At 42.9% G+C, this 70,719-nt stretch overlaps 2 protein-coding genes across 19 annotated transcripts; both read left to right on the top strand.

Annotated features, from left to right (window-relative positions):
* Nucleotides 1–11,918: 11,918 nt before the first annotated feature.
* On the top strand, nt 11,919–59,060 carry NDUFAF6 (NADH:ubiquinone oxidoreductase complex assembly factor 6). 14 transcript variants are annotated; one of them, XM_030483548.2, is made up of 10 exons: nt 12,081–12,316; nt 15,701–15,800; nt 17,072–17,194; nt 21,398–21,454; nt 22,856–22,958; nt 24,488–24,621; nt 26,168–26,269; nt 29,251–29,307; nt 29,809–29,939; nt 59,046–59,060. In XM_030483548.2, the coding sequence occupies exons 1-9, from the start codon at nt 12,153–12,155 to the stop codon at nt 29,935–29,937; spliced, it is 969 nt and encodes a 322-aa protein (XP_030339408.1). In that variant the 5' UTR covers nt 12,081–12,152; the 3' UTR covers nt 29,938–29,939; nt 59,046–59,060. The 14 variants fall into 14 exon arrangements, with proteins under 14 accessions (XP_030339496.1, XP_030339449.1, XP_030339521.1 ...); XM_030483636.2 differs by lacking the exons at nt 12,081–12,316; nt 59,046–59,060 and adding an exon at nt 11,919–11,987; XM_030483589.2 differs by lacking the exons at nt 12,081–12,316; nt 59,046–59,060 and adding an exon at nt 11,983–12,078 and having other exon boundaries at nt 15,701–15,804; nt 29,809–29,943.
* Nucleotides 39,873–62,436, top strand: PLEKHF2 (pleckstrin homology and FYVE domain containing 2). Of its 5 annotated transcripts, none has more exons than XM_030483691.1 (2): nt 39,873–39,937; nt 59,046–62,436. In XM_030483691.1, the coding sequence occupies exon 2, from the start codon at nt 59,060–59,062 to the stop codon at nt 59,807–59,809; it is 750 nt and encodes a 249-aa protein (XP_030339551.1). In that variant the 5' UTR covers nt 39,873–39,937; nt 59,046–59,059; the 3' UTR covers nt 59,810–62,436. The 5 variants fall into 5 exon arrangements, with proteins under 5 accessions (XP_030339551.1, XP_030339534.1, XP_030339543.1 ...); XM_030483674.1 differs by lacking the exon at nt 39,873–39,937 and adding an exon at nt 40,272–40,375; XM_030483683.1 differs by lacking the exon at nt 39,873–39,937 and adding an exon at nt 40,531–40,923 and having other exon boundaries at nt 59,045–62,436.
* The last annotated feature ends 8,283 nt before the right edge of the window (nt 62,437–70,719 follow it).

Raw genomic sequence — 70,719 nt, 5'->3', positions numbered from 1 at the left:
CAGGAGACCTGTAGTTCCAGATTTAGTTGTTAACCTGTTGCGTGGCTGTGGGCAGACTACGTAACTCTGCCTAAGTTCCTCATAGGTAGGATGTGGTCAGGTAGTCAGGCACTCCACTGGGATGATGCAAGAGAGTTGTTTGTGCTTAACCCTTTTTACTATAGGCTGTCTAAGAGCTTTTCAAATAGCTGTAAGTTGTTGGAAAGGTGCTTGGATAAGGTGAACAGAGCTCCTCCTGGGGTATCCTTCCAGCTGACGGTTCAGATGGTGTGAGGTCCAAAACACAGAGAAAGTAAGTTAGTATGCTTCAAGTCCTAAACATATACAACCAAACAGCACTTTCCTGACTGTGAGTGACAGTGTGACAGAATGTGACAGCTTGACAGTGATGCCCTTAGTCTCCAAGCAAATGGTATCCCCTGGGGCTCAATCCTAACAGCTGATGTACCAAGAGCCATTTGCCTCAGCAGTGCTAGTGCTCCAAAACCCGCTACCTGATGCAGTTTAAAGACACGTCTTTCATCCTGCTGTGGTGGAAGTGCTCAAGTATTAGAAATGTTTTTCATAAAAAAATTCCTGGCAAAAGCAGGGCCTCAGAGTGTCTTCCAGGGGTTTTGGAAAAACATCATGACTGGTTGTGACAGAGTGAGGAATGTGTTGTGAGGAAACAAGCAGCTCAAGAGAAGAGCTAAATAAAAGATGCTGAAGTTGAAAGAACTCTTTTTCTTCGTGCCTGAATTTTAGACACATTATCAGTCAAATGTCAGTGCCTGAATAATTAAGGTGTTGTATGAGATGTAATTGCCAGAGCTGCAAGGACAGTAAACATAACCACACTATTATCAGGACAAGCTGAGCTTCCAATGGTGCAACAGGTCAAACAGCTATAATCATACCTGGAACAGGATAAGTGAAGGGGCCACATGCAGGCTGCACATGAACCTGGGCTCCAAAACTATAATTAGGACAAAGCTGAAGGTTTATAGATCCCAGGCACAAAACAGCATGATGAAACTTTAAAAAAAAATTGAAAGTAGGATGAAACATAAACTCAATACTCAAGTGAGCAATGTCACATTTGTTAACTACACAGCTGGGATTGTTAGTGAAGGAAAAATAAGACGCTATTTAAGAATAGGAAATCCAAGATTTTATGTCTGGTCAAGAATAATCCACTGCAAAAACACAGACTGAGGAGCAAATGAGTAGGGAGCAGCCCTGCAGAAATAATCTGGAGGTTGCATACTCCTTCAAAAAAAGCAAACTACATACTGAGAGGTACAAATATAAATAGAGGCTATAAAATACATGAAGTAATTCTTCCACTTTTCTCAGTACTGGCAAAGCTCAGCTGGAGCTCAGTGGGCCTGGCTTGGGGCACCATGCTCCGGAGAGATAAAACACACATCAGGCTACGGAGGAGAGCAATGTGTATGATCCAAGCTCTCGAAAAACACAAGATTGGAGAAATACAGGGTGCTGGCTCTAGTGAAGAGAAACCTGACAGAAATATGAGAGCAGTCTTCAAAAATAAAGATACTGCAGATTAATAAGACATTCCATTGCAGCAGAAATAGACTTTGGTTAGACATTAGGAAAAACTTTCTAAAAATAAGGCTAGTGCTGCATTAAGCTAGATTGCCTGGGGATTGTAAATCTGCTTAAAAAGAGATCAGATAAAATTTAGTCAGGAATGACAGAGATAAAATTCATCCATCTGTAGAGAGTGGGATGGTATAGATGACTTCTCGAGATCCCTTTTCATCTGTATATTCCATGATGATCCAGAAGATGAGTGTTTGTTTTGTTTCAGACTTGCTTGTTTATTCATGCTACTTGCTTCTTCATCTTGGAAATGGAAATCCCATTATTCAGTCCCAGTCAGCACTGACTTCAGTTTTTTCTTGTGCACTGTAGCAGCACAATGTGACTGTTCAAGTTGCAAAGACATCAAGACAAAGTTTAAAATGGTATTAGTTAAAATAATAACTTTGAAGTGACAATCATACCAGTCAAAATACTTATCGTTGGCTTCAAATCAAAAGACTTCATGAGAACAAGTCCTAAGTTGTGAGTCTCGGGCAATTCGTGTGGTCCCTTTGACACTTCAAAGAGACCATGCGGTTTGGATGAAATGTGCAGGTTCACTGGGACAGGCAACATGGAGTCAGGAACAAATCCACTTGTATCCATTCTGCAAAGCAGCTATTCACGCCAATGTGCTGCAGGGGAGACAGGAGACATGTCACCATTTCACCACGCTGCTGGCACCCATCAACACTGGCATACATCTCCACACCGCCAAGAACACGGAGTGACTTGGAGTGTCTCTAACACAAGGTAGGTGGCACGTGGATTTAAAGTTTGCCCACACTGCTCTCACTGGATGGCTGGGCCCTTCGGTAAGACAAGCCTGAGACAAGCTCAGCAATTTAGGCCGCCTCCTGCTTCCGCGGATTACTTTGGTGTTTTACTTCTCCCAGTGTTCCTACGGTGGTAGAATCAAAGCTCTGAACAGCTAATTCTTCTGCCGATGTCCTGGGAGATTTGGGGACCATTTGACTGTGTTTTGGTCTCCATGCAATTCTGGTTATTACTGAGAGAGTTTTAGCTTGCCTTCAAATTATTTTAACTCCATTTCAGTGACCCTTGTTGCGACATGCTAAGGCACTTGGCTCCTGAGCAAGTGCCTTATAAAATGGATAAAGTGCTTCTACCTATTATGATTAATATTATTTTGGTGAATATGGAGGGCACTTTGGCTGCCCTCCCCCCAGGTTGCTACAGCAACACACATCTGTAAGGAGTCATTCTTCTAATTGTGTCAATTAGGCTTATATAAGAGTATTTCAGCTATCCAAACGCTGTGGAAAGCAGGGTTTGAGGTCTGGCTGGAGATGAACCTCATGCTCCAAACACTAACAAAATTATGTTAAACTTCCTTCTGGTGTAGCTGCGTTAGGCATGGCGAGCAGGAAGCAGTGCAGTGGCTCGCTGAGCTGAGCTGGGCAGGTTTGCTTGCTTCTCTGATAGAAAGGAGCACAACAGGCAGCCTCTGAAATGCGTCTCTGGAACAGAGGACACAAAAAGTGAGCTTGCCTTTTGCTTGCAATACATTATTTTATGATCAAGCAAAGGAAATTAGAATGCAAACCCAGCACATAATGATGCCAGATTAATGATAATACTTTGCAGCTAAATGGTGCCAGATCAACGGCTAATACTTTACAGCTATATATTGCTTTTCAAATACAGCCAATCTGTGAAATACATATAGACATACAAGTCACAACAGTGAAAGTGCAGCAAATGTCTGATTGACACCTTTGACTGGAGCAATCTGAAAGCTGCAGGGCCATATGGAAGCTTTCCAGACAACAGCAGTGCCTTTCTTATGCGAGAACACTATGCTGCTTCCCACACAATAAAATTAAATGAAGAAGTTTGTACTAACTAGCTGCTTATTTTATTAGTTCTATCCTCAAAGGGTGGTTTTGCAACCCGGATCATTATGTGTGAATAACAAACACTTTCTGAAAACTTGGTCTACTTGAGACCTCTGTCATTAAAATATTAGCAGAAGACACCAACTTGCTGTTACATGACATTACACCACCACACTTGCCATGTTCTGCCAGTGCTGTGACTCATCACGGGAGTTTGCTAGAGAGTGGCTACTGAAATACCATCCAATACGCAATCATTGCTGGCTGAAACCTCCTGAAACAAAGAAAATGGTATCTTTAAAGTGAGACAACTATGTCTAATTGCAGCCTGTGATGGTCATAAAATAACTGTCCAAACATAACAGTACGGTTGGTCAAATATGTAACTCCACCCAAAAGAAATTTAAAAGTTTCAAAAATCAACACACTAACTCTTCCCAAATTCTCATCTTGTGTTGCAAGTGATTTACAGGTTGGGCTGGAATATTACCTATTGTGTAGAATATGGAGCGACAGTCTTTTCACACAATGTTTTCAGATTATAGCAAAGTGTAAAAATGGCACTTTGAATACAAGTTTACCCTCACTTTGTTTTTAACGCAGTTACTGGGGGGCCACGAAGTAGCTCTCAGTTGTGTGTGTATGAGATCGACCTTGAAATGTTTTTATGTTAAAAGATGATAGTGGCTTATACAGGATAAAAGACGAGAAAAAGACCCCCTACACTCATAGATGCCAGATCCAAATGCCAATGCCAGCCACATTTAATAACTCGCGAACCCTAGGCTAATGTAAGAATCACCACACTTGGAGCAACTTATTTTGTCTTTGCATCAGGCTGCCGGGCACTGGAGCCTTCGGTTAGGAATTAGACCATGGAGCTGAATGCTCAATGTGTGAAATTTCAACACTGAAATGCACTGGCTTCCCTTTGTCAAAGAGGGGGTGGGGAGGAGGCAACATGGGGGAAGGAGGCGACCAGAGAAGTTCCCCAGCTCAGCATTTCCAGTGCAAGCACTGACCTCCACTGACCTGCCTCCCAGGCTTCCAGAACTGAAGCTTTGCCATAGCGATGCAGAAAGGATTACTTCCCCATGGTTTTTAGTCATCAATCTTCCAACCTAAAGCTCTTTTCTCCGTAAGGTTCTCAATAATTCTTCTGTTTCAGCAACCAGAGAATCGCCATAAATCACCTTTCTACATCAGCACTTTTTCCCTTTCTGTGTTCTCTAAGGGTGTTTTGTCATTGATTTCATCTGCCCTGCAACCCTTTTCGCTATCTTAGCTGCATTTAATTAGCATGACCATTTATAATGCTCAGAGCTGAACTCTGGACCGTTGGTGGATTTGAAAACAGTTGGTTTTTAAAAGGTGTTTTAGAAATGTTTTTGGATCCCACATCACCAGAACACTGTGGGGAAGTGAAAAGCAGGGCAGTAGGCATCTCATTTTCCCCAGCAACTGCTGTACTTCGCTAGTTATTATGGTTGGCTGATAAGGGGCACTTTTTGGGGACAGTGTTTCTACCTAGCACTGCAGATTTCAGTATCAAAATTCCTACATATGTTTGTGCCCTGAAGTCCTCTGTAGAGATCCTCCCAGTTCCTGCCTAAGTGTGTCCCCTCTCCTAGGCCCCCTGGACCTGAGAAATCGCTCTGGCCAAGCAGAGCTGGGAGGGATTGTCTTTGGGGAGTAAGAACGCCATCTGTGAACCAACATGGATGCTAACTGCTGAACAATGTGAAGCTTCTCTACCTGTGATGGCTCTGCTTTGCAGATTCCTCTTGCACTCAGGGCCGCAGGACGGAAAAAACCCAACAACTTTAAAATAATTTTGACATTACTCCCTGGATACATGGATATTTTACTATTTGTCTGCTTCCCTGAAGCACTTTGTAAGTTTGGTGTCCTCAACCAAAACGCCAGCTTCCCTGTTTCAGGTTTCTTTAGTACTTTCCATTTCTACTACATTGTACGTACTCTTCCCAAGAATACTCAACTGCTTTCTGTTGACCCACTGAGGACTGGCACTATTTACATTTTCTCCAGTCACAGAATGACAGCACCAGTGGATTCCAGTCTTTGGAGATCATCGAGTCCACCCTCCTGCCCAAAGCAGAGCCAACTAGAGCTATTCCCTACCCCATGCTTGTGCTTGCTTTTGTCATGTAAGGGGGAAACATGCAAACATGAATGCTCGTGTGTATAGCTGAAAGAGCAGGATCCTGATGCGAGATGGAGCAAACCAGTGTGACAGGGTGGAAGCACTCTGTGTGACCTCTGAGGAACTGAGGCCTGAGTTTCGGAAGGGGACATGGTTGCCTAGAGTAAAATCTAGGCAGAAAGCAGTTTGACTGGACACTCAGGTCCTGCTTGCTGATCTGAGAAGCTGTAAGTGCCCAAGATTTCGTCAGAAAAATATTTAGACCCCCCCCAGATGCTATTTCTGCACATGGCTGTAAGTGCCATTATCTTGGTAGAGCCGGCTGCACAGCATCTCTTGCTCCCGCAGGGACCAACCCCAGGAAACAACCCCTGTATCCTCTCAACAACCGTTTTAAAATTAGTGTAAATTAAACAACTGCTGCAGTGTCTCAGGGGCCTACACGGCTGTCTCTATACTGTATTCTGCAGTCCTTTCCCTACAGTTGTTCCTATGTTCTGCACTGTATAAAACTGTCAAGTCATTTAAGGATATTTTTCTTTTTGAACCCCTGCACAATGGGTTTCAAAAAGAAACTTTTTTCAAAATGAAGCTTGCAGGGGTTTGGGCTGCAAAGCAGCTGACTGCCCATTCTGCTCTCACTGGGACTGCCTGGCACCTGCCATGAGGGCTGGCATGAAGGAAGGAGAGGGAAGAGGCCAGTTTCATACCATGAGCAGGGAAGGAGGTTGCCACTGGGAGGCAGAGAGCAAAAGTCAAGGTGGAATGAATCTGTGTCTGTGTCCTTGCAGCTCTGTAACTTTTGGACATGTTGCTGCCAGCCATTGGTTACAGGTGAGTTTCCCAAAGCATTGTCTCATCCCTGGTGACTGGCACACTGCCTGGCCTACAACACCCTAGGAGTGCCTGTTCTGAACAGAAAGTCTTCTCTGAGTCCTTTTGCAAGCGGTTACAAGGGCCTTGGGGGCAGCAAGGGTGCCTGGGATGCTGCAGCACTGCCAGCAGATCTGTAATGTTTTGCTCAGCTGCCTGGCAGCACACTCAACCCTGCAAGAGTTTGGAGCCTGGTTAAAGTTCCTGGACAGGTCACGGGTCAGGGTGAATTAACCATAATTAAGAGGGATCCCCTCAGGCCACCACTTTTTTCAAACAGCAGAAGACAGCAGAAGTTCCTCGCTTGTGTCTGGTGGAATTTATCCAAGTGCCAGAAGAGGCCACCATCTTGGACTCTGCCAGGATAACCAGTATGAATTATCTCCATTGACTAACAAAGCTTGGGCAGAGCAGGGTGCAGTATCCTCCTAGTTCGTGCCGATAACAGGCCCCATGTGGCAGGCAGCAAAAGGAATGTGGGTCCTTCTTCTGTCTCTCGTGTTGGTGAAATGGCATTGGGCAAACTCCCTTACAGCTTGAGGTCTAGGACAGGGCACTCACAGTGCCAAGTTCTACCCTTTAGCTCGCTCCAACACACAAAAGCAGCAAGCACCAGCATGCCTGCCAGAGAGCACAAGGCAAAGGATGAATGGCAGAAAAGGGAGCGGTCCATACTCAGCCACAGTGAGTGCTGCCGGTGTCATCCCCTCCATCTCAGGGAGCAAAGCTGGCAACAGGCCTGTGGATGTATCCCCAGTGGGACAGAGCTGGTCCCTGCTAATACGGAGTAGTGATGTGTCCTGTGCACCCAAAAGGCCTTGAGATGTGAACACCAAAGATGCAAGTCTATACAATGACTTGGTCCAGGGACCATAAAGGGTCAGCCACTCTCAGATGTGACCACTGCAGACAGTACATGTTGCCACAGGAACTCAATGACAGGACTTTAGAAGCCAAGCTGCCAGCCTTGTGCTTTACTCAATAATGCTCCTTCCTGCAAGTTCCTACAAAAAGAAAACAGGAAAATGGAGAGATCTCAGTAGAACATGACAAGGTTCTGGAACAAGTTGCTCTCTCTTACTGCGGTCTCTTTGCAGAAATGCCTGAGGGCTCTTTCACCTTGCTCTATCTGCTGCTGCTTCTTTCCAGACTTGTCAGGGAGAAGTCCTAGTGGTGCAGTTTCCCATTATTCACCTTCCCTTCTTCTGAATGCTAGGCTGGTTTGCAGGGGTCCAAGCAAAAAGATATAAACAAGAGCAGCATTCACAACAAATACACCTGTCTCCAACACAACATATAGCTCTATTTTGGCTCTGGTAAAAAACATTCACTTGGAGGATTCCATTGAAATCCTTGCTATATTTCCAGTTGACTTCACATGCATGCCAAAACCCAGTTTGCACACCCCCAGCTTCCTCTGTCTCTCATCTCCCTCCCAAAAACTTCACAAGAATTTCAAACAAGAAAAGGCTGGCAACTTGTTGAAAGAACACAAAGACCTTGTCCTTACTAGCCAGAGAAAAAGTGCTGGTACCTGCCCATCAAGAACTTGTGGCTTTTCAGTTTGCATGTTTCTTGCTAATACTGTTTATCCAGGTAGCACAGATGAGGCGTATCATCTGGCAAGCCTATTCCTAAGCTTTTTACAACAAAGATGATAACAGGTGCAAGATAAGGGGTACATACAAAACCAAGAGTTCATTACAAATGCATTTGCATCCAAAGCAGCAGCAGCAGGACTTGGCTCTACGTTATCTTAAAAGCATACACTTTCTGAATTCCATTCAAATACTCACTGTATTTGCATCTGATACTGTATGTGTGTCACCTCAGGCAACAACATGGAACCAAACTGTTTGCGTGGGCCTGCGCTTCTGTGCAAGGGCAGCCAGGTAAATCATCTGTTCTCGTGACAGTATGGAGGTTTTAGGATGGCTCTTGAAACACTACAGAATTCTGAGGAGAATTCACCATCCCCACAGAAAGCAGGACTTTCAAAGGAACTCCTGAGATTAACAGTGAAGGCTTCTTAATTCTGAAGTTCTTATTTTGACCTCAGAGTGGAAGCTGGGCAGTTAGGATTTCTAAGGCCTTGAAAACTTAGTCCCAAGTTCTGCTTCTGCCTGTTCAAGTGTTCAAAGAACATGGCATAGTTGTGGAGAGGTTCCTAGTCAGAGAGGGTCAGTAACCTACAACCAGTAAGCTATGTCCTTATTCTGAATTACTCTCCATAGAAGTCCTATTTTAATCCGCTGGCTAAAAAGAGGTAAGAGACTATCCTAACAAAAGGTAGGTATCAAGAGGTATCATGCCACTGAAGTAGCATGACCTGAATACCCACTGTTTCACTCACAAGTTGCCAGTCTGAATCAGAAGAAATAAAAAGTTGTTAATATCTGGCCTTTACGTGGTGGTGCACGTAAAGTGTGTTGACAGACCATCCGTTTCATGGGAGTAAAACTGAATCTCAGGTAAAACCACAGGAGGCTTGAGAATATCAGATGAGCATCAATTCCTATTGAGCGCAGTGGTGTATGCCCACAGTTGGCAAAGGCGCCAGTGGAGAAGGAAAAATTGCTGTTCCCTTTCACTTGGAAGGACGGTCGCTCCAGCTCAGCCCTGCAGCATGCAGCCGAGGAAGTATGCAGTGGTCCTCATCCTCCATAAACCACCGAGAACTTTGTTTCCTGCTGCTGTCACAGCACCTTTTACAACCTTTGTGCTCGAAACTGGTGAGTGGAAGAGCACAATGGTAACAAGAAATAAACAAAAGTTTACCAGCTATTTATCTACAGACAAACCTACATAAAACAAACAAATGCAGCAGCAACAAAGATGAAACACCTTCCCTGCAACATCATTTGGGAACTTTCCAGCTACTTTGTAATTAAAGACCTAGATGTTTAAACCATGCAAAATGGGAAAATGGGAGTTTTAAAGTGGCCCAGTGCTTGTTACCACATGCATTAATGTATTATTCTGTGGCCAGGACTCAAACGACTGCAGTTAAACATGTTTTCTTGGTGTACTCTTTTAAACAAAGATTATCAGTTGAATATTTTTAGTAGTCCAGGTAAAAATAACTACATACGCCTGTTCACTGTGGCATGGAACTGGACAGGAAACACTATTGTTACTACACACAGATTTTTCCTCAACTCTGATACTGGAATTAATCCAGGATTATTCAGAAGAGGAAAAGGAGAGAAAGGGATAATATATTCTTGCCTATGTGAGTGTAGAGGACAGACCTGTCGGATCACTGTTCATATTCCTGCTCTCATCGCTGTAGACAAGGGATCCCAGTGCCAGTCCCCCATATTCCAGTGAACATCAGCCTCTGGTCAGTGGATATTACGAGGCAGGTCTCTCTCTCCCCCCATTCTCTTCTGCATTGAGACTTTTTGGTACAAGCACATGAATATATGTAGTCCTCCAAAACTTCAGCCTCTGTTTGGCCATCACAGGGCAGCTGAGGGTCTCTTTTTCCTCATTTATATGTTGGCAAATAATATCTGGATGTTATTTTAACAAGGGTCAGCTACAACTGATCAGTATTTCCTGGCACAAAACTTGTTGGTTTTGGGATTTTTTCCCCAGAAATTCCATCTTAGAGCAATAACTGAATTATCTCTATGTAAGCCAGCCATTGCTGTCACTAGCATTGCTGCCCAAGGATTTCAGAGTTTTATCTGAGGAGTCAGAGGGACAAAGTACTTTGGTAAGAAGTATGCATCAGAAAGGAAATCATCTTTCAGCTTCTGAGAGAAATATTGAAACAGGTGATAAAATGTGCTCTTTAACACAATGAGATCACTAAAAAAATGTTTCTAGATGCCTCTTACTAAGCCTTAATTTTCATATACAGTGTTAAAAACTCACTAAAACATTAAGTCAAATCGTTACTCCTACTGCGCTGGCAGCACAAAAGGCTAACTTACCAGAACACAGACTTGAAGAAGCTTTTCAATAACTATACATGACATGTGAAATATTTGTCTAAAGAAAAAAAACGTAATTTAATGAGAACAGTAAAGGTACAGAACAATGAGAAACAAATGTCAGCACACCAAGAAAGAGGTCAGAATTATTGTTTTTTATATGACACCTGGTTTATTCTTTTCTTACTGAGGGTTTAAATCAGTTTAATACCATTTTGGTTCATTCGGTGATTAACAAAAGTTAATATTTTATAAGATTTATTTATAATACCCTTGAGGTTTAGAGTATGTTTATGTAACCCTTCTGCCAGGAATTGGCAGCCGCTGAAAGAGCTGGATTCGTTTATCTAGGGGTTCTCTCTGAAAACTTAAACAACAGCAGTTTCAGCCTCCACCCAAAGCTAAATGACCTCCTTTGGGTGCCCTGACAAACAATAAATCCTGCTCAAGGCATAGCAAGGGTTTGAAACAAGTTCCAGAGTTTCAGGACAAAGAGAACTTTAGAGATGAGGGAAAGGAATAAGAAAAGCTCAGGATAAACCCACAAGAGCCACTAATCAATAAAAACCCTAACGCTCCAGTGAAATCCCTAAGCTCCCTCTCCTCCTCATCTTTGTGACATGAAACAAAGGCTTGCTCTCATTTCCAAGCAGATGCCTTGTCACTTGAACGTCACTACCCACTCAAAACTCCCCGCATACTTAGTGTGTGCCTTCACTTTACAGCTGAGCTAATGAACCTGTGTGTTACTGTCCACAAACCGGGAGGGACATCCTGCCCTCTCTTCAGCCCACAGCCCCTTGCTTGTGCTAATGCTGTGTGCTGATGCCAATGCCCTTCTAACCATGCAGTGAAACAATTCAAGGCACTGAACTGGCACAAAACCAGCTCACGAAACCCAAAAGTGAGCAGTGGATGGGTTTCTGCTGGTTCAACTCTGAATCAACTCGCTGTACTTTAAAATGAAGGTCAAAGCTGGCACCAGGGAAGAAGATGGCAAAGCTGGGGACAGGAAGAAAAGCCAGACTGCTGTTGCTTGTACCAACAACTGGGTTGGGCTGTAGTAGTTTTAAGATGAAACTGCTTTTAAGCATGGTGGCACTTTTGTATGAATTTGCTGACTTATCCCCATACAGGCCAACCTTTGACGGAGCATGACCACTCTGTCCGTGACTGGAGGACTAACAGGACCATTGTGTCTCTAACTAAACTCCAGCCAGCCCGTGCAGTATGAGCTGTCCCTCTCCCGGCCAAGAGGAGGAAATAGGGCCCTGACGCAAAACATGTTTTACTGAGGACTGAGCCCCGGGGTCAGCACTGCAGAACTGCTCTCCTCCGCTGCCTCAAGCAGCACACCAGCCTGAGTCCTCCCCCAGTCCCACAGCCGCTCCAGCACACCTCCTGTGCCACACTGCCCACAGCCAGGCGATTTTCACAGTTCGCCTTCCGCAGTTTCTCTGCGCACCGGTTTAAAAGTGCCTGGTTTCCCGGGGAGCGGAGGGATCCACCTCGAACCGCCCGCCTTGGGAGCCTGAGGGCGGGAAACTGAGGCACGGAGGGCAGGTCGGGCGCCATTTGCAGGACAACAAAGGGCCCCACAGCGCGCCGAGCCGCGCCCCGGCATTCTCGGGTGCCATCTACCGGTGCCTCCTCCGTGAGACGCTCGCAGGGGCCGGGTGGCTGCCGGGAGGGGCGGTGTGGTGCGGCGCGGCGCGGCGGGCAGGCAGCATGGCGGCTGTCGCCATGGCGCGGGGCGGGCTGCGGCCGGCGCGGGCAGCGGGTGCCCGCGGCGGGGCCCCGCGGCCGGGGCTTGTCGGCGGGCGGGCAGCGGCGGCGGGCTGGAGCCGGCCGGAGCCCGGCGGAGCGGTGCAGTACTGCGCCGAGCTGGTGCGGTGAGTGCGGGGGGAGGCCTCAGGCGCGGGTGTTCCGCTCCGCGCAGGGGGCTTGCCAGCGCTTCCTCCTGCGGAGAAGGTGCCGCGTTCGCTGGAAAAGGTGACGGGAATTCCCCCCCGCCTGCCCTCGGGCACGCCTGGCCGCGAAAATAACCCCTGCGGTGCGCGGTGGCCGCGGTGGGTCCGGGACCTCGCCGCCTCCGGCGGGGAGCAGCGGAGAGTAGCAGATACTAAAGCTGCATGGATGGTTTAACCTGCAGGTTCCTGAAGGCGATCTCCTTCCCTCAGCTTCTTTCACAGCTGCTCTTCTGGAATAACGTTTCTATTTCATTGTCTCGGCTTTTTGGAGACAAAGATCACCGAAGTGGGTGTTTAAAAATAATGGGTGTTTTCAGACCCTGGCTGCTGGGGAATAGCCAGGCTCCCAGAGTGCTCCTTGGAAAAGTGAGCAAAAGCAGGGGAAATCCTCTGGACAGACAGCTCATGCAGCTCCTCTGACCCAACTGCAGGACGGGGAGAGGTCTGTGTTGTCAAAAGCATACATTTTTGGTCAAATCCAAAATGCTCCAAGAGGAGCTGGAGCGCAGCTCACACACTTCCAGGCCGGGCAGTGTTACCTGCTTGGCTCCTGGGCTGTGAACAACATACAGGACAGGGCCCCTTTGCTGCTTTCTAGTCCACAGGAGTTCAGAGGTACAAAGTAAACAATTAAACAAGTCTATTTGTAAAGATGTAAGTATTTTCTCTTTAGATATGGTTGTTCTAGATGGCTGACCAAAGCAGGGAGAAAGCTTCCAAGCATGTATAGAAAGAGCAGGACAGGATTATCTTCTCTGAACTGATGCTTGTAAAAGATACAAAGATATGTATGATCAGTGTTTGAAGTAGGAAAGCTAATGGAAGATCTGTGACAACCTGACATTTCCTGTGCAGCACCAAGCAGCAGGCCTTTAGTGATGCATCGGAATGCATAGCCAGGTTGCATTTTCCGTGATAAAATTTGAGATTACAGCTTTGTTTTCCTTGTTCCTCTACTCAGCATTTGTTTACCTGTTACTGGGGAGATAAGAGGCTGTGTGTACAGTTAATATACAGGTAAAGTTAGTATATACAGGTAAAATGTTTTCACAAACAACTGTGAGCAGAATAATAAGGTTCCAACGCACAAGAGCTGAGATAGTTCAATTTAAACTTTTTTTGTTGTTGTTTTTTTATGTTAGATCAAAAATGACTACTTGTAAAAATACACAAGCATTCAAAAATAAGAATATGAAAGGTGGTTATGCTTTTGGCATCATTTAATTGAAGCTGCTGTTCACAATAGCTGATATACTGTATGGGAATCAAGTTGTAAAAAGCAAGAGGAAGGACTTACTATTCAAGCAGAAATAAAATGCTTGAGGCTATGCAAGCATCAGTAACTCACCAGTCCTGAATTTGAGTCTCCCACACATTAGGAGGAACAACTGAGTTACAATTTAATGATGTAGATTTGTGCAACTTCTTTCAATATGCAAGATGGCCTTCCTCTTTGGTTTTCTTTTTTCTGCTAAACAACTCTTAAATGTAGCTTTGAGCTAATTGATTAAAAATATGTTTCCCTGGTAGGTAATTTTTCTATCTCTTGCTGTTTATGATGTCTGCTCTGGAAGACAAGCTTGTGGTGTGATGGTATCAGGGAGTTTATAACGTGGAAGAAACCGATTACACTGAAAGTCCAGTAATGGTCATAGCCAACTTTTCTTCAATCTGTAGGTTCATGTGTAATCTTGCACTTACTTGAGGGGGAAACTGAAAAATACTCAATACCAGACTTAAGGTTATTCCATCCTTTCCTCATTTCTTACACAAAGAGATTTGGGGTGGAACATGATCTATAGTAATATAAATTTTACTTTACAGGCTGAGGCTTAATGGATTTGCTTTTCTGCTGTTAATGTCCAGGAGTGCACTGTCAGCATTAAATTCACATTTCTTTCTGCCTTTTTTTTCTTAACTATTTTTCTGCTACATTAATTTTTAAGCTTAGAGTAATTGAAAATCAAAACAGCAAACCAACATGCCAACACCGTTACTGTAAGGAAGACAGATTTCTCTATTGTGCTGCTGTATTCTTTGTGTAATGTGTTTCTATGTTTCCTTTCTGGAAGTAGAGGTGTTTTTGTGTTTGAATAACCCAAGCAAAATATATAACTGGGACTTGGAAAATGTGGCTGTAAATGTTGCAGCTCTGCCCAGGGTGGGCAATACTGGGTATTACTGCAGTCAGCCTTGAAAAAAATACTAGGTTTTGAGCTGGTAATACTTTTCAGAAGGTGTCTTGAGGGAGGTTTGATGCATCTGTTCTTTAATATGCAGGTGGTCTTTACAGCCTGCTAGAATTAGCAAATGTAATTTCTTTGTTGATGCTTCTGTATTTGCATCGAGCTCTAAAACGAGTTTCATGACTGTTGTGAAAACTCTAAAGCACTTGCTGGTTGTCAGCTGCTGCATATTGTAGGGGTAAGAACTTCTGTTAAATCTCAGATCCTTTTTGTTTGATGCTAAAAGTAGCAACCCTAATAACCTGTGGTTTTAGTTTGGCCTTGCTATTTTAAGCTCACATTCAAAAGAAATACGAGTACATGCAAGAACAGCAGACTTCATGAAAACAAGTAAATGTCTTTTCCTTGGCACCTGCTTCTGCATTCTCAAAGTGAAACTTTTGAGTTGCTGGTCTTGTTCTAATGACAAATCAGGTTACAGGGTTATCAAAGTACACCAAAATGTTGTTCAAAACAAGCAATTCACCTCTGGAAAAGAGGTGACCAAGTGTCTTCGTTAGCTATGGTTATGTATGATTTATGAATTTATGATCTGTGCACTGTGATTGTTTTTAATTTAATGGCACACGCAAGTGGCCAACCAGAGGCATATCACTCTAGACTGGCAACCAGTTACCTGTGGTGAATCTGACAAGGCGCAGAGTTCTTATGTTTTGAATATAGTTGCCAATATACAAAACCTTACTGGTTAAGCAAGTGCTCTTCTGCCAGGCTCCAAAGCACAAGCTTTTAAAGAAATGTGGTTTCATGTTTGGAACAGAAGTCTAGAAGTTGGACAATCTGGATTCTATTTGCAAATATGCCATAGCCTTATTTCATGCCTTTAGCCAAATATATTGAGACCTGGATTTGAGAGGTGCGCAGGGAGTTCAGGCAGCATCCCCTCTCTCTTGGAGTTTGTCTTATTTTAAAATAAGCTTAAAAGCTGCTGCTTTTGCAAAGTCAGAGTTGTGAACTGTAACTTTTTGCTACTATTCTAGGAGTTCAGTGCTAAGCCACAGTACATCCGATTTACATAGAGCTATAAATAATATATGTATTTTTTTTCATCCTTTCACAGAAAGCGTGACTATGAAGGGTTTCTGTGTTCTCTGCTCTTGCCTGCGGAGTCTCGAACCTCTGCTTTTGCCTTGAGAGCCTTCAATGTGGAACTGGCTCAGGCAGGTATTAAAATACATTTGTGAACTCTGAAAGTGTAAAATAACAGTTTCAATAGTGCAATACAGACCTCTAATTTTGAATGGCCCATGGAAAGCAGCCAGCCTCCCCCAATTTGTTTTGTTTATGTATATAGTTTTGCTGACTTTCCTCTTCATCATGCATTTTAAAATCGAATGATAACGAGCAGGCTGTGGTCCTTGATGCTGTTACATGATTGCATCTATGTCCTGGCCCCAAATGCAGTGACTGAATCAATTAAATGCAGCTAAATCCTATCTGTAGAAGGTCTGTTAAAAAGTTGGATGATATAATCAGTTGGCAAAAGCTACGTGATGCAAAGGCTGTGGGGAGGGAAGTTTGTCATTACAGAGTTGTGGGAGGGAGGTGGCTGCAGTCTCTCCACTTTGCTAGGTGGCCAGAAACTGCCAGTGCAACCAGGCAGGTTGGTAATGCTTGCCAGAAAGGAGTGGTCCAAGAAATGTGCTGAACAAGCAGAGCCCCTGAACAACTTCTGTGGGCTGTGCTGGCAACTGATCGTGCTGCCCGCCCTCACTGCTGTTATCGCTGCTTCTTTTCCTTCTGGGAAGACAGCTAAGGTGAGGGTCACACAGGACTTAACCACCATGGGCTTCAAAGTCAGGTGAAGACTTTTTTTACTCTCTGTAGTTTTATATGCTTTATGAGGAAAGCAGAGCCACAAGCATGATCAGGGGTCTGGAGCATCTCTCTTGTGAGAAGAGATTGTGGGAGCTGGGCCTGTTTAGTGTAGAGAAAAGAAGAGAAGACTGAGAAGGGATCTCAGTAATGCATATAAATATCTCAAAGGCTGGTGCCAAGAAGATGGTGCCAGACTCCTTTTGGTGGTGCCCAGCGACAGGATGAGGAGCAATGGCCATAAACTAAAACACAAGATGTTTCACCTCAACATGAGGAAGAACTTCTTTATGTTGAGAGTGGCAGAGCACTGGAACAGGCTGCCCAGGGAGGTTGTGGAGTCTCCCTCTCTGAAGAGATTCAAAACTCACCTGGACGTGTTCCTGTGTAACCTGCTCTAGGTGGCCCTGCCTTGGCGGGGGGGTGGACTGGCTGATCTCCAGAGGTCCAGGGGTCCCTTCCAACCCTAATGATTCTGAGATTCTGTGGATAACTGTGAATTCAGAACCGAGCACTTTCCCTACTGAGTTTGGCTATGTCCTGTGTCTGTCTTTTTGTGTAGATAGACCAAGTGCCTTAAAGATGCTGAATTTCACTCTAGATGTATCCTTTCCAGATTAAAGACTCCATAACTCAGAAGACTACAGGTCTGATGCGAATGCAGTTCTGGAGGGATGCTGTGGAAGGCATATACTGTGATAACCCACCACATCAGCCGATTGCTACAGAACTGTGGAGGGTAAAATACACCTTTATTGCCCTACAATTCACTTAACTAAAATATTACTGTGAGATATGATGACATTATTTTGTGTGTGCTGTGTTGCTTAGTTAACAACATTATTTTATATAAAACAGATAATGTAAATTGTGCTTGTGTCTGTGTCTGATACTGTAAGTTGCCTACAACCAAAGAGCAGAGTTGAAGTAGGAGGATATTTAGGACCTAGTTGGAGGGCCAGACTTCTGTGAACCATCTGCTTTTTTCTCTTCTGTTTAGGTGAAGGACAGAGTAAACTGTGGTAAACTGTAAACTGATACAAAGTGAAGTGCATAAGTATACTTGCCTGAGCCAGTGCTGGTCCTACCTGAAGAGATTAAGCTGTACAAAAAGATAGGAGGCTAAGCACAGAGGTTGAAGTAGCAAGTAGGGTATGAGGAAAAGCTCAAGAGCTTCATATGCAGTTATTGGGTAGTAGGGAGGATCTTAATACAGTCTTCTCCCATCAAGAGGTGCTTGACGACTTCTGTTTGTGTATTATGTTTTGCACAGATCCTTTTGCGTGAATTGTGTAACAGAGAATGTACTTGTGAACTTAATGCATTGAGTAACAGGGAATGTACTTGTGAACTTAACAGTTTATTTTTACCAAGATGCCTGAGTTTTGCAGGCACTAGAACGTAACTCATAAAGTACACCCGTAGATCTGTTCCTCTGCTGCTCATGGCCAAAGAAACAGAGGCTTTCTCCCAAAATTTTTGTTTCTAGTTAGGACCATCATTGGTCTGTTTGATGGAAGATTGAAGGTCTGAAGGCAGTATAAGTGGGTTTTCCCTTGATGGTGATACAGAACCACATAATAATGTAGTTGGTTGGGCTCTCTTGTCATTTAGTCCAACTTGTCTCTTGAAGGTAACATTGAACTTAGATCAGGTTGTCAGGGTCACATTGAGTTAAGTTTTTAATTTCCTCAGGAATGGAAATTCCATACATTGCTAACTTGTCATCTTAGGGCCCAGCAAGCCTTAGAACCTTTGAAACGAGCAGGTACCGTAAGGCCTCTGTAAGATCAGAACTTGCATTTAAATTAAAGATCTCTGAGCTCCTGAACAGGAAAAGCTGCTCTTTGTCTAGATCTCAAGAGCTGAATACAGTTGACATAGATCCTGTAGGCAGGTTTATGGGCTGCTGAAAAGCAGGCAGTGAAATGTCTGGTCTTCACCCAAGTATTCATCTGCATTGTTTCTGTTAAAATCCTGGGAAAAGCAGGACACTTACTGTAACGCTGGATTAGAACAGTGCAGTTCCTGTGGGATTAGACCATTTCACATCCACGCTGCTGCACCTCTGAGACCGCAGAAATGAGGCCTTTTCAAATCCTCTTTCACCGATTTTGGCAGTGCTGAAAATGTGGCCTCTCCCTGACTTTTCCTCCTTCAAATGTGAAATAAAGCATAAGTGAGCATTTGTTCCTGTCTATCAACACTCATGTTTAGATTAAATTGGGATTTAAACAAGATACACTTTGTTTGACTAAGAGAAAACATCAGTAAAGCAAAGAAGTAAAATAAAACACCTGTTACAGTCACTTTTAGGAGGACCAGAACTATTCATAGGTGTCTCCAGCTCATGCAGTTAGACTGAAGACTGGCAAATGTTGTGAATCTTTTTATGGGATTATGGGAATTGAAGATGCACCTAGGGTGATATTTTAATGCAGGCATTAAAATGCAGATTTGGTCATTTGGCATGTCAATCTTTCTGTGCCTTTGCTTTTTATTTCCTTCTTTCTGTCTCTCTTCCAGCATATGGCAAGCTTCCCAGGAAGAAGACTGTTTTCTCCTGAAATGCTTTTGTCTCCTTTCCAAGGAGGAACTTGCTTTACTGTAGCTTAATTTATTTTTATTTCTGCAGATATCCTCTCATGTAATTGTCTGAGTGGGTTAGGTACAAGTTAGTTTTGGATATGATTGTATATATTCTTTGGACCAGTTTTAATTTCAGGCTGCTTGTGTGTGTATCAATGTGGGGTCTGTGTTTTAATGCCCAACCAGTCTCTGAGCAGAGGCCCTGTCCTGGCCAACCTCGCTCCCAGTTTAATTGCTGAGCATGATGGCATATGGTATGGAATATACCTTTGGTCAGTCAGGCTCAGCTCTCCCAACTGTGTTGCCTCCCAGCTCCTTGTGCACCCCCAGGCTGCTCGCTGGTGGGGCAGTGTGAGCAGCACAAAAGGCCTTGACACTGTGTAAGCACTGCTCAGCAGAACGAAAGCGTCAGTGTGTCATCAATACTGTTTTCAGCACAAATCCAGAACGTTGCCCCATATAAGCTACTATGAAGAAATCTATTTCTATCCCAGCCAAAACCAGTACAACATTTAGATAGGAATCATTCATATATTGAGGTATCAGTTGCAACCCTTCCGAACAGCTAAGACTGCCAGTCATACTCCTTTCTCACAAAACAGAAAATTGATTTTCAAGTGGAAGAAAGAATTGGCCTTTCTTTGGTAAGATTTCACTTCACATATGATTTCCCTAAAGGAAGACCAGTATAAGACAATCCGAACAGAACTGGTTGTGAAACGAGATACCTGGAAATAATTCAGAAAGTGTTTCTAGGAGCTCTGGTAGCTCCGAACGCTGCAGAGTGCTGGAGCGAACCAACAGTCCAACCTGACCTGGTGACCTTTGCACTCAAGATGTGATTTTATTTCTACATTTCAGCAAATACCCCAGCAATGACCTATTTGAAGAGCATGGCTTCACAAATGTTCCAGAGTGTCATTGCAGTTCTTAGAAAGAAAGATTTGGAAAGACACCTGAGCTCACAACTATTGCAGAGCTGTTAGCAGAATTTAGCACAGCAGATTTTATGTACTCTGTTTTCGTACTGTTGAGTTTGTGTGAGGACAGTTTTGAATTTCCAGAATAAATACTAATTTATCACGTTAAATGTGTTCCTGAAGTTTTGTATATCCCAGAATACTCACATTTGGATTCCAAGAGTTTTATGCACTAGTAAAGTGTATAAATAGCCTTTAATAGTATTTCTAGGATTAGTAATAGCTCATCTCCCAACGACTTTACTATAAACTTACGTAACAACTGTATGATACGTGTTCTTACTTATGTGTCCATTTTTAATGTATGAAGAATGAGGCCTAATTCTACATTTCAGTGGCAGAAGCCAATTTCCGGAACTTGAAAAATGAGGAGCTGTGTGTTTGAACGAAGGTAGCTCAAAATAGATCTAATGTACAAATCAGGAAATTTAGGAGAACTCAGTTTGGTGCTTTAAGTCTTGACCTGTGACTGTTTCAAGGATTTAATTTACAAAATAATACTCAAGACTAGCAAGTGAGAAGCACAACAGACATTTGTAGTTGTAACTTAAAATTAGCCTTTTCACATACCAAGTGCTTCCTCAAGCAGGTTTTCTTGAATCAACAAGAAGATCTAGTCTTGACGAACCTTGAAAAAATATTTACAAATATAACAGATGTAAAGAAGAAGTTAAAAGTGAGCCATAAAGGCTGAGATTGTGAGAAATCTGCTCCGTAAGTTTTGTTTGTAAATATCTGTATGTGTGATGGCAGCCTTTCTGACAATGTGGTCTGCAGAATTCAGCCTGTGTAAGAGGATTGAAGGTAAATTGGATAGAAGGAAGTGGTATAGGAAGGAAGTAAAATACAAGATAAGAGCCAAAAGAAGAATGTGGAAATATGAGATGCTGTGGGATACTTTTTAAAATAAACCCATAATATTCATTGTATTACTTGATTAGGATGCTGTCTTTACAGTATGTATTGGTATGTTGTACTGATGTTTTCTTGAAAATTTATGGAGGCAGTCTTCTTATTGCTTGACTCCCAAAGAACCTGTGTTCTCTTTGGACGTAATTATCTGCAAATACGTTGTGGGAATGTAAGACTTCATAAAAGAATAAATGACTTTCAAAAAATATTTTTAAATAGATGCTCTCACTTAGCTGGCTTGATGGCCAACATTTCACTTTTTGTGGCAACAGGTTGTAACGAAAGCCAGTTGAAAATCTTTGTATTTGAAGAAAATTCTAATTTTCCACTTTGATTTAACCCAGTAAATACAATCCTTGTAAGAAGAGTATTATCTAAAATATATTTCAGCCTTCTTTCAGAGTGCAGTCCTATCATCACTTTGTATACATTAATAGGATGTTTTATTTGATCATTTTCAGGCTGTGAAGAGGCATAACTTGACTAAAATGTGGTTTATGAAGATCATTGATGAAAGAGTAAGTGTTTACCGTTCAAAGTCTGATTCTGGTTTTAGTCACAGTTGGGTTTTTCCCTCTTATTTTTGTGTGTTTGCGTGTAAAACAACAGCTTAAGTAATTACTCTTTTCCAGACAGTAGTTTTCTCTTTAAGAATGATACTGCTGTGTTTCCTTTTTGATATCCCTGCTCATAAGTTCTGTTCTTTCTAGCCAAAACGGCTGATAGCATCCTCTGTTTAGTTTTGCTTTAAAATAGATGTAGTCTGTGAGTCCACATTTTCTTGTTCTCTGCTCTGGTAATATCTGTGCTCATGTTTTCTGTTGCTGGTCTCTCTTGCTGATTTGAAATGGTTACGCCTAGAGGTAATCCATTGGGAATTACACTTAGATACCTTTCTGTATGTAAGTGAGGGAAGTTCCATCCTACAGGATTAAGTAGTAAGGTCTCTACACACAACTGTTAAGAATTTTGGAAAACTACGTTGCGTTGGCATCATCTTGTTCTTCCTCACCTTTTCTTACAATGTCAGTTTTGCCCCTGAACAACCTTCTGTAGTGGTGAGTCATGGGTGTGAAATCTCAAAAATTAAATGACCCATCTGAACCTTTCTGCCACACGTTCCTGCTTCTCCTTAGCATGGCTGTGGAGTTTTTTCTAAGCAATGCTGTAAATAAGAGCATTCCAATCACATTCATTTGAAAATGTCCACACTTTTCTTGGGAAAAAACCTGAGAGGAATAGTTTCACTGGTACAGTGGTGCTTGAAAGGGCAAGAATGAATAGCTGAGGGCAGGGATTTCTTAAGCTAGCTTTGCTGCTAAAGTTAGTGTCTCATGAAGTTATACCTTGAGAAAATTGATGGTCCGTTACTCGTGGAGTGTCATTCCTATTTCAGAGGGGTTTTTTAATTGCAAGACTGGTATGTTTTAACAAGAGCCACTAGGAAAGGAAGAATGATGGAGGATGTTATGGTTTTGGGTGTATTTGCATATGACTTTGAAACTTGTGTGTATTTGATGGATTGATTTCAGTGCATGTTTTAAGAAATACATCCCTATTTACCTAAATTTCTCTGTGCTTCTGATGAAAATTAAAATTGGCAACCCCATAGTGTAAGAATATCATACGATGTTTTGTTCTGGCTGTATCTTTCTTTTTTTATGAAGAATTCTGATTTCCTGTTATTGCAAAAAGTTATATTTGCTCCAGTAACCAAACTTGGCGGCAGTTGCATGTAGTTATTTGGGTATGTTAGACTTGCTATAACTACTTACGTCTACGTTTATGCTGTTTTTCTGTCTCTTAGTTTTGTCCTTTTTTAAGTCTAACAGTGAATTAGGCTGACACGGCTGAGTAATAAACTTGTGCAAATAGCAGTTCTATTTACACTTTACTGGAGTTCTGTGTTCATATTACAGGAGAAGAATTTGGATGACAGGGCGTACCGCAATATCCAGGAGCTTGAAAAGTATGCTGAGAACACTCAGAGTGCTCTCTTGTACCTCACCTTGGAAATGCTGGGTAGGCATTTTCCCCTTTTAAATTTTATTGGTGACTCCAAGTGCAGGTACAGTATTTACTGATGTTTATAAAAAGCCTGCTCTTTTTCCACTGGAGTTTAATGTCAGTAGAAGTTGTCTTAGGTGATACTTCAGATATCTTTTGAATGCTCAACCATAAATCTGGAACTGCACCACACCTGTCCTAGAACTCTGTTCTTTCCTTAGAAGCTGCTCAGAGGAAAGCTCATTGAAGTGCAGCTTCCTACTGCTGTGTTGTTTGTTACTTTGTTTTCTCTTTTCCTGCTCCTTGTGGTAAATTCAACTCTTCACCCTGTTTTCTGATTGTCCCACTTGTCAGAACACCAAGTGCTGTAGTTTATTCTGCAGCTGTTCTATGTTGCAGTGATATACACTGGTTATCTTGTAACAGCTGACTTCCAACTTTCCTTGCTGATGATGTACATTTGGGTCTGAATCTTTTCTTCTTCCTGAAAGTAGGTTGACACTCAATGATTGAATAGCTAGGAAAAATGTGACAAAGATGATAGGACCCTTGTGGTTAAGAGCTAGTATCTGTGTCATGTCTGATGGAAGAGTCACAGAAGGGGAAAGGACTGTTCGTTTGCAATGAGAAAAAGGTAACGTTCTTTTAGGTGTCCGTTGCATTATGGAAGTCTTATTCCCTGTATGACTTCAGATATAAAAGAAGGGTGAGAATTATTATTATTTAGTAGTATTTAGTATTATAGTAGCTATATATTCCTCTTCCTTATCAGAGTAGTCTGATGGAAGGCCAATGCTGAGGTTAAAACAGCTTAAAAAGAAAAAAAAGAGAGGCAAGTAGAAAGAGAGAGATGGTGAGCACATTCTTCTTTGGAAGAAATGAGGAACCTCTCTCTTAACATCTGATGTTCACTTCCTCAGTATGAAATCAGTTAAATGTTGCAAGTCTCTTTCTGAACATCTGACTGAAGAAATGTTCAGTTGCTTTGGTGATCAGATTCAGTTTGCCATGCTACTGCCTCATCGCCCATGACAGCGCACGGGGGCAGCAGAAATACAGTTTTGGGGCAGCGGGCATAAGTGAAGGACCATTCTCTTGGGCTTCAGTGTACTGCTGAACTGGCTGCAGCTAATCATGAAACCATGCTGTAAGCATTAATGCTTGTCAGGAATCTCACACTTGAATTATTTTTCTGGCAGACAAAACTGTTCTTGGAATGCTGTTATCCTGGGAAAAGACATGACAATGAACATGTGTATGTGTACTGATGTATTGCATCTGAATAGGTGCTACCCTACTAAGTATACCCTTTGCAGAAACTGCAACAAGTTGAGAGGCATCTTGCTCCTGAATGTGGAAGTCAGTGAGTTTGCCTTCTGCTTTGCACCTCTGAGATGAGATCTCAAGGCAATTTATGAACAGTTTTATCATGGACCAATGCACTTAACTTTCCTTAAATATGACTGTGATACACATCAGGAAAGACTATACCCCTCACAAGTCCTGACAGTGTGTTCCTAAACAGATTATTTCTGCGATTTCAGGTGTGAGGGACGTCCATGCTGACCACGCAGCCAGTCACATTGGGAAAGCGCAAGGCATAGTTACCTGTTTAAGAGCAACTCCATATCACTGTACAAGACAAAAGGTCTTTCTTCCCATGGACATTTGTATGTTGGTAAGAGAAGCAAGTTGTCTGGAATTGCACAGGATAGTGTTTCTAACTGTGTCTCTCCATGCTAGGTGTGAGATCATAAATTATTAGGCCAGAAACAAAACATGTACAAGATTAATGTGTAGAAGTACACATATGGAATGGCACGTTTTTGTTGTTGTTGCTTTGCTTTATTTTGTTTTTCTCTTTTTTTCTTTTCGTATCCCCATGAAGGAAGCACTATGAGAAATCCTGCTTCTGAACCACTATGAGATGGTGTAGTCCTGCAAATCCTGCAGTTCAAACTGTACACCTAATTTGCATTGGAATTTAGCAGGTCTTGCAATTTGGGTAAAATGGGATTAAAGATTAAAATGTTTAATTGATGTTCTCTGGCTAGATCTGTAGGTATCTTGGCTGTTACTCCTTCATCTCCAGTCTTTAAACATTAATGCTGTTCTTTTTATTTTTAACCAAAATTTATATAATTATGGTGATGCTTAAGGCTGCTTAAGGCATTTGTGTTAGTATTTTCTGAATATCATTTCAATACGATTGAAAGTTTTGATTTGAAGTTTAGTAGTTCAGGTAGTTGCAAAAACATAGATACTAATATAGGTCAGGGTTATAAGACTGCAGAAAGGAGCTGCACCCGGCTTTCAGCCCTTCTGGAACTGGATGCTATGGAAGGCCTTCCAAGTATTTAGCTTTTCAAACATAGCCTGAAAATTCACAGTCATTGCTTGCCACGGAAGTGAAACTGTAAAAGCAGCTTGCATCCCTTCTGTGCAGACTGAGCATCCTGTAAGCATTTCAGCTGCTGGCAAGAGGCACAGAGTTCTACTGGAGTCTCTGCCTCCTTTGAAGCCTACCTGTCTGCCTCTATACAGCTTTCATATGTCTGAGTGTGGTTGAGAACAGGCAACTGGTGCGGTTCTGATACACCGTATTATGTCTTATATTGGTCAAAGACTGTGATCAAAGAATAAGTCTGGGTTGGTTATTTTTTTGGGGGGTGGGGTTTTTGGTGGTTCTGGTTTTTTGGTTTGGTTTTGGCAGTGGGTTTGGGTTTAGTTTTGGTTGGTTGCTTTTGTTGGGGTCTTTTAGGTTGGGGGTTTTTTTTGGGCAGGCTTGGAGGTGCACAGCGATCCCAAGATAATGACTTGCCTCATAAGGCAGCGTGGCTTCTGTGTTCGCTGTTACTGGCTTTCTTCTGCCTAATACTGATTCTTGGGTTCTGGTTTTAAAAATTGAGCATCTAAACTGATGTAAATTCACAAAACTTTAAAATCTGATTTGTTTAGCTGACTGACCACAGAGTCTTCAGGGGACAAATTCATGTGGAGAGAGTCTGCACCAACTATTCTCTTTGTTATCTTGGTATTTTTTTTCTCAAGTGACTGGCCAAAAAACCCCCCGTGGAATTAAAAAGGGCGGTGGTAAAACATTTAGGCTGTTTCAGTCTTGTGTCATTAGTTCGGTTGCTGGGACAGGATTTTGAGAAACTAAAATGGAAACTTGATATTTATTGAGGGTTTTTTGTCTTTTTGATTTTCCTTCCTATGTCTAGCATGGAGTTTCACAAGAGGATTTCATAAGAGGCAAGCAAGAGAAAAACGTGAGAGATGTAATTTATGACATTGCCAGCCAGGCCCATATTCATCTAGAACATGTGAGATTCCTTCCCTTTTATTTGTTTAATTAAACATAATTGATGCTAGGCTTCACAAAGCGTTGTGCGTATGTGGTGGTAGAAGACTTACAGCTGCGTACTTCACTTCAAATATTTTACCTTTAATTACTTTGAGAGTTTAAATATATTAAAAAAAAAAAGAAATCGAACCAGCAGAAACCACCACACAAACCCTTTAAATACTACAACTACTTCTGTTAGAATATTATACTTATCTGTATGTACAGGAAGCAGTTTACTCACAGCCAGGTCCAGTTGCATCTGTATAAATACTGCTTAAAAGCCTTATTACTGGGAGAGAAACTTCAAGCAGACTTTTCTAAATGCAGCTTTATGCCAGCATGGGATCAGCACCATAGAAAGCACTTCTGCAGATGGTATTTCACAGCACCGGGGAATGGCTGCCAGGAAAGCAGAGCATGTTGCCTTTAACTGCTGTTCGTGTCTGTGGGAGCAGGGATTCATTCCCTGACATGACCAGCCATGCTCGAAGCTATGTTGGGAAAGGTGCTTTCTGTTTATTTCTTTCCTGGCTCCCATCCACGTGAATTAAGAAAAGCTTTTTTTACTTGGAACAGTGGATAATGATTCCTGAAGAACTGCAGAGTCCTGCTCTATTTTTCTTTTATGCTCTTATTTTAGCTACATTCTGAATTGCTTGTTGGTGCATAATACAAAAGCAAAAGAATGTTTTGTCAGCAATACTGTGTCTGCCTTTATATGGAAAAGCAAACTTGCAAGAAGTACTGTAAAGAGTTTATGTCTACAGCTACATGTGCACTCGATGCTTCCAATCTGAAAAGATACCACTTCAAAGGAAAGAAATGCCAGATTTATCTCTCCATTTACAACATTAACATAATCCTCAATTACAGCATTAAGCTGTGATCACAGTATTTTATGCAGTAGAGATAGAAGGGCCCTTCTTGATTTTTCTGAAGGTAAGATGAGGCATGCCTGGTTTCTTCAGTCAGTGATTAGTTAGTTGATTAATGTTTTTATTTTTTGTTACTATTATATAGCCTTGGGCTTTATTTTTAATACAGACTATTTATAATTTGCATGTAATGCATACCTGTTCATGGCGTTTCACCCGATGCCTCAGTTTTTGTTGTCACATGCTCAAGGAAACTGTTTATTCCACTTAGGAGCAGGGAACAGAGTTGAGGAAAATGCAGTCCACTATCTGTCTTTTTTTTTTTGCCCACCCTTCAACACATAATGTACAGTGTATAAACCCCATTGACTTTGACTGCAGTTGTGGCTTACAAAAATGCCAGTGCCTGGCCTGAAACGCCTCATATCAGGGATGGGAGGCATGGAAAAGGTGCAATGTGTATTTATTGTCCAGATGTTTAAGATTTGGTTGATGGTATTGCATGGAAACTTTGTGCAGAAGCAGGGAGAGAATTCAGTTCTTCAGAGCCTTTCAGATAATTTGATAATAACTAGGGCGCTGGTGCCCTGGCTCCCAACGTGCCAAACCAGCTTCTGAAGAGAACAGGCAGAACCTTGCCCCCCTTTCTTCCCACTCCATTCCTAGAGCCCTGCCCATGTTTTGCTCTGGGAGGGTCCTCTGGAAAATATGCAATGTGATCATGTAATTGGAGACTACACAGAACAAGTATAAACACAAGGAAAGCAGATTAGGGCAGCATTAGCATTTTATTCAGCTGAATGTTGATCTTGGCAACCCCCTTTTTTTTGTTTTTTTTTAATGGATAGGCTCTATCATCTTAGTTAAAATAAGAAAAGTCCTGTCTGAATACTTGCTTCCAGCCTCCAGCATCATCAGCGAAGAATAATTGACAGTGCAAGATCTCTAGAGTGTTCAAACGACTTGAACTGGCAATAACTGGCGGTAACAACAGGGTATTAACCTCCGTGATAATCGGATGGTCTTTGGTAATGCAAGGATAAAGATACTTTCTCCCCTAATGGATGAAACAGGCTTTTGCTGGCAACATTTGCTGGGTGTTTCAGGACTTTAGATGAATGTAATGGGCCGCTGTCTTTGAATGCATCTATTTGCCTGTATAAAATCACCATCTTGTTTTGCCTGAGGGTCTTCTCAGCCGTTTACCCTCTGTCTTAGTTGGAATTGCCGCGTAGGGTAAAGTTTAAACTTGCAGAGAGGTTTCAACAATCTCAGCACTTGTTACACAGACCACAGATTTTGGAGGATGAGGGTAACAGTTACCAGCCCTGTTTCACAGTCAGAAGAAATATAATCCTCACATGCTAAATTAAGTCTCAGCAATATTACATGAAGCATATTGTAGTAATGTGGCACTTTGCGGAGGAAAGTTTCTGAAGCGTGGTCAGCTCTTCTTGCTGCTGCGACTGATGACCAGCAGAGGGCAAAATAAGATAATGATGATTGCAGTTTGCTTCAGGAATTGTGTGGTTTATCAGAGTTAAAGCATATAGTAAAAGTGCTCTGTCAGTCCCACAATGATCCCTTCAGAAGCCTGCATATATATTTACGTATATCTCCATCTCTTTCTCTTAAGCATCCCTTCTTTTGGCTTTTTACATTTCTCTCATTTATGCTAGATCATTATGGACTCAATTTACCAAGGGGGGGAGGGTTAAACTGTATTTGTTAAATCAGATGTAACATGGAACTTTGTTGGAACAAGGCTGCTAATTTACATTGGTTTATTATATGTAAACTGTAAGGTTGTCAAACCATGTAAGAATTTCAGCAGGCCTCTCCCAGCATTGCATACTTTCTGTGTAATTCCTTTTGTGTATAGCGAGGGATGGTGCTGGCTTGTGCATAATGAAAAATTATAGTTTCAGTATGCCAAAATAAAGAGGACGAAGCTCCTAATGCAGTCTGTTGCCTCTAACCATTATATATAGTACTTGATGTTTAATGTGAAATGTTATATTCTCCTGATAAGTATGTTTGGTTTTGTTTTTTCTTTCTCCCACCTTACCCCATTTACTTTCAGGCTAGATCTTTCAGTAAGAAAGTTCCTGTGAAGGCATATCCTGCTTTTTTCTGTACGGTGGGTGTGATATCATGCACTCTTTAAGTGATGGACTCATTTCTGTGCTAGTATGTTTATGAAGAGTATGAAATTAAGCATGGTTAACTAATGCTTCATGTGTCTGGTCTGGGGGAGGATGTGATCCCTAAAACTTGTGAAAATCATAACGCCTGCTTGTGGAACCTCATAGTTTTGATCAACACTTCTAATCCTTCTTTAACTACATCACTGTGCCCAAGATGTTTGCATATTCATAGACCATTGTTCTGATGCAAGGGCCCAAAAATCTTGTCTATTTGTAAAATTGGCTGTTTGGTCTAATAAAGGATAATGCTTCTCTTCACAAAACCTGCCTTTTATATGTCCTCTATATGTGATGGTTATGCTACCGCTTAATGAAACAGGCAAATCATCAAGCCTTTTCGCAGTTCCTCATTTGGTTTCATGTATTGCTTTTTAAACTTAATGTCCATTTTATTGTGTGCACCACATGGATTAAGCTTTTTTCTTCCTTTCTAGGTTGCCTTAGATGATTATTTATGTAATGTGCGAAAAGTGGACTTCAATATATTTCATCCAAGCTTACAAAGGAAGAGTACATTATTACCATTGCATTTATATATTAGATCTTGGAAAAGAACATATTAAAGGTTTGGGTTTTTTAATATGGGTTCAGAGTGCTGAGTTTTTTCTTTAATGCCTTAACTTGATAAAATTGTTAAGTGTCTAACTTCACACTTCTGCAAAGTGGAGTTCATGGGAAACAGCAGATGCACATGAACTGTAGCTGTCAGCTTGCTGGCACTAGTTAAGTTTGTTCTTGGAATATTAGGCTGATATCTCTGCTTCACATGTCTGCCAAGTCATATGTCCTTGTCTGAGATTACTTTTTTTGTCTTTCCTGTAGTAACAGCAATATGACAGAATTCTTCTTGGACAAATTCTGTGCTAATGGATACTTCTGACAGTTCTGACACTTTACTGAGTTAAAAATAAAAAGACTGCTTTGTTTGTGCCCAAAAGCAGTTACAGTGAATGCTTTATAAACCAGTTAAGCAATTCTGTTTAGTGCAAGGAGCAGACTTCTTGTAAGTAGTAATGATGCTTTATAGTAGGAAGAATGAGCACATATATTTGAATTCAAGAAAACTGTCAGGAAAAGCTTTAGCTGTTTTAATTATGTCAAATTTCAGGCTGGTGAAATAGAGGTGTAGTACAGAAATCAGTTAACTGTGTGTTGAGATTGAGTGTTGAAGTGACTATAGGTAGTGGGAGGATAGCTTTGCAACATACGAAGAGAACCCTAGCACGGTGTTTATCTCCAGCTCAGCCAAAGGGGTTTTCACTCAGCTCTTGGCTTGGCTGTATCTTCCTCCTGGCCTCTTGTCTCCCTGTTGTTGCCCACAGCTGCCATGGTTCATATTCACGATGTTGCTTAGGACACTCTCCTCCGTGGCTTCCCTGAATTCCTTTCCTTTGGTACTGTGAAGAAACATATTCCTGAATGTTCCAGGTCATTTGAGTCCTCCCTCTATAAAGATACTGCTCTGTATCTTTGGTGGGAAATTAGTGGGAGCGTTGTACTGTGCATCTCTTAGGAGATGCAAGGTAAACGTTTCTGTTTGAATTGCTGTTTGGTAAAGTAATACTTCCAAACATCCGACTTGATTCAACTGCACAAATCTGGTAGCTAATTCTGCCGTCACCCTTGTTCTAGTAAATAGCTGCTTTTTCCAGAGAATTGGTTTTTTTTATTTGGGGTTAATCTCCCCAGATGCTTGGTTGTATAACAGCATCCTGTGTGTTAGTGTACAGTGCCTCATCATGAATTTCTGAGAATAAGAATCATGGCTTTTTTTAATCACGGAAACTGTCAGCATAGTAGAAATCTTACAAACCCAACATTAAATCCTTCATTTGGTGATTTTTATTTTACATGTTTGAAGTTGGTTTGTGATACAGACCTTGGTTAATTCTGCAGTTTCCTGTTTCCGAGTAAGACGTTTATCTTTGAATTAGTTCAACTCAGGATCTTGGTTTCTATACTACCAGAGGTGTAATAATCACCTCCAGGTTATTAGGAACCTAGAAAAATCTGTGTATACTGTATTGGGAGAATACTGGCTATTTTCTAAAAGTAAAATCTTAACAGGCTCCATCCACTTCTCAAGTCAGCTCCTGTATCTTATCTTTGGGGTTCTTGGATGTGGCAGAGGTCTGGTGAAAAGAAAACATTTCCTTCCTATGCAGGCATGGCAGCAGTTCCTGCCACATGAACAGCAAAGGCCTGGGCTGTGTTGCTGCTACCAGGGCAGCTGCACATTCGCTCTGTTTATTTTGTGTTCTGCAGAAAGCATTGCAGATGTCTCTTTCTGTGGCTGGTCCTTGTTCTGTTCGGAGCGTGCTGAGTCAGGACAATAGCGGCAGCCCTGTGCCCTCTCAAAAGGAATCGCTCTCCTGTAAAGTGAACTTTTGGCAGGAGCGCAGTACAGTAAGGAGGAGGAGAAGGAAAACCATGCAGTATCTCCAGTGCACTGAGCTGCTACAGTGGTATCTTGCTTGCAGGCCACAAGGTCAGCGCTTAGCTTTGGTGTTGAAGTGGAACAAATCTTGACAATGTGCTTACAAAGACATAAGTAGAAGGGCTGATTTGTTGTAGTATAGAAAAGAAGCCATGTGATGCAGTGAAAGGTTAGCATGGTGACTTAGTAAACAGGATATGGAATAAAAAAATTCAAGTTATGACTTCAGTCACAAGAGAGTTCTGAGTGACCTCAGAAAGTAAAGTGGCGCTTTGAATTGCAAGTGACAGGAGGCTGCTTGAATAAGCAATCTGTCTCCTTTGCATCCTTCAGGGAACAGCTCTCTCTTGGATGGCTGTGCCTGATTCTGCCTTAGGGACAATGTTGTGAACAGAGGCATTAAATACCTGTCAAGCAAGGTACTCTTAATTTGTCTGCTTTCACTAGTATCATCTCCTTTTATTTCTCTATAGCAGTTCTGATAACTTATAATTCTACATCCTACAAAAATTTGTCTTATTTCTCCTTTTTGTAGGTGGTTTTGGTTTGTTGGGGGTTTTCTATGTGCCTGTTGGACCTGACAAAATACTTTCCCATATTGGTGCTCACTTACTGGTCATTCCTATCAGAAAAGCAAGTAGCAGGTCTGTTGCTAGATGCTAATTACATGCTTGAAAATAATTTCCATGTCTGGCTAGCCTGGTCCATGTAAAGCAGCAGTCTAGCAGGAGTCCTCCTCAATGACCTTATGTGTTTTGTGTATCTTTGATCCGTGTTGTCTTGCTTGCTTTTGGTTAAGCACAGAATTGCATCCCCATCTTTCTCTTCAGAGCACTTCACTGGAGTCTGTTCTAGAGTCTCTTTGCACTTAGATGTGCAAGTTCAAGCTAGCAAAACATAAGAGTTGTATTAAGCCCTGTAACAGATTTTATTTTGTCCATGATAGGTAACAACTATGGGATCAAAAGTCCTGAATTAATGGAAACACATCAGACATCACTTACCTAATGATCTTGCAGTTTAGTTGGTTTCTCAGTTAGCCGCATAATAGTAAAAACAAACCAAATGAAAGATTAGTTTTCAAGTCAAAATGCAAAAATCTCAATCATCACTTGTGAGAAATGTGTCCTCCACATTGTCCCCGTTTCCCTCACAGCTCAGCACCTCAGTATCTGCATCTTATTTTGGTCCTCTCTAGTGTCAAAGTGTTCAACAGTACCAGAAAACGCTTTCCAGCCCTAAACACAGGAACTGCTATACTGCGGAAGGGGAGAGTCATACACATTTGTCTTTGTGTTTTTCAAAGGAAGACACAAGAGGAACCATTTAGACTATTACGAGCAGTCTCCAAAAGACTAAGGATTTTTTTTCTTGCTGCTCTGATGCCAGGTTAAGAACTACAAAGGTTTAGTTATAAAAGGATTTAGAAGAGGATACAGTGGTATGCTGAATGTTCTCAGAACCTGTTTTCCATTGTGTTTGCTGATAGCAGTTGTACTTGAAAACTTAATTTGTCTTTCAATTGTCAGAACATCTCCATCTTTTTTCAGCTTTCATGATTCTTCTGAGTCTACAGAGTATTTTTTTTAATGTGGCTCAAAATGGTGATCCTCAATCACTTCGAATCCACTGAAGTTGATCCAGTAAAAAATTGTGATAAATAACATCCATGGATACATAAATCAGGACAAAATACACAAGCAATCCTTTACCCTTCAGACCATACATTGATTGGTATTTGCCTTTATAGACAGGCAACAATCTGCAGCAAATGGAGTTTAGCATTCTGCTCCAGTAGGGGCAAATTATATATGCAGTGGGTTGATCTGTGGATATTTTAGATTCCCTGTTCCAGGTCAGGCCCCTCTGTATCTGCATGAAGTCGGAAAGGCAGGATAGATGCGCATTTCTGTTTTGTGGATGAAAACTGCTGGGAGTCTTCAGAGGAGGATGCTGGTTTTCTTTCTTCATACTGGAGAGAACTTTGAAATCTTTAACTGTGCAGTACTAGGTGGTTGAGGGGTTTTGGTCAAGTCAGCAGTAGAAGACCACTTGTAAGTTGTAGCTGCTCCTGTAGAACCTGCTGTAAGGCCTAGGAGCAGCTACCCAAGCATTCCTGTCTGGAGCTGAGGACTATTTTGCTCTGTGCACCTGAGGGTGAGCACACTCCCTTCTTTCTCAGGCCGTTCAAACTTTCTATTTTATTAATCTGAAGACTCCAAAGGAATAAAAAATAAAAATGTAAAGCTCTCTCGGTCACTGTCCCGAAGGCTGGAATTTGCCTAAAACCAGAAATCCTTTTTGTTGTTATTGTCCATAACGCACAAAATCCGCAGCTTATTTCAAGTTGCAGGTCGGCAGTGTGTGACAAGGCAGGGCATTTTGGTTGTCTAATTAACTTGTCCTTTTATAAAATCAGCTCAGTTGTAGTTTAGCAGCCTAAACATTCTTTAAGCACCTGATGAATGCCCACTTAACCTTCATATCCATGACAAATTGCTCTAATAGGTTGAAACATCTTCTTTTCCCAAATAGCCACAAATGTGTGCCTTCTGTTTGCCTTTCCCTATGGGCAGTATCTTAGCTGGAACACATCAGGTTGGTTGGGCATACACATCTGTTATGCAAACATCTTGATGATTTCACTCAGATATTCAGTACAGCATCATAAAAATAGGGCTGGAAAGGATCCTGGGAAGCACCAGTCCATCTATTAGCAGAATCAAATACCGCCATAGCATCCAGTTATCATTTTATGGATGAAAAGTTATGCATAAGTGGATTATGTTATGCATTAAATAACAGGATTTTTTTTGTCAGAATTTGGAATTTATGATTTATTGTAGTCTCAAACTAATTTTTGCTTTCAGTTTTTCAGGATTTACAGCTATTTGCCAGGATTATTTTAAAGCAATATAAAGGATGTTTTAAGTCATATTGGGGTGCCAATGAAGCAAGGAGGGTAATACATCCATAGGTGACTCTCAGTTACAGAGTGACTGTCCTCATGTTTGCTGCCTGCTACTGCTCAGTCTTTAATCTGTGCCAGTGAGAGAGGGGCTCTAGCAGGGAAGAGAAACTCTGTGTGTTGATCCATCTTGTATGCTTTCCTACACCAGAATTGCAGTGCTCTGGAGAATCAAAGCCAAAGTGCTGGGGCCGGGCTGGGAGATTGTTTAGACTTCTCTTCACTCTATAGTTTAAAAACCCCCCAACCTCAAACACTTCTAAATTCAGAGGGCATGTCTAGTTTTGCCAGAGTGTATCTAGATGCTGTTTCTCGCCATATTACTGCATATAATCAGTTAAGGCTGAAGCGTGAAAGCTTAGGTTTTGTAATTTCACACCTTTAGTTACCCCAGGCAGAGCAAAACATTGTGGTCTAGGACAGCCATGCCTGTTTAGATTGCCACGCTTAAATAAGTATAAAATTAAATGAAGGCGAAAGAAAAATAGTTAAGATGTAACTCTTGGGCTTCTTCAGTGTCAGAAAAACCACATTCCTTCAACATAGTCTTTGCATATGGCATTCTGTTTTAGAAGTCTGGTCTCTGTTCTAACCAAAAGGCCCAAAGGTTGGCTGCTGTTTTCACTCTGTACGAATTTAGAACCCTCCACAAAGCCAGATTAATATGATTTGTATACTTAACAAACCCTACAGTCTAAACTTTTAGTAAGGTAATATGCTTTGAACTGCAAAAACACTATGTCTGTGTGGCACTTGGAAAGCCAGAATGTATAAAACTTAGCACTTTCTGAAGTTTTTGCTTAAAAAAAAAAATTATCAGATTAGTCTCTAACAAAGAGTAGAGAATCATCTTTTGCTTGTAACAGCACAAGTTTAGAATTCAGCATTATTCATTATTTAATGAACGCTAAAGTTAAAAATGACATGAATGTTCGCAGGGACAGAATGAGACACATCTATCCGAGGAAACAAAGAGTTATTTCTGGTTCAGCCTCTGAGCCATTTCTTCTCAGGCTGCTGGCTAGCAGTTTGGCTGTGGAAACGGAGGAAAAAGAATGCTGTTTGGAAGAGAACTGAGTTTCTGCAATGAAAACGGGATGAACACCAAATAAATAAAAGGTTGTTCTATGTTTATATGAATTTCTGTTATAAACATTATTTCTAGGGAAAGGCCATGCTTCTTGTAGCTACTCCTTTGCCAAATTCTTTCATACCTTAGGCGTACAACAAGTGCAGCCTCTTGGTTATGATGAATTCTCATCATATGAAAACTCAGAGCACAAATGATGGATTTTGTTAGTTTTCCCTTGGCTGATTCGGAATTGCCCTCAAGCAGTTCCAAAGAGATTTTGAATACACAGATGGTGAGCAGAAATCCTTCCTGTGTCAAAACCAGCGATCCTTTTGTGTCAGTATCAGAGAAGTGATCCATCAGAAAATGAGCTTGGCTTGAGCCTTCCTGGCTCTGTTGTTTGTTACGATACGGTGTGAAAGGGTCATTGCTGAGTCTCATCTATATGGTGTGTACAGCAGAGGGACAGAAAGAAAAAGCAGTGCACTGTATTCTATCTTGATTTCACTTCAAAAATCACCTATCTATTTGCAATTTAGCTTTTAAGGTATCTTAAAATATTAAACTCTGGTAATAGTTATAGGTGGACAGAGCTCAACCGAAAACTGAGACAGAGCCTACAGATAACCATCTGAATTCAAGTTCACAGCTTGGGACTAAATTTACAGAACACACAATTTTAACCCAGAAGGGTTGGGAATCAGTCTGCACTCTTGAATTTGACTCCCCAGGTTTGGGTTCTGTTGTATGCGTACAGATACTGGCTCTTATAATAGTACATCAGTGCAAGCTCTTCATTATGCAACGGTAGATGTGATTTTAATGCAACTCTCAAAACCTTTGCAACAGATTTTTTGGAAGATATCTAACAGCCAAAGATTCATGTTACTAACATAAGCTTGACAAAATATTTTAAAACGACATGAAATTGCAGATGGTCCTGTTTTACTGGACATGTTGTTTATAATACATGAGATAGACAAATGTTGTGCTTTTTCACAGCAGAAAAAAAGCCCATACATTTCCATGTTTTTATTTTAAAAGGGAAATGCTTAAAGCTGATTACTGCATTATGTTCTTTTGACTGCCTCTTACTCGTGTTACATGGAAAATAAGAACCATAATACATCAGCTTTACGAATGTTAAATGCAATTCCATAAAAATGGTGTGAGAATCTTTATTTGTCACTTGGCTCTTTCCCAAGTGTGGTCTGGTTGCTGCTAACAATTTTTTTTCTTATGCCAAGAGTAAAATTCTAACCCCACATTGACGCAACTGAAGTTAAATCACTCGCTGACCTGAGCTGAGTTTAGAGAACCGCAGTGTTCAGAAATGATTAACAGCAAGTTTCCGTGGTTCATCTTTGGCTCTGGTCAGCTGGTTAGTTGGCTGTGGTGGGTTTGCCAAGAACTAACTGCCCAAAGGTTAGCAAGCAGGTGTAATGATTTTTCAAATACAATGTATACTTTTTATTCATAAAAGGAACAGAAATAGATGGCAGCAAAACTTTAGTAACATATATTTATACCTAACATATATTTTAATTCATTTTGAAATAATCATAGAATCACAGACTGGTTTGGGTTGGAAGGGACCTTAAAGATCATCCAGTTCCACCCCCCTGCCACGGGCAGGAACACCTTCCACTAGAGCAGGTTGCTCCAAGCTCCGTCCAACCTAGCCTTGAACACTGCCAGGGATGGGGCAGCCACAGCTTCTCTGGGCACCCTGTGCCAGCGCCTCAGCACCCTCACAGTAAAGAGCTTCTTCTAATACCTAATGTAAATCTGCCCTTCTCTAGTTTAAAGCCATAATTAATAGAATCATTCAATCATTGAATAACAATTTTCAAAAAATAATTGACATGGTACAAAGGTGAAAAAAGGAATTAGATAAATTTAGGGATTCATTGTCAGCTGGTGCCTATTAAGGAACATATCAATTTCCATCTCTATCACATGAAGCCCACATTCCTCCCTACTCCCCAAAAAAGAAGCCTTACTGGAAACTCAGTTAATGGGATAAAGACGTAATTGCTCTATTTTTACTTGTTTTTCCTAAGCCTCCACTAGTGGTCACTGTTGGGGAGAGGGCACAAAGTCAAACACCACTTAGGGCTGCTGTTGATTTTCTACAACAGGGTCATCTCTTTTGAGCATTACGGAGCTTTTCTTTGTTGGGTTTTCGTTTTGTTGGTGGTTTTTGTTTTTTTTTTTCCCCTTCTATTTTTGTCTACAACAAAACGAACAGATTCCCAAAACAAGTGAGGAAGTGATAGGAATGCAAAAGAAAACTCGCAGAAATACTCTAAAAAAATAAATTTGTTGATAGGCAACATATATATGTCTACACCAGGGCTTAAAAAGCTACCACAGCATTGTTTAGAGAAAGAAAAAGCATTGATATAAAAAGCTTTTCATGCATGCTTGGTTTTCTAGCTGTTGCTTTCTGCATAGAATCCAAGCGGCTTGCATGGGTTTCTTGACTACGTGGGAGATTTGCTCTCCTTTACCAGGCACTTTCTCCTTAGCACCTGAGCAACCGTAGTTTGTTGGCTCTTCATCAGGGTCCACTGGAAGGGGCCATATCTGTTAGTTGCAGAAGGGATGTGGGTTCAGCAGCCCTGCTTGCTTGGTCACTCATGGACCTGGGAACATATCTGAACATATGTTAGTGGTCTTTTACAGCTGTCCATGCAGAAGCTTTTGAATGTACCCCACATCCAAGAGGTATGTCTGTTACAAGAGTGAGAGTGCCAGTCCTTCATTTCTGTTCTTCAGTAAACCCTTAGGGCAGCATTCAGCTCAGGCTGAACACTGGCTGGATTGAGGGGAGAAACAGATGGCCAGGTTGCTGTTCTGTAAGGTGGGAGGACATGTGTGCTTAGCCCTCCATGTCCTGCTCGCCTCCCCATGTCCTTATCTCACCGTGAGAGACACCCAACTTGGTGATGTGGCTCTTGCCTATCCATGTCCTTGTCTGAGCTGGGATAAACAATTCAGATGAAATTCAGAAACTTCATTGGGTTCATTATCACCACTGGAAAGCCCCCCCACCTAAATACTCTCTTTTTTTGCCCCACAGAAAGCAACCACATTATTGCTCAATAATGTGAAATGTGGGAAATGAAACCCTCCTATATTGCATGTAAGTGAAACTGTCTTAAAAAAAAAAAAAAAAGGCCCTCAGGCCGTTTTCCAGAGCACAGAGTTTGGCACCAGAGCGGCACCAGAGCAGTGCATGGTGCTAACACCGAAACGGGAGCTGTGTTCCCTTCCTTTCTGCTCCACAGCTCCCCATACACTCCAGCCATGCTCCTGCTCCAGCAGCACCCATCACTGCCTGGGAATCTTGGAACGACCAGATCAGCTGCTGATCAACCGGCCAGATCTGGAAAACACTGCTATGGATGACTTGATGCACAGACACTAAAAACGGTAATGGAAAGGAGGGAAGGGGCTCCTTGTGTTGATGGTTCCAGCAGCTTCTGGTGGGAGCTGTGCTAGCAGACCTGCTGTAGTTTATCCAAGCTGACCAGAAACTCTTCAAACTAAAACATTGACATGGTTCACTGGTGGTCGTGGCAGTCTTGGGGTAATGGTTGGACTTGATGATCTTAAAGGTCTTTTCCAACAAAGATGATTCTATGTTAATAACTCCCTTATGTGTTCTATGTAGAAAGAGGTAATGGAAAACATGACCATTCTTATTTACTTCTGGAAGAGCATGCTTGGAGCTATGGACATAAACCGCGGACCCGGGATGGTGCACAAAGAATGGGAACGTGAGGTTTTCAACAAAAGGACTGCGGTAACGCTCCCGTGTCCTTGCAAGCCCCCATCCACGAGGTGCCCCCCGTGGGCCGAGCGGCGCCGGGCTGCTCCGCGGGGTCCGGCCCGCCGCCCAACCGCCCGCTGCAGAACCGCCTCAGCCTTTCCCGCCGCCCGGCTCCTCCCAAGATGGCGGCGGCCCCGCCCCGCGCGGGCGGTATCCCGGAGCCCGTCCCCCGGCGGCGGGGTGTATGACCGCGGCGGTGCGGGGAGAGGGCGGCGGCTGGGCGCTGGGGCGGCAGCGGAGTGCGCCGGGTGAGCAGTGCGGGACCGGTCCTGTACCCGCTGGTGGGTGCTCAGCCGCCGGGGCCGGTCGGGGAGGGAGAGGGAAACTTTCCTCGCGGAGCAATTCCCCGCCGGGGCTCCGGCCGCTCTTCCGCGGCCATGTTGGGAGCCGGGGGCTGCTTGGCGGGGAACGAGCTCCCCCGGCGGGGGGCGGCGCCGGGCTCCGCTGGCGGCTGCCGTGCGGGGCTGTCCCGCCGCGGCGCTGGGGCGCTCCCAGCCGCCCGCCCGCCCGCCCGCCAGCGAGAGTACTGCCCCTTCCCGCTGCCGGGAGGGAGGCGGCGGGGCGGGAAGGACCCGCGGGGGAGAGAGGCGGCGGCGGCGGGCGCTGGGTTGTCCCAGGGCGCTGCGGGAGTTGCGGGGTCTGGTGAAGGAGCTCGGGGGGAAACAACAGCGGCCCCGCGGGGTTACGTAAGTGCCCGAAACTGCCCAACTCGTGACTGGCGCCGAGGCCCGGGCGGCGGCCGCTCGCCGTGGGGTGGAGGGACGGGACGGGACGGGACGCGCCGCGCCGGGGCGGAGGGCGCTTCCTTCCCTGGCGGCCCCGCGCCGTTCTCGGAGCGAACCCCTTGCGCAGCCTTAGTGCTGTGGTAGAAAGAGAGCAGCGAGTGGTGCGGCTGCGGGCGGCGTGAGGTGCTGGGGTGGTTTTTTCTGTGAAATTCGGTTATTTTGGAGAGGAACGTGACTGCTCTGCTTGAGACGTATGTGGCTGTTGTCTGAGAGCGGTTCAGGAAAAGACAGCCACATGGTTTTCCTCTCGCCTCATTTGGAGTCCCGTGTGCGTCGGCAGCGATGTGTATAAATGGCAAAACTGCTCGTCTTGGCGAGGGAGGGCTGAGCGAGCGGGCGGAGCGCGGCCGGGCACCGGCTTTGTCCCCGCGCAGCGAAACTGCTGCCGCGCAAGTTTTGGCGTGGAGCGGCAGTGCAGTAAGTGCGGTAACCAAACCGACCTGTTATATCCCTAACCAGAGGGCTCCTTTGCCTGGATTTCGGTTGAATTGAGTGGTTCCAGAAACATCATTTAGTCCTAACTCAGGCTGTCCAGTGTGCTGAGTAGTTACTGTAGGGTTTGATCCTTATTTGACATACACTACGTCCAAGGCTGCAGTGTGCATAACAGCTTAAATTCGGATGAGGTTAATGCAGTACGCAAAGTGAGTCTAAAATCAAAGCCACAACACTAGGATCAGTTTCAGAACTGAGATTGCCATTTCCTCTTTCCAGAAATAGCTTAAATACTCATATTTCAGGTTCCAAGACTTGTATATTGAATTATTTTAGGAGTGGCTACCTGAAAGAAGGGAAGTATTTAAAGATGACAGTGTAATCAGTGCTGAAACCCTACAAATTATTTGTTTTCTAAGCAGTCATCAACATGCAGAAATAAATAAGTTCTTCAGCCCAGAAGGCGATGTTCTTGCTTTTAACCTATATAATCTAAATACTGTTGACTAATCAAGTGACAAATAAGAATCCCTGTGTAGTTAAGTGCCATGTATATCAGCTCGGTTTGTTAAATAACATTTCCCAGGTGTTTTAGTGCTGTGCTGCCGATGTTCACAAACGGCAGTGAAAGTGAAGTGTTGTGAGCCTGAGTCCTGAATTCTTGCTTTGGAATGCAAATCAGCCATGTGCCTTTCGGAATGAGTTTTGCTCTGCATAGAAACCCACATAAGGAAGTCCCTTAAATGCTAAATGAAAATGGATGAGTAGAAATTTGGAGTTGGAGAAGCTGGATCAGCTTTCTCTGTCACATCCTTTAGAAAGAGAGAGAGTAGTGTCTTTTCACCTAGAAGCAAGTTTTCACTAGATAAAGTGATGAAATAATTCTTTAGCAAGAGCTGTGTTCTGTTTCCTTTAAATTATGGGCTGAGGCTTAACTCTTGTATTGCGTACATCCCTGGACTAGCAGAAGATCTGCCCATGATATCCTGAAGTGCTTTAGTTTACAGAAAATATAATCAGTAAAATGGTTGTTTTATTCAAACAGCACAGTGACTTAGGTTTCACTGTTGGGGTTAGTGGATGCGGAAAGGTTTCAAAGCAGTAAAGAGAGACGGAACTGCAGTTTCAGGTGAGGCGTGATATGACAGAGCTTGGCACATTTCATTTTCCTTTCCAAGAGCCAAGTAAGGGCAGGGTGCAAACACTGCCTTTGTTAACACATGCAGCGTTTTTGGTGACTTGTCTTCACCAGAGAGGGCTAGAGGTGTTGAAGTGAAAGCTTAGAGTCAAAGAGTGGCACATAAGTGAGGGAGAGTTGAAGTTTTTTGTACTTGCACATACAATCTTCTGGATAGATAAAATGTTGGAAGTGATGGTCAAGCAGAAAATTGTCATGCAAGTTTTTGTTCTTAAAAGTGATTTGTTAACAGGTGATGTCAAATAAGGAAACCCCAGCATTAACAATGGATACATTTCTTAGATGTTGATAGATAAGAAAGTTGACTTCTTGATTTTTGTATTAAGAAGTTAAACCTTATTCTGTAGTGCTTCAAGTTCTAAAGGTACGTTTGTGGCTTATTCCAAGCTCTCTTAATGTTCAAGCCTAATTTTCCATGTATGTAGTTTTTTTAAATTATAGATGATGCCTGTATATTTTACTGCTTTCAGGAATTAATTCGGTAATTTGATACAAGTGTGATAATCTGTAGATTGTTCCGAAAGAGAATATATAAGGTAAAAAAAATAGGCTTTTGAAATAGAACTGTGTATATAAAACTTTCTGCTTGTGCAGTAAATCCAGAGTTTGCTGTTGTAGAATACCTTTGGCTGTCATGACTTAGCAGAGGAGTTGTTTTTGTGGTTGAGGGGGGTAAAAAGCTACTCTGTAGGTAGGTGTGGTAGAACATGTTTACCATGCTAAAGATTATTTTATTGTTGTCATAGGCTATAAGATGTGATGATAGCTGTGTGGCAAGTAGAGTCCTGCAAACTCTGAGCCGCATGAGTAGTCCTGTTAAAATGAATGAGTTTGCTCACATGAGAAGTGGCTTGATGGAGAGTTGTAGGACAAAGATTCTCCTTTTAGGAAAATAAACATTATTGTGCAGAAGTGGTATTGAGCAGAAGAGTACTTCATGTTTTTCAGGCTGCCACTTTAATACTACATAGTCGAAAATGCACTCATATGTTTACTTTAGATTTTAAAGTTTCATTAATAGGCAAGAGTGCTGCCACCTTGGACATAATGATGCCTGATGTGGTTTTTTTTTAGCCTGTTAGTGACTGTAAATAAGGATTAAAAAAATATTTGGGAGTGGCTTTTTTCCTCTTTGCATCATTATGTTTTATAGTAAAACAGTGTTAAGCATATTGTGTATGTAATATAGCAGGACTTGGGCATTTTGTGTAAGTGTAAAAGAAAAAAAGGTTGAAATTAAGAATTTCAAATAGAGGAATGTTCTCCCTATAAGCCCCCCGCTCCCCTGTTCCTGAATGTAACAAGCTGACATGCAGCAGTTAGTTACTGTGGTGAGATGCGATCTCTTGAGAAGCTGTACTGATTCAAACACATTCAGGGAGGTTGCTAGATAGTGATGTATCTGATCTTACTGTCAGCAGCTTCAGTTTTCACTAGGTACCTCTTGTACCTCAAGCGGTATATATCATCTACAGGTAATGGTTTTGCTTTTAAGTACTTAGCATGCCTTCTGCAAAAGGAAAAGCTACAGCATGTTCTTTGACATTTACATTTCTAAAGTGTATGCATAATCTGTTAACGCAAATAAATATTAAAGAGTGCACCATACACGCTGCCGTTCAGGTCGTCGGGCAGCATCTTTCTCGGAGCAGTGAGCTGTCCAGGTTAACTCCAGTGCAAACCTTTCTGCTGTTTTCAAAGTTTCATCTAGTTCATGTCATCATTGCTGCAGCAATAAGGGCCTGAGAGCAAAGGGAGATGGCCTGTTGGATGGGACTCGGGTGGAGCACGAGCCCCTGCGGTATTCTGGATGCTGTTTATTGCACTCGGAGGACTGCGTTGTGCTGAGTGCTCTAATGTCTGTACTCAAAGTGCTTTCTCTAGAACTTTAAAATGCATCAGACACATTTGACCAGCAGTAAAAGGCAAAAAGGCCAGTGAGTGCATTTCCCAGGAAGGCCACCTGCAGTAAGCTGCTATGATTACAGGGTTGTTTCAGGAAATTGCTCATTTTTCCCCCCCCTTCTTCTGCTTTAAATCTCTCCTAACTTAGCTGTGAATTCTTGGTAATGTAAAACTTCTGAGACTGATTTTTAGTGCGCTTCTGTTCTGAAAGCTGTCTGTGACACTGAGATTTTGGTTTTATTAATTTTTTTTTTTTTTTCCCCTGCCCCCCCCCCCCCCCCCCCCGATCTAGGTTAGTAGCACAGAAGCAAGTGAACTGCCCTTTTAACACACAGGTTAGGGCTGAACAGCTGGTTACACTGAAGACTGACAAACTTTATTTACTATATTATTGTTAAAGCTTTCCTTTTGGCTTTTGACAATGGCTGTCAGATGTTGGTTTTCTTGACCTTGACCTGTCACCAGGCATTTCGTATAAAAAGGGCTTATGTCCCTTGCTCTTTCTTGAAGAAAGAACAATTCAACACTTAGCTTATTGGCTGATGTATTTTAAATTGCTGGATAAATATGTTTTAAATATTGCTGGGGGTGACAGTGACAGGTCCATAATTGCAGCACTTCAGTGTTGTCAAGCTTCCTGAAAATCACAACATGTGGTTTGATTCCAAGCCCCAAGCTGTGTTTCAGCCCCTGGTTCCTGCTGCGCTGGAGGTTGCAGCCTGATGACAGCCCTACTGTGCACATGGCTACTGGGGCCCCAGACATTTTTTTGGTACTGATTCAAGCAACTTCTTTCAGGAGGTTTAAATGGTAGGAAGAAGATTCCCTGCAGCCAGCCATACTTGCCCTTAGTCTCTTTTTGCTAGTAAACTAGTGGTGGAAATTGCTTGGCTTTTTCTTTTTGTAAGGAGTTAGAAACTTATGGAACGAAGTATGTCTGAATATTCTGGTTTTCCTGCTGTAATACAGAAAATGTGCTGCAGCAGTGCTTTGTCTGACCGTGTTAGGTAGTGGCCAGCTACCTCACCTCTGAAAGGGTTTCCGCAGTGTAAGACAGCTTTAGGGTTGCCCCCTGAAGTGGAGATTTCTGAACTTAAGTCAAGAGCAGCAGCAAGTTGAGGTGATTGCACCTGGTCAGAGGAGGAGGTTGGGTGGTGTTACTTGGCTTGTGTTTTGTTTAGTTTTGTGGAGATGCTTGCAATTAGTGAGCTGGTAAAAGAAACCTCTTCACCGTGAAGCTTCTCATCTATAACAACACGATATCTGAATTTAAAGAACACATGCATGTGAAAATAACACTGATATGATAAAAATGAGATAGTCATGATGTAGTTATGCTGCTGTGCTTGTAAACTGAGACTGCATGGGAAAACTTTGCTTTTAGCTAGCTATATTTTAAAACAGCAAATTCCTTTTGTGTTGCAGATATTTGTAGGAAATCAATAGCTTTTGCCTAGCTTTGACTGCTTGGTGACTCTATAGCTTGTTCATGCTATAATCAATTACCTATAGCCTGGACCTTGCTAGACTATTAGTAAAGTTCAGTATATGAACTAAAGAAAACTTAAAACAGAAAATTTTTTTAACACTGGCTATTTTGGGTACCTGTGCACAGTAAAAAGACATAAGCCAGTGAATGAAGTCAGGTGTGTCATTAGTGTGCATTCATGAAAAGGGAAATTAAAATTCTGTTAACTTGGTGAAGCTTATTTGAACACAGAGATGTTCTGGTAGCTCTCAAGTGTTAAAACCTGAAGGTGCTCTGAAATCTGGGTGGTTCTGGTTTTAGTGTGTACTTGTGTATAATGACACCAAGCTGAGTGGTGCAGTTGGCACACCTGAGGGATGGGAAGCTATCCAGAGGGACTGGGACAGGCTCAAGGGGTGGGCCTATGTAAACCTCTTGAGGTTCAATGGGGCCAAGTGCAAGATCCTGCGCCTGGGTTGGGGCAACCCCGGTATCAATACAGGCTGAGGGATAAAGGGACTGAGAGCAGTCCTGCAGAGAAGGACTTGGGGGTACCAGTGAATGAAAGTTTGGATGTGAGCTGGCAATGTGCACTTACAGCCCAGAAAGCCAGGTGCATCTTGGGCCGTATCCAAGGGAGCGTGGCCAGCAGGTCAAGGGAGATGATTCTGCCCCTCCACGCTGGTGAGACCCCACTTGGAGTACTACATCCAGCTCTGGAGTCCTCAGCACAGGAAAGATACGCTCCTTATCTTGGAGCGGGTCCAGATAAGGGCCACAAAAATCAGAGGGACGGAGCACCTCTGCTGTGAGGAGAGGCTGAGAAAGTTGGGTTTGTTCAGCCTGGAGAAGAGAAGACTCCAGGGAGATCTTATTGCAGCCTTTCAGTTCTTAAAAGGGGCCTATACAAAAGATGGAGAGAGACTTTTTAGCAGGGCCTGTTGTGATAGGACGAGGGGTGATGGTTTTAGAATAGGGGACATTCAGGCTTGATGTGAGGAGAAAACTCTTTATGATGAGGGTGGTAAAATACTGGAACAGGTTGCCCTGTTCCATCCAGGATGTACCATCCACGGAGACATTCAAAGGCAGGCTGGATGTGGTTTTGGGCAGCCTGATCTAGCTGAAGCTGTCCCTGCTCATTGCAGAGGGGTTGGACTAGATGACCTTTGACCAAACTATTCTATGATTCTATAAGAGATACACATTGGAAATGCTTCTGTAAATGCTCTCTACTTGTACGTTAAAGATGCTGCAAGAAGGATTCTGGCAAATACTATTTATTTCAGTCACTGAAGACTAAATCCTCTTTTTCATGTTGATGGAGAAACGGTCTAGCTAGCTGTTGGCATGTTGCCTCCATGTGTGCTCTAAGTACACTAATCCATAACAACAGCAAACCACACAACCGGTCTGATTTTGGAGAACCTGCTTGCAAGATGGATTTAGCAACACTTTGGGTTTTTTAGGACAGCTGTATCTGGATCTGTTTTTTTCTATCCTAATGATGCTGTGTCCCTTCCCTGAAAGAATTTAATTAAGTCTGTTTCAAGATTTAAAGAGTATGTTGATGCTGTGGATTCTCTTCACTGTGCTGCGTTGGCAAAGATGAAGGCAGTATCTAGCTTGCTCTGAAAATGGTCAGATCTTTTTGAGGCTTCATGTCCCTCACCCAATGTTCATTTTATGTCAAGCGTAGTAGTATTTGTATATGTCATGTTGTTTGCTAGCCCAGATGGGTGCCCGGTGCTGCCGAAGTGGGTTCTCAGCAGTGAAGCTGTTCCTTTGCAGGCAGCGTGTTGGATGGGAAGGGCACACCCGACGCCTGTCAGGCAGCCTGGAAGGGAGGGGTAAGAAACTGCTGCCAAACTGGAAAATAACATTGGCTGGGGGAGACTCTTCAAACAGCTAAACAATTGGAGGAGAAAACATAAACTGTAAACAGAAAAATGTGTTCCGGTGTTTGGTATTCCAGCCTGGTTGAGTGATCTTTTAGGTACTGGCCCGGCATGTGGGATTCGTGTCTGCTGGAGCTTCTCGAGCTGGAGCAGGGTCCCAGGCCTCTGCCCTTGACTCTTCTGGCATGTTTCTAAGGTGTTGGTCTGTTGTCTGCTGTTCTTCTGATGGCCTTTAGCTACTCGGAGGTGTGGAGAACTTCATATGGAACCTCAACTTTTTTGGGCTCAAGCTCTGTGGAAGCTGGTTTTGAAACCACATTTTGGTGTATGTTCCCAGTGCTTTGGCTAAGGAGAAAGATGCAGTTTGCTAGCACCAGAGGCTAAGCTAACCAGTGGTAGTGCTCCTAATACATGCAAATGGAAGGTCAAAATGCTAGGGTATTTTCCCATGACAGCAAAGAGTTGATCTAAATATTGGGCTTTCTTTTCAGTTGTTTGTTGATTAATTTCAAAGGGCTCATGTGTGTTATAGTTTATGAATATATCGTTTGTATACATACAGACATACAAAACCTCAGTCTTTTTACTTCTACCTGAGTATGCTGATGGCTGGGAGTATTTGATATGCCCATAGTTGCCTGGATCTTGCTTTCTGTGCTTTGACAGGTGAGTTTGATTGTCAGCAGATGGATAAGGACATGGAGATGAAACAAGTTAAGGAAGTTACTCTGTTTGCTCCAGCCCTTTACTGCCAGGTGAGTGAAGGAGAACTTCTTTCCAGCAGTAGCTCTGTCTCTATCGTGCCAGCAGACAAAAACAATATCTGCTACCATGCTTTATTATAAATAGAAGCTTGACAGTGGTAATAAGCAGCTGATTTAATTAAAAAGCTGGATCTCTTACAAGAATGCTGCACCTGGGCTTCTGTAGTGAAGCCTCTTCTCCCCTAAGATGCATTCGGGGACTTCTTCCAGTGAAACTGAGAACAGAAGGGAAAACCGGCCACTTTCAGTTGGTATAGGAGTAGATTGAAGGCTCTCCTGATAACATGCTTCGTTGTGGTGCAAAGCCTTTAGGACTGTGTGGGTTTCCATCCTCTATATTTTCTGTTACTGCCAAGCAGGAGAGGGTAGTGGGAACAGCTTTGGAACTCAGCAGTTCTGGATTTCTGTGTCTCATTAACGGGTGCCACGTTCCTTGCTTGGAGCAGGGGCGCTGGCATCGCGGCACGTGGCGTTACAGCCAAGGTGGTTCCTCTCACCCTTGGTGCGGGGCGGGCTGTGAACTGGCCCAGCTCGTCTGGTGGGGCAGCCTCCTTCCGCATGCCTTTGTTTGCCTTTGGCCTTCGCTATGATTATGGAGCATTACAACTCATTCAGGATGCGGGAGCTTGTCTTTCTGTTTACATGCAGGTTAAATTGGTACTCTCCTTCCAGTTGAAGTTTATTGTGCTAAATACCAAACCTCATGAGACGCTAATGCACAGAACTTGGATGGTTTTGCCTGCATACAGCAGCTCAGGCAGCATGCTAACTGTGCTGCAGAATGTCCTGGATAGTAAACTAGCATTGCTCTGCTCTTGCTGTGCTAATACATATGCTGCTTGGCAAAACAGATAGCCTTCTGCTAAAAATAGTTTTCTGTGCCCAAACTAGCTTCTGTGTGGGTTGGGGAATATAAGGTCATACATCTTGAAAGATCTACCCAGAAATGATCTCCATCTCCAACACAGAATTGGCCTGTCCAGGCATTCCTACCTCAGTTGGGTAATGGGTATTGCAAATTTGAAGAGTAATGCACTTGCCATGCAGGTTTAATAATACAGGGGGTTTTGTTGTTTTTAGTTTAGAATCATTTACATTCTCTGAGTGATTCTTACACAACTGGTCAATTAAAGTGAGATGGCAATTCTTCCTTGTAATTTGGAAGCTAGAGTATACTAAAATTAACTGTAATGTATTGGAAGAATTACTAAGCTGTAAGATGTTAGGCAGTGAAAATAGGGATTTCAACATTATACCTTCAAGAAGAGTTTTAGTGGGGTTAGACTTGTGACAGTTGTTTGCAGCAGTTTAAAAACCTGAACAGATCTGTCTTTTACGGGTTATTATGGTAATTATAGGTTTATGATGACATCTGGCAAGACAAACACGTGCATTTGCTTTTGTGATGTATTTGCACAGGACCAAATTCTGGACTGAGAAATAATCTGAAGATTTCTGAAGTAGTGGCAATGCAGAGCATTCACAGGTCCTGCAGTACGAAGGAACGTTGTCGCAGTTAACATATTTCCAGCATGGTTTCTGCCAGTCTCTGGCTGGTGCCAGAACATTAGCCAACAGGCTGAGACAAATGAAAGGTTAAGCCTGCTGGTCTGTACTGGATATACCGGTAAGGGAGTGAGTTAGCTCATCTGTGTTTCCCCACACCACAGCCATTGCTCCACAGCCTTGTGCAATGCAGGAAGCCAGGTCCTCACAATGGAGGAAGAAAAAAATCACATTCATGTAGAAAACATTGCACTGAGAATCATAGAAATGAGACTTGAGAGAGGTCCACGGTATCATCTGCTCCACTTTCCTCCTAGTGCAGTATTGATAGATGCTGCTTCTGTTTTCTCTATAGTATTTGGACAAAGCTACCACAAGCATCTTTGTTTCCTTAGAGTAGTACAAAGCAGCTTTGGTATCGCTACCATCCTTTTCTGGTGTTTATCTTGCTGCATTTTTGACTTCAATAAATGCCAGTAATTAATAAGGGTGTGAAAAATGGTGCAAAGAGGCCACAGCATACATTGCCTCAAGGAAAAGGTAGTTTTTTAATTTATTTTTTATGTCTGTAAATGAAGTCAAAGTTTTTGTCATGTTGCTGGTACCTTTCTGAATGCTGCAGCCAGTAACCAGCTTAGTCAGAAGTGATTGTGGATAAAGACTATGTTGAAGTTCAGAGGGATCTTCTTGCCTCCTTTCCTGCTGTCATCTCTACCTTGGTACAGTCTCTTTAATCTCTTGGTCCTTCTTATTTCTTTACAGTATTGTGATGTAGCTTTCTGTCATTCTTGATCCTTGTATCTTTTAGATACCGTCAGGGTTATCCTCTGTCTCCTCCTTAACCAGCTGGCTGCACTACTGATAGCAAGACCGTTTGATAAATACAACAGTTCAGGAAATACTTTTGTGAAGAGAATTCTTGGAGAGCTGCTTGTTAGAAGGCTGTATTTCTCTTTAACTGACAGTTGTTGTCATCTTATGTTTTAAGTAGCATCCAGGACAGCTAGCTCCAGCACAGCACGGGCATTTAGTTATGTCATGTCAGCTTTCAGCAGTGATAAAGACCTTTAGAAAGCATTTGTCATACTCCTGTCTCCTCTCAACATAACATTTTTTGGGGTGAAATGTCTTTTAATTTCACCTAACTTTGTGATCACATTGGGTTTTTTTACAGTTTTGTAAAAAGCAAGTGGTGAATGATGGATATGTATGATATAATTAATACTAAACCCCCCTGCAGTTAATTGTAACAGATGTGTTTAGCTGTAAAATACAGAGTGAAATATTAATGAATTTATAAATGTGTTAATGGATACTTACAACTTAAGTTTCCTCAATATTTTATTCTAGATATTGAATGATAGACATAAAGTTTAATTAAATACCTCTTGCTACTATTTCTATGTCATCTTTAATCCAGTTCTTTTTATTACCTTTATGGTCCTTGACAGGTAGTGCTGACTTGTGTGCTTGGATTCTGATTACAGCTAATGAGTTGTAAGTGCACAGAAAGCTTAATTTTGCCAACAAAGGTGACACAGTGATACATTCAGGACAAGTGATGGCATCATCCTTCTCTGTATGTATTGAAGGAGGCTGTGTAGGAGGTGAAACTAGTGAGGCCAAAGTAAGATTTAAAATTTATGCTGGTTTCTCTTCTGACCTGTATCAGAAACGTAAGAATATCTGCTCTGTGTGTGTTTAGTTTAGCAATTTTCCACACTAAAACTGTTTTCAAAGCACTAGACATTGATAAGGTTCCTTAAACAGATTGCACTTCAGAAATTTACACTGTGTTTTACTTGGCAATGGTGCAGAAAGTCAAGTGTTGCTCTTAAGAGCAATACATCTAATATTAATAGAGATTAGAGTACTGTATCACAGTACTGAGATGTCTTCATAGCTGAAAGTTTGTCCACAAAAGGTGATGAAATGACCAGTTCAGAGAGAGCCTTAAATCAGAGGGATGTATGTATGTTCTGGATAACTGAATTGTTTGTGTTTATTAAACTGTAAGTTAAATTAGCTTGTCCTCCTTTGATAGGCAGAGTGCAAGAGGAAAGCTGAATGAGTCTGATGAGAGAATGTATATCACTTACTTGGAGCCTATTACTGAAAAATACAGAACTCTACTAAATGACTGATTCTGCCTGCTGAACTGTTTTCAAGGAGAGTTCCTCTGTAGATCCAAAAGATGAGTTATCTTACAAACCAGTCATTGAATTGATGTTAAATATCTGGTCTGCTGATAGTACTTAATTGTCCTAGGTTTACAATTTGTTTCTGTTCTGTAAAAGTTGTATTGATCTTCTGTACCTTTCATGTATGTTTAACTTGTGTGATTAAGTATAATAAACAAGATTCAGTTCTATGTCAGACGTGATAAAACCTTTAACTTTGCCTTTTAAGTGACTCTAAACAGAAGCTTTTATTATGAAACACACATGACCTTTAGGCAAGGAGGAAAATGGGTTAATTTGAATGTACATGGTGGAACATAGTTGCTGGTGGTGGCTGTATGTGCAAATGCAGGCGTAAGAACAAGTGCTCTGTATGACAACTGGATAATTACTTAGGAGTTTATTGGGTGGCAGGATATAATGTGCTTTCGTTTAGATTTGCAATTTCTATGTTTTCTTTCTTTATTCCTTTCGTATTCCTCTGTTTCTGAGTGTTCTCTTGTCTGTTCTCTACACTAGCTTCACTGTAACAATATCTACATCTCATTTCATCTATTTTAATGGTGTGATCAAATACTTTTTTTTTTTTAGTTGGACTTGTGTTACTGAATCTGGTTTGGAAGCATGCAGGATCTGCTGCTGCTTTTGGGACTGGATGGGCCTCTGTGGTTAGTTCTGAGCTTTTACACTTTTTCCAGGAGCTCAAATATACTTTTTTTTCCCTTTAAAGCTGTCACCTTGACTGTGAATGTATGTGGTAATGGATGAGCTGCCTGCATCTTGATACCATGGCTCTCAGAAATCTAGACTGCCTGGTTTTTATTAATGCAGTGTGTTAAATGTAATAGTTAACAGCCTAATTGCACAGCTGCTAATAGATGAACTGGCAATTACAGCAAGGCCAGTAGCACTTTGCTCCCTTGAAGGAGAGTTGAAGAAAAATAATGCTAAAATTTAGATGCTTATTAATTAATATTTGTTAGCAGGGACTGTGTACTGGGCAGGACTTGTTCTTGCCCAGGCCATAAAGTAATGGAGTAGTGATGGTTCTGCTGTATTGCTGAAGAAACTTGGGAATTCAGGTTGTGTCCCTCTTGTTTATAACTCCTGTGCCTGTCCTGCAGTCTAAGGGGAGTGCTGGTTGTGAGGATAGCATGCACTGCGCTGGGGTGAGGAAGTGTTTTTGTGCTGAGCTGTATGCAGCCTGCATCGCTATGCCGCAGTAGCTTTTTCCATCTCATTTCTCCCCTCCAGCACCTTTGTGTTATCTATAGTTCTGCTCTGTGGTAATCATGCCATCTGCTACAGTGCTAATGTAGTAGTAGAGGACTTTTCTGGCAGTGTTGAATTAGGCGTCACTATGTCAGAGTTGCTTGTATTTTAGTTGACTCCTTACTGTCTGTCTTCATCTACAGCTGTGCAGTTTAGTCTGGTCTTTTATCAGGAGCAGAGCTAGCATTTAAAAGAAACATTCTCCTATTTTGAATAAGACCTGTAGAAACACGGAGTCCTGGGAGGTTGTCAGTTTGGTCACCAGGATACAGTGGCAGAAAAACAATTATGTGGGAAGTGACTTGTCAGTGCACAGCAACCGTAACAGAATTATTTTCCTGCTGCAGAAGCCTGGAATGTTAATAACTGTAGTAAATACGTGACTTCCTCAGCAGGGGTTGGGTTTTAGGTAAATGGGTAACTTGGTAGTTCTGCAAAGGTTTCGGTAACATCTGTGTTTGCTCACTTTGAAGATGATGGTTCTCACCAACAGGATACAAATGTAAAACTGGAGTGAAATAGGGGAACAAGAAGCTCTTGATATCTTGATAACAGAATTGTTATTTCTGTAGAAGCTTCTTGCGGGTAAAACTAGAAATAACTTAGTGTTAAGGACAGTTCTGCATGTGGTAGGGGAGTTTGGGCTTTCTGTGTCGTGAGATACTTTGTCACCTTTAAATAGCATATTACATTGCAGAGATGAAAGCCTTTGCCCAGCATCTTCGTCATGAAATGGGCTTACCGAGAGCAAGTGTGTGGGGAGGAGGACAAACTGAAGTTATTGCAGCATTTTGAGAGTTGAGGTTTATTTATTTGGAAAGGCTGCTAAACCCTGCTCACGGTGCAGCTCTGTGTAGCTAATTTTTCTTAGGAGGTGATTTATTTTTGTAATGCTTTGACTAGCAGCTAGTACTGCACTGCAGTCTGCACACAGAAAATGAATCTGGTGTGATGGACTAATGCTCCCTATAGACAAATGGAGTCTCTTCTTACATAGGGGCCTGGGGACCTTTGTGAGTTTGTATGCAAAAAGTGTGAAACTGGAACCAAACGTGCTAAAAGTCTGAACAATAAGTTTGGGGGTTTTTACTTCATAACATCCATAAACCAAGACTATGTATAAGGTGCTCCCACTTTCCCCTTAAGTGGAGCTGTCTAGTGTGTCATTTTGAAGCCCACGGTTCTGCTTTATTCCTCACTTGCTTCTGGGAAGATTTGGGGTCTGTTTTCGGCAATTTGTCATCACTTGCGAATTGCTTTGTTTGATGAGGTCTTTAGATTCTGCATCTTGAGGACAGTAATCCAGTAACTGCTTCTTATAGTGGCCTACAGGAGAAACCTCAGAAAAAAGTTTTAGCTGGCAGAGAGGAGGATATTGTCACCCAGTTGCACCTAGATCTTTTAGAATATATCTGAATATGCTTTAAGAAAAGCTTGTAATTCTAAAAGACTTGCAATTGATAACCTTACATAGCTTTTGGACTGTGACATCTTGGGCTTAAAAGTTCCTTTGTGTATCCAGACAGAATTTTAATTTAAGAGCTCCTGATGAGGAGAGCTGCACTTCTTCTTGTAACTATAGCTCTTGTGACTTAGGGATAGCTTCTCTTCTGTGTTCCTGGTCCACCTTTTTTTCCCATGTTTCATTATTATTTGTAATCATGATGCTTTCCAACTAGTTTCTAATTATTTATTTCTAGACATCCTTCTTCCCTCAGGAGGGGCTAGTGAAGGTGAATGAGCAATAGCATGCATAGGATTTCAGATGGATTTTTAATCTTTAGTTCTCTAAAAACTTGAGAAAAATGTCAGAGTGCTCATTTTATAAAGTCTATTAGTGCAGGAAAATACAACCCATGCCCTGGAAAGGTGGAATAATCCATCAGCAGTCTGTGACTTTTGCTGCATTAGTTGAGGCTGGTAGGTGAGAGTTTGTTGGATGTTCCAGACAAAAGTTTCAGTGTAGAAGAAATGTGATTATTTTGTCTTTCCTAATAGTCCTTAACTTGCCCCAGATTCTTGCTTCAAGTCCAGTAAGTGATCATTTTCAATAACAAGCTTGAAGTACAGTCTTCAGCACAAGCTCTGGAGTCATGTGCCTTGGTTTCAAGCCATGATGATTATTAAATGATCCTGGTTAGAGTTGTTTTCTCTTAGATCATCCTAGAGAACAGTTAATTAAAACCTTTTAGCCTTTTCTCCTCGTTTTCTTCTCCCGGTGACTTGTATTTTGAAAGCTTTCGTGGTGACCTTGGACAGTTTGCTGTTTATTGGCGGGGAGTGCAGAGTGCTGAGCTGGAGTTGTGGAGCAGTGAGTGCTTCCTACGGGTCACTGTAACTTCACACCAAGAACCTGCTTCACCAAAAATTGTCAGTATGATTGTGGGTTTTTTTGGGAGGGAGGTGGGGGGGGCTCCTCCTTGTCCACTAACAAAAGCATTTAACTTGCTGTAATTTGTAGATAATTCATATAGAAGTGTAAGCTTAGAAGTAGTGCATATTGAGTTATACCTGCAGAAAAGTGTATTATTCTGGGCTGTCCCCTTTGCACTCTGCTGACTGGTTTCGTTCCCCACTTCACAGGGAACACGGTCTTCCCAAATAACTCCAGGTTGACCCTGTGACTGACACCTTGCTTTCCAAGTCCCAAGCAGCTGTCAGCTCAGCTTTGGCACTTGCAAAGGCTGTTTATTGCTAGAATCTTGTCAGATGGGAATGGTTATTTGGCAGTTAATGGCAATAACCCTCATTCCAAATCCTGGGCTTTGGCATCCAGGCACCTGAGGTTCGAGTTTTGAGCCTAGGACTGTAGCAAATCAGAAAGCTCCTAGTTTTGTCTTTTGTATTCCCTCCTTAGTACTTTCTCCTTTGTAGATAGATAATAGTTGGGACAAGCAAACAGCATTTCTGCAGAGTGGCACCTTTGTGTTAGACAAGGCTGTCATAGAAGTGAATCCAATCACTTAACCAAAAAACTCACTCAGGTGTTGTGCCCCTTTGCCATGTGGTAGTAGGTAGTTGGAAGGTGTATATTTAAAAAAATAGGGAAGGGGAAAAAAATGTTGATAGATGTTAATGCTGAATAAAACATGTAAAGGTGTGTGTGTGGGGTATTGCATGTCGCTGTGTGTACAAGTATGGGTGCTCGGAATGCTTGAAAGAAAGAAAAAAGAATCATATTGATGTAATTTGAGCCTTCTCCTGTTCTCTGGGAGGAAAAAACCACCCTGTAATTATTTCTATTTACTGATCAGTTTAAGCCAATGTACTTTCTGTTCAGGACCGGTCTAAGCACCTCCCTTCCTATCCCTCCATGGTCTCCCTCCACTGAAGCTAACCTGAGCCCTAAAACTCAACTTGATCAGCCCTGATCTAATTCACTGTGTAGTTTTTGTGATGGCACAAGAGAGCAGGGAAGGGAGGCTCATAGCTGATGTGGTTCTGCTTTGTTTCCTTCTGTGATGGTACTGATTTATGCTGTTTGTTGCAGAAGGATTTAGGGATTTAGTTCAGTGTCCAGTTGTGGGCATCTTTTAAAGGGAATGATGGGCAAAGCTTCAAGAACCGTGACAAGAGTAATGATTCAGAAAACGAGGGCTGGTGAAAGAGATGGAAATAACAGGTTGGGTTTTTTTTTCCTTCTTCTTGGACTCTCAGTCTTATCTCTAAGATAAGTGACAAGCATTTCGGTCCTCAGACAGCCACATAAAGTCAGTAGTAATTGTTGTTCTGATTGAAGAACAAAATGTTTTGCAGCAAAGATGATTTAAGCTTACTGTTAAGAAAATAGTTTGTAATTGATCAAAAGGTGAGCCACTGGACAGAATAATGGGGGAGGTCAGCCTGGTTTTATTTTAACTGATACCTGGTAGAAATAGCATAGGTGTACTTGCCTGTGTGCCTCGATGCAGCACAATTATATCTCTTGAACCCTTTGTATAAGGCAGTTTGTGTTTTGTCTTGACCTTCTACAGATCAGAATAATTTCAGATTTGGTGGCTTTGTAATTCCACTAACCATAAAACTGGTTTTATTTTTATTTTTATTTTTTTTACTCGCAGTAACTAATACTGTAAGGCACAAAATTCAAAAGTAGTGCTGGATAATAGCTTTAATACATTCTCCTGTCAGTGTCAGACTTTGATACAAAGTGATGTTGTGTGCAGAGCTTAAAGGTCAGTTTAGTTATATCTGAACGAGCCCTCATGTCAGACTGTTTTAGTGTGGAACTAATTAAACTTTCAAAGCGGTAACTTATAAATTATCTTTTAATCACACTTAACATTGGCCACATGGATTTGTGTAATCACTGTTAACGTACTTATTAGATAAAGCCTGATGAGAGGTTTCTCTGCCACCAGATTTCTATCCGTATTTTCTAAGGAAGTATCTGAGCTGTGATTCAGAGGAAGATTGACTGGATCAGGCTGTGGTAGAGCAAGGGAGTCTGAGCAGCACCAGTTCTGAGCCATGTTTCAGCCCAGTTTCATTTCAGTCATAGGCTGATGCTGTATTGATGGCAGGCAGTGTAGATCTAAAAGAAAAGGCAGGTGGATGTTGAGGACTTCTCAAACTTGGGTCATGTTGGGGAGCGCAGGTCGTAGGCTTTTCTACTTTGCTCTCCTTCAGGCCTGTTCGAAGCAGTGGTTGTTGCAGGCGGTGCTGTGAGCATCAGCCCTGCAGTAGCTGGAAAGGAAGGCACAGTGGAGCTGTCTTCTGCGTGCTGACAGGTCTGTCCTTACTGCTTGTCTCTGCCAGCTGTCTCTCTGCTCTCTTAAGCACATGGTTCAGGTTCATGGTTGCACTCAGGAGGAGCTTGGGGAGCAGATCTGGCAGGAGTTTCGTGTGCCTGACTTCTGCCTGGGAAGCTCTAGGGTAAAAGATAGGCTAAAGAGTGGTTTGCTGAGGTGTGAATCACTATAGTGACTTCTTATTTTCAGTTCCCTGTCGGATGCCTTAGGAATCTTACCCTTATAAGAGAAAATGCTACTTGGGGAAGGGCAAGGGGTGGCTTTAATCCGTAATTGGAACATATGTACTCTTTGGTTCATCAGTACTTCCTAAAATGCAAAGCTTTCTTGCCTAGACTTTCAGCTGGTGCAGATTGCTTAGTGTTTCTCAGGAGCAGTAGCGAGCTGTGTGGCTTGTCCTCCGTGCTGGTCTGCCTCTGTACGTCACCTCCTCATGGTGGATGCGATATGGGTTGAGAATGTGAGGAGCGAGGGACTGTGGGGCTCCTGCAAAAAGGTAGCAGCAGCAAGTACGTGATGGGCCACCAGCCACGATATGCTCCCTGCTCAGAGAGTTTGTCATGAAAGGAGGTGGTGGGGGCTGCAAGCTGGGGCCTGTAGAAAATGTTTCTAGAAGGTAGATCTGTGAGTTAGCCCATAATTTAAGGTTTACATACTGAAAAAAGAGCAATACTGAGCTTGGCTGTGGTGGTTTCCTATGTGAGTATCAGTTGTATCATTTTTTGTTGTGTCAATGCTGACATGAGTCTCCAGGCTGCTCAGTTAAGTTGATGTTTCCGTCAATATTAGAATTTGGAATGATGGATGATACTTTCTTTTTCCATGTGGAGTAGGTGCGGGAGGATATATAGAGCATGTAGAGAAATATGACATTAAACCAGGATGCAGTAACCTTACAGGAGAGGAAAGCTCTCATCTGTTGCCAGAGGCTCTCAAGTGCAGTGCTGTAGGTGCTGTCTGTGTGATAAAGATAGCTGTCAGCTGGATGGAACATTTTTGCTTTAGAAAAAGAAAAGACTAGTCAGCTGCTAAAAATTCTTAGGTGTTAATACTTATTTAAATCCAGCCCAAGTCAGTGCCTCTGAGCCAGCAGGGTCTGTGAGATATTTTAAGAAATGCAGGGTTGGTGCCTTCCTTGGGGAAGGCACTGTTGAATCAGTCCTGTTCTAACAACAAACTTTTTTCTGATTTTAGGATACTTGTGAAAGATGGTGGATCGCTTGGCAAACAGCGAGGCAAATACTAGAAGAATAAGTATAGTGGAAAACTGCTTTGGAGCAGCTGGTCAACCCCTGACTATTCCTGGTCGCGTTCTGATTGGAGAGGGAGTACTAACAAAGCTGTGTAGGAAGAAGCCGAAAGCAAGGCAGTTCTTCCTGTTCAATGACATCCTTGTTTACGGCAATATTGTCATCCAGAAGAAGAAATACAATAAACAGCACATAATCCCACTGGAAAACGTCACTATTGATTCCATCCAGGATGAGGGAGACTTACGGAACGGGTGGCTTATCAAAACACCAACAAAGTCTTTTGCAGTTTACGCTGCCACCGCTACAGAGAAGTCTGAGTGGATGAACCACATTAATAAGTGTGTTTCTGATTTGCTTTCCAAAAGCGGGAAGACTCCTAGCAATGAACATGCAGCTGTCTGGGTACCGGACTCGGAAGCCACTGTGTGCATGCGCTGTCAGAAAGCAAAATTCACACCCGTCAACCGTCGTCACCACTGTCGCAAGTGCGGCTTTGTCGTGTGCGGGCCTTGCTCTGAAAAGAGGTTCCTGCTCCCAAGCCAGTCCTCCAAGCCTGTGCGGATTTGCGACTTCTGCTACGACCTTCTTTCTACCGGGGAGATGACTGCTTGTCAGTCCACTAGGTCAGACTCCTACAGCCAGTCACCTAAATCATCTCTAAATGATGTATCTGATGATGACGACGATGAAGACAGTAGCGACTGAAGACCAAACGTTTTTTTCCCATGTGTTGCAATTTGTTTCAAACCATATGGAGCTGCTTTTGGGGAAGTTTATAGTGAGGTTCCTCAGAAAAAAATCCTGTTCTAGCCATAAAAAAAGCCTGAATATCTTCAATTGCAATGTGCCTCAATCTATGAATTCTCTAGACAATAGTTTTTTCACTCCTCTGCAGGGATAGGCTGTTGCAAATGTTATCAGAATATTTTCCAACTTCTTATACTTGAGTTGTGTCTAGGTTAGACTTTTGTGGAAGATTGGAGAATAAAATGTACTTTCTTAATTTAACAACCCATACTTCCTAATGCTTCATATTGCTGTGTTGTTAAGTGGGATTGTTTCTTCCGGATATGGAGAGGAAAACTAAGCATGCATGGTACAGCGATGTTTTGCTTAATCCCTTAGACCATCTTGTGGTTTTATAACCATGGTATGTAATAAGTTGAAATGTGACATAATTTACAATCTTAAATGTCACAAAACTTGGAAATTGTCTTGTTTTGCTCTTATTTATGACTTCCTATGCCAAGCAGTGCCTTGTACCAATTGTGCTGATTCAGGAAGAAACGCACCTATTCTATGTTGTCTGTATTTGCCTGATGCTGGTATCTGAGAGATTGTTGGTGCTATTGAAAATAACTGCTGTGTTCAAAGTGGAGCTTTGACAAGGTCATAACTGTGCCCAGTGGTGGGTGATGGGAGACCCAAATCGCACATCCTCACCCGTGCAGGCAGACCCCAAGACTCCGCAGATTCCCACAGGCTTCAGCGGGGTTCTCCTAGCAGGAGTTGCATTGCGGGTCAGGATCTTGAGATGAGAAGCTTAGCATGGCTCTTCACGGGGATTTATATGTTTTCAGAGCAGTTTCTAAGTTTCAGATTTGGCAAATGCATTCTGAAATTTTAGCTGGGTGATAGAGCATTTGGATGTGATAGCCTATATATTTTTGGAAATCGCTTCCCAAAATGATACTAAATTGTTTCTTAAAACATTGAGGAGATGGTTGGGTTTCCCCCCATCCCCCGGGAATTTTATTGGCTTGTTTGGAAAGAACCTCATAATTTTGAACAAAAAGCCTGCAAGTATACTTCTATAAAAATTGGCTTTCCTTTTTACACAGCTGACCTCAGGATAAATGTGAGATGCTTGTTAGTTCATTCTAAATGTATACCCAGGACCAAGAAAGATGTATTTAAGAACTGTAATGAAATCATCAGTGCAGAAAATGTCTCTGTGATACTATTCATTTTATTTTTAATAAGTTCTTGAATACAGAAATGTCATGTTCCCATATAAGTGTCAAAGTTAGATTTGCAAAGACATGTTAACCCCCCAAATACTATGGTTCTATATTTTTATAATGGTAGTGTCAGTTTTGAAGCAGAAAACCCTCTTTGAAATAGTTGTATGAATGTACAACTGACTTTATATATAAAAAAGAAGTTACGCTTTTATATCTCTGAGTGACAATTTCTGCACTGTTTGCCTTGGTTGGCAATAATTGGGTTAAATATTTATTGAATAAACAATCAATGCTGCATATTGCACTAGTCTCCCTTTCTGTATGCTGTAAATGTCAGTCATTTTTATATAAAAACTAGCAGAGCACTTCAAAGCTGTAGCCCTCTTGAGATTTCTGGTAGCTGAAGATGCACTTAGCATCGTTAGGGAGGCACTCTACATGAATAGTCTGCAGGACATCGCTTCAGGTGAAAATTGCGTTAGTATTTTTAGCTTGGGCAATTTCTAAAAGTAAGCTTTTTTCAAAAGCACTGAAGAGTACTTGATCTACTTTGAAATAAACATAAAAAGGGGAAAGGTAGGGATGAGGAGGACTCTGTAAAATTGCCAGAGAAGCAATAAGCAATTGTATATACTGAAAAAGTAGCTGAAATGAGTAGTTAAATACACTTATTCCTTGAAAGATTAGGGAATGGTGACTTGCAGCAGGGGAAAACGGGCTATTCTGAGAAGGCACTTCCAGTTACTAGTGGTTACTTTTTGTACCTCTCAATATTTATATTTCAGGAATGGAGACTTGTCAGCCTAAGTTTTTTCTACAGAATCAAAGTACAAACCTCTCGTACATACCTTCTGATGACTAACAGTTATTTTCTTCCTTGTGCAATTGTTTCTTAAGCTGTCAAATATTAACTTGTCTTGTTAAAGGGTCTATCTCTTTGTGTACTTTCCCTATGTTTCTATATGTTGTGCTTACTTTTCAGCACTTTCTAGGGGGTGGGAAGAGGGTTGCTGAGAGATCATATCCTATATTTTGCAGGATATTCTTGTACCTACTTCAAATATCTTTTTATCTGTGAATGAAACTTGCACTGTGCCGCACTGATCCCTGAAGCTGTAACCAAACCAACTTGTACGTGTGGGAGTTATCATCTGAAACTGATGTATGTGGTCCAAGCTTTTTGAGACAGCATTAAAGAAGGTGTTTCATGGTATTACTCCTGTCCCTCAGTGGTATTAGTTTAAAACGTTACAAAATGGACTTAACACTGACTTCTCTTGTACTTAAATTCCTGAAAGGGCTTGTTTCGTACTTTGTAATCTTGTTCTTTCAAATTATTTTATTTACAAATATATGGTGTAGCTTCAAGCCTATGTGTTCAATTTTCTTTAACCGTGGGCCTTCAAGGGTGACAAAATAGGGCGGCTGGTTTTTATCTTGCAAGTATTTTAGCAGCAAGTTTATTCACTGTCTGGAGAGATTAATAAACTGGGAGTGTGAGCATATATGAGGAGACAAGACTGAATTGGGAAAAAAATGTAGCTATGGGTTTAGAAGCCACTTGCACACTTTAATATCCGTTTAAAACAAGGGTGACCAAGTGTGTTGCAGAGTTTGGCTTTTGTTGGAGCAGTGTCAGCTGGGCCATTGGAAGAGGCTGGAGGACCCTTCACATGGGGCAGGGTGCTGAGCAGCTCTGCCCCAGTGCTGCAGGTCTCGGCTCTGGGCCCTATCAAACCGCCACTGGAGATGAGACTTCTCATGGTACCAAACTGGAAGCTAACTTAGTACATTTCCCAGAACTCCTATGCTCTTAAGATCTTAAAATAGTGATTAAATACGGTCAGTCTCTGCGTATGTTATGTACTTTCATTGCTAGTAGCGGGCTTAACCTGCCTTTTTTTTTTTTTTTTGATAAGCTTTCCAAATCCGATGGAACGAAAGCAGCAGCAGTGCCTGCAGTGTCTCTCTTGCAAGGCTCTGCACTCAGCTTCTGCTCTAGAGAAGATACTGTATTGGAGAAGTAAGTACTTGCTCCAAGTTCACATTTTGCTCAGTCTTTACCAGCACTTTCTTTTGCTGGAAATATTAAAGGAAAGGGAAAAGTCTCTCTTCTGAAGGTTCTCATTGAAGCCTACTAATTTTAGCCTCTGCACCTAAACTGCCATTGTTATCTTAAGATATAAATTAGCCTGTTTTCCTTTCAGGCTTGATGCAGCTAATTTCCTGTAGCTAATGAGTAATCTGTGAGGGTCAAGCACTGTTACTCAGTTTCAAATAAAGTTGAACAAAATGGGTGAGTGGATTAATGTGTGTTGAGTTTGCAGCAGGGCATTTAAGGTCTCTGATGTGCAGATTATGAAAATGACATGCAGAAAGGTTGTATTTATGTGGGGCTTTCCCCCAAGGGATACACTTTAGCTAATCTCTTAATGCAAATGAAACAGTGGTTATCAGAGTTGCCGGTTAATGTTTAAGTGGAAGCAGATTATGGTTTGTATTTTTGTGATTTTTGTTTTCTGGTAATCCCTGGACTGATAGAAAAATGCCTGGTTCTGTTAGCAGATACAGCCGGGAAGGAGTTGAAGTACTGATTTCTCCCATCCCCCCCAGCAGCAAATTATTGTAGTAAATATTAGAAGGTCTCTTGGCTGTTTTCTGCCTTTCATTTGATGAAATCTGAGCTACTTGTTTGTGCCTGCAGCCGGTCTCTTGCCAGCGCTGGCTCCCGTGACTCATCGGGTAGCCAGCGCGCTTGCCGCGAAGAATCTCTGCTCTGTTCCCTTGCTGTGGTGGAGTTTGGAGCTGCTGGGGAGTGCAGCACAGCCACGATGGCTCTGCTGTACAGTCACAGACAGCTGTACTGCGCTGCATGGGTCTGAGAATAGCCTTGAGCTCAACCAGGAATAAGAAATCTGAACCTCAGAGCAGATTCACTGTATTCTAAATTACTTTCTATCTGTGATGTACTTACCTGTGCCCAGAGTGAGAATCAAAACACTTCAACTGCACTTGGACACGTTTAGGATAAAAACTAACAATGTAAATGACTGAATTGACAGTGAAATACTCTGCCAAGGAGCAGGAGGCATTTCAGGGTCACTTAGTGCATGACTGTTGTTACGCCTGCCTAAGTGGAATAAGCTTTCCTCTGGGATGAAGTTTTACATTTATAAAACTTGCAGTTACTTGTATCTAGTATTTTAAGAAATTCTGTCTCAGGTTAATTTCTGCAAGCATAAAAAGCTACCAAATAGCAGCAGCAAAGCCCAAGGTGGTGTAAAGAGACCTGACCCACCTGCGCTCTTGAGGGTCAATCTGTGTTACACAGAGGGTAACTGGATTACATCTAAAAGAGACCTTTAGGAATCCTTTTGTGCAAGATGATACCCCCAGCCTAAGTAGTGTTCAGGCAGAAAGCAAGAGCATGTTTTATTCAGATGTTCTGGGGCATAATGAGTTCAAGGGCTTAAATCTTGTAATGGTCAGATCTTCAGGAGTGTCTGTTGACCTTTCTTAGGTAGGCTTTTTTGCTGAGGAAGAGTAGATGTCAGCACTGTTACAGGTGTGAGTGCTTGCTAGAAATTCATTTTAGCTTCTGGCTAGACTTCCTATTTAGATTTTTCTCTCCAAAAGCTGTTGCATGTGTGCAAGTTCAGTTGTAGTCTGTGCTGTAGTAAGAGTTAGGGCTTTGCTGGCTGTTTTTTACAGTCTGGTGCTGCTGTTGAGCCCTTCTAACATGTGAGGTTGTAATGGGTTTGTGTAACATCAGCAGTCTTGCAGAAAGCTGTCTAGCAGTGAAGGAGGGGGGTCTGCTTAAAATAGCAGTCAGTTCTTTTTACCTGTTTGCCCTGGTCCAGGTCCAGGTGTCTCTTCAGAATGCCAGCTCCACAGTGAGCTCGACCACCTGCTTCTGTATATAGAAGTATACAGGTAAAGTCATTTCCTTCCTTCCGCATCTGGCTGGTTTCATACTTGCTTTATCAGGGTATTATCCTGGAAGATAAGATAATAACCGAGGGCTGAGCCTGTCTCTCCTGCCTGACAGGGATGATGTGAGCATTGTTGTGGTGTTACAATGGGTTGTGGGTTGTGTGCCGGGAATAAGGAAGACAACAGAATTAACTGCTATGCTGAGAAAACAAACACGCTAGTAAATTAATGTTGTGTGGAAAGAAAGACCTGGCCTCTCAGCCTGTCGTTAGCACACAGTGCTGTGGGGTTGCCTAACAGATGCAGAAGGCAAAGCAAGCAGCTTCAGTGAGAATGGGCCTTGGAGGGCCTGTGGTCTGCTCTGAGGTTTTCTTCTGAAACTAAAGTTACTATCAAAAAAAAAAAAAAAGCCAAACCAAAGAGATGATAGTCTGTAATAGGTCTGTAGCAGTATTATTTGTGTGCATGTGACCTTTATTATATGTAATTTGGCATTTCAAGTAGAAAAGTCTTAAACTTTGGAAGGACCAACCTGGCTTTTAATCAAGGTAGTTGTGTAATGTTTTTAACGGCACTGAAACAGGAGCTTGCATGAAACAGGAACGAGCATGAAAAAGCCCATTTTGAAAACAATTCTTTTCACGCTTTCAGTGATGGATATAGCTCCTCTCATATGAGATCTCTGGAAGGAGAAGTTACCCTCTGTTTGGGTACTTGCTTTAGTGTTTGTAGTGCATGTAGTGAAAGGGTTTGTTCCCTGAATTGAAGCTAAATGCAATAACTTTTCTTTTTGTGGATAAGCCCATTTTACTTGTTGCAGGACATATTAAATATGATTTAAATGAGTGCAGTGTGGTTCTGCTCATGCCTAAACCAAAGCAGCCCCCATGATCTGTGTAGTGGAAGGCGGTGGCTTCAGGCTTACAGGTGATGACAGCAGCTCTTCAGCAGCAGATGAGTACAACACTAACACGGTCCCTGTTGCCCTTTGTTTCAACAATTTGGGAAGGAAAACCAGTTACTTGCTGTCGCTGGTCACCAGGTACAAATTAATGCTGAGAAGTGCAACGTGTGGTCCTTATTAACAGCAAACCCTGAGGTTCCTTTGATGCAGTTTGGAGACAGGTAACTCCCTGCCACGCTGTCCCAAAGCCACACATGGGAAGGAATGATGCCTTGTCTGACATGCCCCATGCCTGTCCCCCTCGGAATGGGGTGCCAGTGCTCTTGGCTGCTCTATGGCAGCTTTTCAGAAACGCGAGGAGCTCTCTTGCAGCCCCGCTGTGCCTCTGCAAGGCCCACCTGAGTAGGCTGGGTAGCTCGGAGGTGGTGAAGGAGTGTGGGGAGGATCACCCTGCGGTACAGATGGGTTTGGGTGAAGCTTGCAGTTGGTTAGCGCAGTACAGAGACTGCTCTTAGCGGCAAGTGTCAGCATGCCTAGTGCGTGTCACCCGGCTTCGGTCACGGAGGTGGGGCTCGGCTCTGAATACCTGGTGCTGAGGATGCTGCCTCACAAGCTTTATCTGCAGTTTCTGTCTTGGATCCAGCACTCTTTGGCAGTCCCTGTGTTGAGAGGCTGTTTCGGTTGTGTCAGGAGAGAGTCAGAGGTGCGTGCAGTTGTCCTCACGCTTTGGAAGCGTTGGTGCCCAGCATGTAGGTGGCTAGTGCCTGAGGCCAGCTTCTGCCCCTGCTGGTTTTGTGGCTCAGTACAGCATGCAGTGGCAACCTCAGCAGGGTTGGAAAGGAGCTTGCTGGTCCATAGAGGGTATATAACACAGTTGCCTGCAGTAGCAAGGGACCAGTAGTGCAAAATACCAGGTTCCCTCTGCTCCTCTGTCCTGTGGGCTGTCGGACCAGTGACATGAGGCTAGGACTGACCTGACTTCTTGGCTGTAGAAAAATCCGTGAACTCTTCTCTCGGTCTTGCTGTGCTTGTGTAAACTGGAAGGAAGACAGACAGTGCCTGCCTGCCTCCTGTGTGAAGTCACAGGGTGGCTGGGGCTGGCAGGACTTCTGGAAGTCATCCTGTCCAACCCCCCTGCTCAAGCAGGGCCACCTAGAGCTGGTTGTCCAGGACTCTGTCTGTGTGGCTTTTGAATATTTCCAAGGATGGAGACTCCACAGCCTCTCTGGGCAACCTGAGCCAGTGCGTGGTCACCCTCACAGTGAAAATGTGCTTCCTGCTGTTCAGAGGGAACCTCCTGTGTTTCAGCATGTGCCTGTTGCCTCTGGTCCTGACACTGGGCTTCACAGAAGAGATTCTGGCTCCATCCTCTTTGCACCTTCCCTTCAGGTGCCTGACACATTGATGAGGCCCCCCTCAAGCCTGTTCTTCAGGCTGAACATTCCCAGCTGTCAGCCTCTCCTTGTAGGAGAGATGCTCCAGTCCTTTAGCCCTGTGGCCCTTCACTGGCCTCTCTTCAGCATATCCACATCTCTCTTGTACTGAGAAGCCCAGAAGTGGATGCAGTACTTCAGGTGTGGCCTCACCAGTGCTGAGTATAGAGGAGAAGGGTCACCTGCTAGCAATATTTTCCCTCGTGCTGCTAGGGATATTGTTAACCTTCTTTGCTGCTTGTGTAAGTTGGACCATGAAGAGCTGCTTTGTGTCTATAAACTTCTGGTAACTTGATTCTTCATTTCAGTTTTGTTGGTCCCCCTATGTTGTTGCATTTCACTCTCCCTAAAAAAAAAAAAAAAAAAAAATATATAACATTTTAATTTTTATGGTTCTGGCAAGATGGAGGTGGTATTTTCTTTATTTTTACTCAGGTTTTTCACACAGGGATGTTTCCTTCCCCCTGTTGCCATCCCTTTGCTCTGCCATGCATTCTCACCCATACTGTGTTTGTTTCTAGGTGGGAGAACTGTTACCAACCTTGTAAATACTTTTCTGTTTTCTAGCAGAAGTACTGACATCGATCCAATTTGACCTTGCCAGCATAGTGCAACGATTTGATTTGCTCAAGCCTGGAGTTCACGCACCAAACATCTTGGCGTGGCCTGCTGCGTTTGGGATGGTTGTATCCCAGATGACGCATGGCTCCTGATGTGTCATGCCCCACCTGCGGGTCTGCCTATGACTAAAATAGCACATTTATGGGTCTTGCTACCATGACAGCTGATGGTAGTGGGAAGAGGACTTCCCTCACTTCAATGTGTTTATCCTTAATGCCTAAGGCAATTTCATGCAGGCAGAGGAATCTTCTGCCTGGTGCAGTAACCATAACCTGCCAGGCATGGCTTCCAGCCAGCCAGAAGCTGTGGGGAGGATGTGGTGCTCAGAGCAAGGACCCACTCACTACCCAAGCCAGGCTGGGCATTGCCTCAGCATTGAGCACTCGTGCCTGCCCTGGAGAGGACGTGTGTTGCGGTGCGGGGTGCAGCATCACCCCGCTTGCAGGCAGGGAGGCCGGGGAGCGGGAGCCGAGCTTTTCCTGCGGGGCTGTACCTGCCTGGCTGCTGCAAACGCGGCCCTGCATCCCCCTCAGATAAGGGCTCCTTTGTTCCTTCACTGCGTGTAAATGCCTAGACCTGCCTTCTCTAGCAAGTTTGGAAGAGAAAAGGACAGATACAGAAGGGGAGATGAGTCACAAAACAACTGGTTCAGGGCAGCTGAGAGAAGCTGAGGGCAGGGTTTGGAGTTTTTGGTGTGTTCCTTTCCTTGTGGCTCCTTTTCTCGTGATGTGCAGTTTCCTCCTCTTATCCATCTGAGATCTGGCAACCAGGCCCAACCTTCCATTTCTCACAGGAACAGCACCTCAGCTATCTCAGGTGCAGAGAGGGCAGTGCTGGGGATCTGGGTGCAAATTCATGCTCCCCACACGGTGCACCGGGAGCACCCTCAACACTGCTGTGGCTCTCTTGTGCTATTCCTCCCCTGCACAGGGTGCATGACCTGTATAATGGTGCTACCTGGGCGCGAAGAGCTGCATTTCATGCATACTGGGTATGTGGGGAGTGAGTTTTCCTCACATCCCAGTAAAGTGAACTCCTGTTATAGTGACCAAGCAACTGGGGCTGTCTTTATGCACAGAGAAGTCAAAGCAGAATTAGATGCACGTTTTGCATGTAATGGCAGGGGGGTATCTGAACCAAGGTTAAATATTAAAGCAATGCTGCAGATGGGATTTTCCTCTTGTCATTTGTGTAACTGCTTGTTCTTGGAGTTGCAGAGGCCATGGGGGAACCAAGAGTGTTTCCCAGACTGCGCTGGCTGCTAGTGGCTGTCGGGCTTTGTTAGCAGGGGGCTGTGAGGTGCAGCTTATGCTCTGCAAAGCTCTAAATGGTCTAAATCCCCCCTGCGCCAGAGCTCGCCTGCTCCTGACCACATCTGACTGGTTCAGCTGTGCAGCAGCAGCCGTGTCCCTGTGACATGGCTGGGGTTGAGAGGAGCTTAGTTCACAGTGCAGTGTGTGATGCAGCCTTCAAGGAACCTCTTCAGTGCCTTCAGAAACACTCCCTCAAACCTTTAAACCTCAATGAATCTGCTCTGCTCAGATTCATTCGCCTTATCGAAGATGCCGTTGATCTACCTTTCCCCTTGCACACGCTGCAGTTCTTGGTGCATTGGCTTGGCCCTGTTAATAACTTAAGCTGTGCTTAATAGATTTCCGATGCAGCCTGTGTTAAGAATAAGGTGGTGTAGCAGGGCCTGTAGGAGCTGCTGTGGTCGGTGGCTGGGCTATGGCCATTTTCTGTCCTCTCCTTGTGCTGAGGCGGGACCGTGCAATGCCTCTGCTTCAATGCACTCTGCTGAGGTGGAGGCATGAAACTCCTTGCATCTCTGAGGGAGGGAAGCTCTTCCAACCCGGGGAGCATCCACAGGTAAGGGAATGCCTGTTTCTGATGTGAAAATGGAGGCTGCTTCCCAAGGAGAGGAGCACCTGTGAAGGAAACTCAGCTGCTCTCCCTAGCATGCTGCAGTGGAAAGCAGGGAAGGTATGGAGGGGAAGGGAAAAGCAGCCACTTCCTGCTGTTTGGCTGTCAGATGAGGTCAAGGAAAACTTTGGGTTTTAGGAGCTGCCAGTTCCTTTTGCAACACAACTCTTAATACTAAGTCAAAACCCTTTAAGGGAATCCTTATCCTTGTGGGCTCAACAGCAAAGGTAGCTGCATACAGCAAATGTACAGCTACTGCGACCACAGATGTACAATTTACTTGAAACCCATGAATATGAGCTTCACGCCCATCCCCCGACAAAATGCTTGGGGGCACATGGCTGTCTGTTGTTACCTGTCCAGAGCAGATGCCAGGCTGTTAGTGAGACCCAGCTGTGTTACTCCACCAGAGTAAGAGGCGGAGGCACAGTCACAGCAATCACTAATGTTCAGTGGGCAGCGTAAGCATAGGAGTATGGGGTTCCTTTTAGGTTTTTCCTCTGTCTCTCAAGTTTCAGCTCTTCACAGACAAGAAGCTTTAAGACTTCATTCCCATCTTGGATTTGCTGCTTGCAACAAAGCACCGCTCCAAATTGAGCACCACTGCTCAGCCCCAAACATGTGCCATTTGCAGGTCTGGATTGCTCACTCTTAAAAGTGAGAATTTCCTGCCCTGGATGAGAGGGCCTATAAAGTAACTTTCCAGCAGTCCCAAAGCACTTTTCAGAGTGTGCTGGCTATCATTTTGTCAGGTTTAGAACGCTGCTGAAGTTGTGACTTACCGAGTGTCAGGCTGAGGCTGGGCACAAACCCTCTCTGCTGTTTCCCATGCAGATG

This window comes from Strigops habroptila, chromosome 1 (genome assembly GCF_004027225.2).
Source record: "Strigops habroptila isolate Jane chromosome 1, bStrHab1.2.pri, whole genome shotgun sequence".
Classification (NCBI taxonomy): Eukaryota; Metazoa; Chordata; class Aves; order Psittaciformes; family Psittacidae; genus Strigops; species Strigops habroptila.
Note: the sequence above shows the minus strand (reverse complement) of the source record. Positions and strands in the feature narration are given on the sequence as shown.

Bases quoted from the DNA above. Each gene is read 5' to 3' on its own strand.
- PLEKHF2 (XM_030483691.1), top strand. From the start codon at position 59,060: ATGGTGGATCGCTTGGCAAACAGCGAGGCAAATACTAGAAGAATAAGT.
- NDUFAF6 (XM_030483548.2), top strand. From the start codon at position 12,153: ATGGCGGCTGTCGCCATGGCGCGGGGCGGGCTGCGGCCGGCGCGGGCA. The intron at 24,622-26,167 runs GTAAGAGAAGCA...TCCTATGTCTAG, and splicing joins CCATGGACATTTGTATGTTG to CATGGAGTTTCACAAGAGGA. The intron at 29,308-29,808 runs GTGGGTGTGATA...CTTCCTTTCTAG, and splicing joins ATCCTGCTTTTTTCTGTACG to GTTGCCTTAGATGATTATTT.